We start from the raw sequence: 70,928 nt of genomic DNA on the forward strand, positions 1-70,928 counted from the left end.
TCTACTGGCAAATAATCCCACCATTGTAATACATAAGTGACCAGAATGGGAATAAGCTTTGGTTTTATTCTATTGCTTCCTGCTTCCCCCTGCCAGGAAGAGCTGCTTGGCAAAGCAGGGCAGAACCAGATGTGACCCCAGCTCAGGCAAGGCACGGTGCTGGAGCAGAGCTCTCAAACCCAGGGCTGCAGGTTCATGGGCAAAAACTCCAAATAGGAATTCTCGTGTTTCCACAGCAGCCTGATCCCACATTACAGCTGCTCTGCACCAGGGCTGACCCCGAGCACCTAAAGAAAGGCCTGGGAGGGGCAGGGAAGAGGCTGCAGAACCTGTTGGTGCACTCAGGGCTGTGACAGTCACCTCCTTTCCCATCACTGTTTGTCCCCACCCGTGATGAAAATCCTGCTTTGGAGAAGCAGGTATGAAATGCTTGGTGCACAGATATCGTCCCAAAGAGGCCAGATTCACCCCAAGGTGTCCAGGGGACACCAGTTTGGGGTGCTGAAATGCGGATGAAAAACTACACCCCACAATTTTAATAAAGATTTGTAGGGAATGGTTCTGTTTATTCACAGTGCTGTGGACACATGTCGGGACTCATTGCTCTTCAATGGACATGCGCCCCTCTGAGAACTCTTGATTTTTTTTTTTATTACCCTTACTAATTTCTATATGCGTAGAATTTCACAATAGGTTAATGCATATTTATTTTGCTGATTTTGCATTATACTTATAGCTAGTTGCACTTGCACTCAGTTTTTGTTAGAAAGTACAGAAAGAACTCTTGAGTTACTCTGCCCTATCTGTTTTAAGGTCTGAGGAGTCTTTTTTATCTCTTATCTTTTAGTGTAGAAAGCTTTGTCATTAGCTAGGGTAGTTTTGCTAGGGCTGCAGTTACTAAACTAAACAGTATATTTAGTAAACTCAAAGTGACACATTTCACTTAAATCTAAAATAGATTTCTACCCTGTTAAATTTTCACTCTCAGTGCAAAGCTCTGTAGATGCCCCCAACAGGCTCTGCCTGTGCTGGGATCACACCAACGGGGCAGCCAGCAGGGCAGTGATGTGGCAGGGCTTCTGTCCCCTTCAAGGAAGTGGCAGGGCTTCTGTCCCCTGCTGTCCCCTCTCAAAGGGCCACAAAGATGTTCTGAGGGCTGGAGCACTTCTGCTCTGGGGCCAGGATGAGAGACATAGAGAACAGGAGGCTCCAGAGAGACCTTAGAGCAGTTTCCAGTAGCTAAAAGGGCTCCAAGAGAGCTGGAGAGGGACTTGGGACAAGAGTCTGGAGTGACAGGACAAGGGGGCTTCCCACTGCCAGAGGGCAGGGTGAGATGGGATGTTGTGAAGGATTTTTTGTCTCTGTGGGTGCTGAGACCCTGGCACAGGGTGTCCAGAGCAGATGTGACTGCCCCTGGATCCCTGGAAGTGCTCAAGGCCAGGCTGGACAGGGCTTGGAGCAGACTGGGATAGTGGAAGGTGCCATGGCAGGGGGTGGCACTGGATGACCCCTTCCAGCCCAGACCACTCTCTAATTTTATGAAAGATGTTGGCAGTCACTTCATTCATCTGGGACTGTGGCTGAGAGTGAAGGGGACAATCCTGTGTGCAAGGCAGAGACCTAATCCTGAGAGTGCAGGACAGGGCAGGACAGAGCCAGAGCACCCAGGTGGGGCAGTGACCTGGAGGGGAATGGAAATGCAGGTGACAACCCCTGGGAGCCTCCCAGAGTGGCCTTGGTCCCACAGCACCTGGGCAAGGGGAGCACAGCAGGTCCAGTGAGAGTGGCCAAGAGTCCAGTAAATGCCAGACAAAAGCATGAAAGCAGGTCCAGGAAACCAGGAGCAGGTCAGGATCAGCAAGACACAAGGCAGGGCACAGAGACACCTCAGCATCTCTCAGACAAAGGAATGAGCTTCAGTGCAGCTCCTGAAATACAGCAAAGAGACCCCAAGCAGGTCCTTCCACACACTCACAGCTCAGCAGAAGGACCCGAGGCCATGGCTGAACCTTGTCAGAACTCCCCCCAGCACAGGCAGCCACAATTCCAGGGAGGAGAGGAGGCTGCAGAGCTCAGTGGTGCATGCAAGATCCTGATGAGGTCTCCTCTCTCCCTCTACATCCTCTTGTCATGCTGCATTAACATTTAAGACCAGACACAGGCCAGGAGCCTCTCCAGCTGACTGGAACTGTGAGGGAGCTGTTTACAGTTTTGTGGTCCCTAAAACAGAGCCTCCCTCTCTCTGGTCCCTTTCCCTCTGTAATGAACAGAACCTTCAGGCTTTAAAAATTGTCAACTCCTTCGTACTGGAGAGCTTTGGTGTTTCTTGGGAACTAACAGGTCATTCAGAATAAATGTATGACAGTTTTTTCCATCATAGCTGCTCCTCCTCCTCAGGAGGTGCTGTAGCAGCTGAAAGCACTGATAGGTCATGGTTTAAAAACTTAGACATTTTTCTGCCTCACAAATAAGCTAATTGACAGTATCTCTACCTGTAAATAAAGGTCAGGGTTCATCCTCTGACCTGAGAGCAGAGCTCCTGTTGATGCAGCTGAGCTGTGCTCCTGTTCTCTTCCCAGGACAGGCTGGCTCCTTCCTTCTGCTGGTTCACTGTCGGAACTCAAAATGTCCCTCAGACATTTTTAGATGTTCCAAGTCCAGGTCAGAAGCATTTGAGACCCTGGCAAGCAGATAAAAACAGCTGTGATTTTAGATTTGAACCATGGAATGATTTACCAACCTTGCAAGAAGAACAAGAAGTCACAAAAGTTTAGATATTATAGTAGAAGTAGTCACAAAGTAAAAAGAAGAATTTTTGAGTGCTGTACAGGGGGGTTTTAAGTCCTGTACAGGAGGGTTTTAATTTTGTACATAGGAGTCAAAAGTTTTAAGATAGAGAGATTTAAGCCTATCCTGTCCTCCCTCTTTCTCCTTCCTTACCTCCATGTTCTTAGTGATGTTGGCACTCACAAATTAGTTTAAAGTAAAAAAGCACCATTTAATATAAGTAATAGGCATTAGAGAAAAACTATAAACATTTAACACATAATGTACCATATAAAAGATAGCACCAACCCTAAGCAAGGAGAAAGGAAAAAAAGACAAAAAACAGAAAAGATGTCAAGGTATGTGTGTGCCTTTGCCTAAGCTACCGAGCAAACCACAGCAGCTCAAAAAAAGAATCTTTTAAATAACTTACAATAAACAACCTTAAAACCAAACAACAAAAGACTTCTGAGCTTTTTTTTTTTAAAGCACAATTTAGAAAAAAATTTTTTCCACCACACAGAGCCACCCACAACCCAAAGTAAATTCCAGCAGTCCATGGCTCTCTCAGAGCCTGAGTCAGTCAGGAAATGCCAACAGCATCCCAAAGCAATGCCAACATCTGCACAGTACAGCCACAGACAAGTGTCCATACCAGTGTCTGACCATCTCCACTGGTTTGTATGTGCCCATGTAGTCCTTGGGGTGGACATGTACTTCATTCTTTAAGAATTAAAAAATTAAAGTAAGATTTGATCCTAAAAATGATCTCATTTTCTCCTCTGATTCCCAACTCAAAAGGGGAGAGTTTCAATGTACCTGCCGTCCACAGGTTGCTGACTTTTACTCTCCTCTCTTGCATGACAAGTTACAGGCTATATGGAGAAATACTTGGGGAAAAATCCAACCCCAGCTGATGTCAGACAGGACAATTTCCTCATCCCCTTTAGCTCTCAGCATCTGAGGACTTGGGTGCTGATACTTCTGCCTTTTCCAACTTTGTTTTTTTTGTTTTGTTTTGTTTTGTTTTGTTTTGTTTTGTTTTGTTTTGTTTTGTTTTGTTGGGTTTTTTTTTTTGCCTGACCTGTGTCACTGACCAGTCTGGCTGGGCTGGAGGTCCAGCTTTTCCCTCAGTGCCAGCCTGTAGGAATGCATCACTTCAAAGAGGCAGCACTGACCTTGCTCTGCAGCATCTCCTGTCCCCTGTGGCACTGTCAGACACCAGATAAAGAACCTCTGTGCTTGATGAGTGCTCTTGCTTTCTCCCTGCCAGAAGGAATATTTCAATTTCACAGCCTGAGTTTCCTTCGTTAACCCTTCCCCACCTGCTCTCAGGGTATTTTTATTCTTCCCAGTCTCCAAGAAGATTCAGACTGCAGGTTATGTTTGACTGATTAGCAGTAGGCAAATATGCAGTTTTATAATGTTCAAAGAACCTTCTTTCCCCCTGGGGATTCTTAGAATTAGTGATTTAGAGTAACAAAAATCCACCACAAAAACACACCCTGCTGGAGCACCTTCATGTTGAATGCATAGCATTGGAGAGCTGAACATTTTTTAAAAGCTTATCAAAAGTGGCCAGGGATAATTAGAGGGGGAATTGAGGTCTGGAAGCAGCATCCAGAAGCATCACAGCTCCTCTAAAATTAAAATGCTGTTGTTTAGGAATCCTGGTGACAGGATTAGCACAGGAGGAGGAACTGTGGCACCTGCAGTGAGTGACACTGCTGGTACAGCACACGCTGCTCATCCCAAGAGAGAGAAACAATGGAATTACTGCTCCCTCCACCCCTGCTTCATGTCCCTGTCCACAGGGATGCAACCTTTGAGATGTCTCATGGATTCACTGAATCATTTTGATTGGAAAAGATCTCTAAGATTATCAAGTCCTACCATTAACCCAGAACTGCCACATTCACTAGCAAACCACGTCCCCAAGTGCCACATACACCAAATTTTGAGTACTTTCAGGGAAGTATTTTACGACAATATGTAAAATATGAGGTTTTAACATTCAAAGTTGTGGGATAATGAGAAACCAAGAAAAATCCTTTCCAGAGGAAAGGAACTTTGTAGGTATCCTAACAGCAAAAATATGAATCTCTGCAGGCATTTTTTTAAAAAAAGCACCCCAGCTGTCTTTGCTTTAAAAATCTTAGAGGCTTTAATTCGGGTTTATGATCCTTTGGGGTTGGATTTGGGAGATGAGCATCTGGAGGTGATGTACCAGATACCACAGAAGCTGTGCCAAAGCAGGGACACCTTCCACTGTCCCAGGCTGCTCCAAGCTCCATCCCACCCAGCCTTGGACACTTCCAGGGGTGGAGCAGCCACAGCTTCCATGAACAACCCATGCCAGGGCCAGAAACTTTCCCATCTTGCTGCCACATCCTTTCAGACCTCATTGCAGCCTGATCCAGAGCTGCTTCCTGAGCAATGCCCACACATCCCTTGCAGGCTGCGGCAGAAATATTTGGTGGGTATTAAGCAGGGAAGGATGTAGAAAATGACAACGTGCTCACATTTGCACAAATCCCAGCCTTACAGGTGGTTTCAATGTTGTTTCCTCAATTTTCTTCCCAAGAGCCCACATTTTACTGCTCTCAGCAAATGATGCCTTTGCTCACAAATATGGTTTCTCCCAGAAACCTCCCTTCTAGGACAAAGCTCATCCAACCGTGGCACTACAGCATTCCAGTTACATTTAATCCAAATTAACTTGTCTCAGTTTTCACACATCAGGTACCACCAGTGCTGGTAACAGCCCATAAAACTGCAAGGGAGATACCAAAGCACTGGGAAAATTATTCAGAAAGTCTGCCCCATTAGGGAGAGAACAAACCAAAAGAAAATCACCGGCCTCAGGAACAGAAAATGAGCTGTGTCCCTCAAACATGATGTTTGCTGGGAATAATGTGGCATATTTACGCTGACTTTTGCAAATGCTGCAATTACTGCCTGGCTGCCCTAAATAGTCCCATTTATCTCGGGAGACTTTCTCTGCTCTGTGTGATTTTTCACGGCTCTTCCTCAGAGCTGTTTGCTCCCCGGCAGAGTTGTTTACATGCTTGTTATTTTTATGGTTTTCCCCTTCATTTCCCTGTAAGTAGAACAGCAAATAAAAGGTGTAGAGAGGGTGTTAGTGAGTTCCTGCCAGGGGTCAGTGGCAGCTCAGTCAGGCCAAGCAGCAGAAGGTGGTTCTGACAGCGGGTTCATCCTACAATTGTTTGAGACAAGTCAATGGCCGAGGCTGACTTTAGAGAAGGAAAATGATTGATGTGGTGCTCTGGCAGGAAAACTGGAAGAAAATTACAGCAGAGACACAGTTTTATTTCAAGAAATGAATTGTTTCCACCTCGGAATTAAAGGACACATTATTCCCATTTATAGCACCAGGAGAGTTTGATTCAGCCTCACCTTACTTGTCAGTGCCAGCAGGGATACACGAAAAAACGTGTATATGGAGAGGTGATAAAATACCCTTTAAGGAAGTTTTCCAATTGTTTTCCTTGGCTTACATGTTCTAACTAGACCCAGGTGCATCCAGTGTTTGGGTCAGAAACGATACTCAAAACCTTTTTCTGTTCTGTGGGTTTCAGTTTGGTCAGCTCTGCAGATGTTGGTCAGTAGCACTGAAGTGGCCAGAACTTTACAGAACTTGGAAGAAACATTTTCTAGTGTAGCCAGGATCTAAAAGCCTAGGCAGAAAGGGTCATAGAATGGAGTCACAGATTAGGTTGTTTAGGTTGCTAAGGTCTTCTGAAATCAAAATTAACTATTAATACTGCCAAGGCCACCACTAAACCATGTCTCTAAGTGCTACATCTACACATCTTTTAAATCCTTCCAGGAAAGGTGACTGTCCTACTTCACTGGGCAACCTGTTCCAATGCCTGATCACCCTTTCCATGAAGAAATCTTCCCTAATATCCAATCTGAACTTCCCCTGGTGCAGCTTGAGGCCATTCCCTCTCCTTCTGTCACTGTTCCTTGGAAGAAGTGACCAACCTCCAGCTGGCTGCACCCTCCCATCAGGGAATTGTAAACCTCAAAAGCCCCTCTGAGCCTCCTTTTCTCTGAGAACCCCCAGTTCCATGGGGTTTATATACAAACCCCTATGTAGGTTTACAGCTGTTTCTTGCCTCAGAATCTGAAGCTGAATCTGTGCAGCCACTCTTGTATTGATCCTGATTTATGTTTATAGACATAGTGTGATTTTATCACTCCTTCATTTACCCACATCCTTTAACACTCCCACATCTGGCTGTCTAGTTAGATACCAACTGGCAGCAACAGCTTCATGGCTGGATCTTCCCTCATTCTGTTCCTTAATTCACCATTAAAACTTCATTATTATTGTGATGGTAAAAGGCTTGGTTATTCATTCTTACTGTCCCAAAGGCAAGCAGATCCCCTGGACAAACACTTGGCAGATTCGAGCACCAGGACTAAATCTAGCAGGGTGATACAGAATGCTACAGAAATTATTTCCCTGATCCATAATCCTCCATCAGAAAAGCAACATTTATCTGTCTTTGACTGACAACACATGATTTGATCAGGACATCCAAAATGCAGGTACAGGATACCTCACCTACATGACACCTGCAAAAGATGATCTTTAAAAGGACCATTCCAACTCAAACTATTCTATGATTTTTGAAATCTCTGTGTGGTTTCTCACATGGCCAATCCTAATTTCTCACGTTGGGAGGAAAGTTTTGGCATGTACTGGAAGTAAGCAGGTTGGAGTTCGGCTGCTTCCTGATTCACATTTTATTTACATGTTTAAATTCAGGTTTTACTTTAAGATCCTGTCTTATCATAAGGCAAACCCTTCCTATGCAGAGACATAAATAAGATCTTCACTACATCATGCCAGAGTTTTATATATCTCTGTCCACCAAGATATCTTTTAGTATCAAATTAAGTGAGGCACCGAACTCCCAGCACAGATATTTTGCCGCTGCTGCAGGAAAGAGAAATTGTCATTCCCAAACAGATCGATGCAGTTTCCTGTCTCTGACAGTGGCCAGTGCTGAATGTTTCAGAAGACAATATAAATCCTTCCCTTCTTCCAACCTTCTCTATCCATAAGTGCACACACTGCACTTAATAGTTCAATCCAGAAAAATAATATCTTCCTAACCTTAGCTGATTGTAATTGCATAGAGCTTTATTTATATCAACATCAATATTCATCTGGATGGGTTTTACCAGCAGTGCTACCAGGAGGCACTGAGTGTTTTATTACTGCTGTTCTCTACAGGCACTGTGCCAGGCCAGGACTTCTGGCAATCCTTCATTCCCCGCATAGAAACCGCCCACTTTGCCGGAATTCTCTGCAGGAATCCATCCTGCCTGTGCCCACAAGCCAGAATTTCACAGGGTCATAGAATCACAGAATTATTTGGGAAGGAAGAGACCTGAACGATCATCATCTTCCACCCCATGGGCAGGGACACCTTCCACTATCCCAGGTTGCTGCAACCTGGCCTTGGACACTTCCAGGGATCCAGGGGCAGCCACAGCTTCTCTGGGCACCCTGTGCCAGGGCCTCACCACCTCATGAGGAAGAATTTCTTCCCAATATCTCACCTAACCCTGCCCTCTCTCAGTTTGAAGCCATTCCCCCTATTGCTGTCACTCCAGGGGTGACAAATTCCCTCTCCAGCTCTCCTGGAGCCCCTTTAGGGACTGAAAGGGGCTCTGAGGTGTCCCCAGACTTTTCTCCAGGTGAACACCCCCAGCTCTCTCAGCATGGCCCCAGAGAAGAGGTGTTCCAACCCTTGGAGCATCTTCGTGGCCTCCTCTGGACCATTTTAGCAGATCCATGTCTGTCTTGCACTGAGGACTCCAGAGCTGGACAGGGCACCCCCAGGTGGGGTCTCGAAGACAGAGTAGAGGGGCAGAATCACTTCCCTTGACCTGCTGACCTGAATTTTTCTGTGCCCTCATCGGTTACCAGGATTCCCTGTTCATTCCTCAGGTCCAAGAGCAGGGAGCTGTTCCCTTTTTCTTACTCAGATCCTCTGTGAATTCCCCAGCTCGCTGCAGCCGTGGCAATGCCAGCTGCTCGGCTTTTCCTTCCTGGCACTTCTCTTGCTGTTATTATCACTCTGCTCTGGAGCCTCAGCTGCAGATTCACTGCTTTAACACCAGAACAAAGCACTGTATCAATTAGTTTGACCTCCCAGCTCAGAGGGGCCACTACATTTCACCCAGTTCCCTTCGCGCTGTGCCTTGAATTCTTTATTTTTACAGCCCTGGCAGCTGTATGGATTTATCCGTCCCCGACATGGCTTTGTGTGGAGTCAGCGTGGTTTCCATATGATTGAATGGTTCAGGACCAGCAGTGCATACAAATGGAGCTGCACTTGCTCCAGAGCCAATTTGGGTCTCGGAGCGATGCAGGGCTCAGCTGGTTCTGCTTGGAGCCAGCTCCAGCCTCTCTGTGCTACATGTCACACCCCTGGAGCAGGAAGTTTGGGACAGCAGTGACAAGGTGTCCCAGCAGCGCTCCGTGAAGTCATCTCTGGCTCAGCACAGCAAAGTGATGAATCTCTGCCGTTCTGCAGAGCTGCTTTGATGGTCCCAGCACAGGCAGGGCCCCGAATCTCTGCCTACATTTGCATCTCAGCTAATTAACAATCCCTCCTGTGAGCCACGGCGCTGGCACTGGGCTGCAGAAGCTGTCTGAGCTAAAGCTAACAAGCTCTGAAGCACCTGAGCTGACTCAGATTCAAGCGTTTCAAGCTGCATAACAGAGTGTTCTCAGATGGTGCTGGGTGAGAATATCGAGCTGGATTTACACGTCTTTAATAATGCAAAGGCAAAAAGGTAAATTAAGCTTAAGGGGAAAAAAGAAAGGGAAAAATCTAGGGGAGAGGAAGCATCATGCCATGTTCCCCTCAAAAAGGTATTAATTAAATATTAGTTCCAATCGGAGTGGTCCTGGGGATATTGCAGCCTCTTACAGGGTTGTTTGTTTGCCTCCAGCAAAACGCATGAATTTTCTTTTTCTACTAGCTCAGTACCATTTTTTATTTCTAATCTCTGCCTTGGTGTCACTTCTGAACAAGAGCAGGCTTTTAGGCAAAATTGCCTTATCCCTTTTCCCGACAGCAGACCGATAGAGGTTGTCAAAGTCCCTACCAAAAGCTCTCCGTTGTCACCCACTCCGAGAGCTCAGGATTTAATAGGAGAGACAAGAGGCGCGGGGAGACAGATGGGAGATGGCAAGAACACAGTAGCACAAACAGTCTAATTTTATTGGAAAGGGTAAAAACTCCCTTGTGCTGCTGTTCTGCAGCGTGTCCCATTTACTGGCTTTCCACACGCAGAACCAGACATGGCATCGTTAACCTCCACAATCTCCCAAATTCACTGGTTAATTATACGCTGTCGAAACAAACCTCTTGTTTTTGACCTAGTTTGAGTGTTACTGAGTGGGTAAATCGTGTCTGATATGAGGGAATACACTTCTGCCTTTGCATAAAGAATAGTTTTGAGTGCTAGCAAGACATCAGGGTGGGAGCTTTTTTCATAATTCTGAATTATAGCACCCTGAAGTAAATGAAAAAAAAAAAAATCACTTTGGGGTTGAGATCAGGCCACGTGTGATCTTGAGACATTCCCAAGACACCAACCCACACATCAGGCATTTATTAGGTAGGGAGATGTAAAATCATCAATCCCTTTATCTACACACAGTAGAATATTTAAAAAATGGAGATATTTTTGTAAAATTATTTGGGGAGAACTCATACTAATGCAGGCAGGGGAGCAAATAAGCATGTTGGCAGACAGGAAGGTTGTGCAGCTAGATATCACCCTGCAGCCGCTTGGATGAAATGTGAGTTTCAAGGCTTGAAGAAGCCACAAGCACAGGAATATTCCCTGCCCCATTAAGCAATTCACACATAATGGATTAATGAGTTGCTGATATTTCTATCACGCTGGGGCAGTCATTAACAAATTCTGTTTACTGCTTGGATGGCAGATGGGGCCACCTACTCATGCCAGGGATGGAAACACTCCTAAAGCTTCAGGGCAGGATGGGGGGATGCTCAGTAATCCTTCAAGAAGTGTGTTAGTGGCTCAGGTATTAAGTGGGTTCACAGGAAATCCCAGGGGAAAGGCAAGCCTGAGTGAAGAGAACCACAGGCAGCATTGGGATGTCTGAGGTTACAGATACCCCTGTACCCTGTCCAAGTGTGCCCCCGCATCAGTGCTCCTTCCCAGAAAAAGTCCTGGGATAAAAGTTTTGCTTAAGATGTGCTATTTCCTCCCCTTTAGCTCTCCAAGCTCAAATGCTGACCTGGGGATTTTTTAATGAAGCCCCTTTTCACTGTTCCCGTTTGTTCAACAGATAAACTGCCTACCAGCCTTCCACTTTTCATTTTGTGTGTGCTCAGCACTGAGGCCTGGCATAATTAAAGCCCATTTTAAATTATTCTGGACTGCAATATTTACTTTTTGTAACAAATACCAAAGAAAAGGTTTTGCATGACTGACTGACTGAAGGATACAGTCCAGGTGCTCATCTGTTCTTCAGTAAAAAGTTTTTTAAAATTTAAATGTAGAATTTTCCAGCTCTTTTTTTATCTTTCAATGCTTAAAACCTCAGTGACCCCCATGAACAGCTCTGAGTCAGTTCTTCTCCTGGTGTCAACTCTTTGCATCCCTCCTGGAGCAAAATCTGCATGGAAGAGTGAAGAGTGAGATTTTGAATAAGCAGCCATGGATTTGTCTCACCAAAATATTCTGAGCACCAGCCCCCGAACTCAAATGACCCAGATAATGAAAAACTTTGTTGGAAATTCCTTCTCTTCCTTGAGTACCAAACTAGGTAGGAAAATACTCAGCACCAAGGAGTAAAGCAGAAGTTTTTCAGGCACTAGGCCCTCTACCAACAACTCGTTGCTCAGGAAAAAAAACTCATTTCCCATTGCAGTCTCAGGTTCCATGCATGGGATTTGCAAAAAAGATAAGGAAAAGACTCAACAAATACCTAAACAAAAGCTGCTTAGTTCAAGCTTTCATGGCCACATGGAGACTAATAGCTATTAAGGTAATCAAAGACTGGAAATTAAAGTCTGTGCCCTATTCAAGAAGTTTTCCCCCAAAGTGACCGCAGGCTCTGTAGCTTTGCAGCCTCCTACTTTTCAACCTCACAGACCAAGAGGGCTCTGTCTCAGGAAGGAATGCAGCTTCCAGCCAAGATTTGTCAACATGCATTCTTAGGCATGAATTTTACCTCCAAGAAATCTCTAAAGTCGATTTGAGGTAGGATAAAGTTGGATCCGCCGATCCCGGCGTGGGCAGAAATTCTGTTTTGGACTGGAGAATAACCAGGAAAATTTTAGCCTATAAAAGGAGGGTGTTTCACAAATTTATGGCTTATCAAAAATAAGAATGACACAGAAGCAATTATTCATAACCGTGCTGAGTGTGATGCCCTGCATACAGCCACTGCCATCAAAGGGGACTTTGTCACTGCTTTCAATGGACACAGGATGTGACCAGAGCAGCATCTGCAGCAGCTCCCAGAAAGGAACATGAGGGGGAAAAAAAATCTTCATTTGTAACTCAGTACTTCATCTTTCAAAAGATCAGCTTCAGATTTAGTTCGGAAACTCTTCTTTTGGGTATCTCTTTCTTCCACCAAGCTGCATATTTATCAGCTCTAGTCCTAGACATCATTTTAGGAGCTTATCTCCCAAACAATCAGAACTTCTTTCCAATTTGTGCTTTATTAAAATAATCAGGGCTTGAAATCAACTTCTTTTTTTTTTTTTTTATTGCTCACAATTTTTGCTATTTTCATCATGAGCAAGCCCCACATTTCCATGTCTTTTTTGAGACTTTCTGCTTACTTATTTGCTCATCTGCCTCTAGCAAGTTCATTTATGAGGACAGAAAAGCAAGGAACTGCAGGTGAAAGGGAATCAATAATCTATTTTAAGGAAATCAAGGAGATGTGGTTTCAAATTTTAATTCTGGCAAGGAATTCCTGCAGACTTCCTGCAACTCAACCTCTCAGTAGCTTTGTTTCTCAGCTACTGTGGAAAAGTGAAGCAAATAAAACCCTTCTACTTTTAAAGAGCATTTCACAGTCAAATAATTGAGGACCAGACTTGTTCCTTTTTTTTTTTTTTTCCACATTTTTTTGACAGCTTACCCTACAAACCAGCGTGACAATTCCAGTGACAGGATTCCTGAGGGACCACTTGCACAATCATATATTATTAGATCTAATAAAGAATGACAGAATCCGGCTGTTAAAACTTCAAGAGATCCTCAAACACTATCGTGACAGCAACCATTAAACTATAGATAAATTACATCTAAAACAATCCCACTTTGCTGCATTCCCAACTGCTAAAACATCCTGTGATTTCAGCACTGCTACTTTATTCTCAGCAGGTTTTTTTTTTCTTTTCATCTAAAACCTCTGAATTTCTCCTCAGACAAGGACATAATTGCAGATACTGCTGCCAGGTAAAATTACTGCAGAGTTCTGGTTTGTACAACTTTTGGGAAACATTGGAAATAATTTGCTTTTTGAGTGTTGAGGACTAAGTGTCCTTCCTGCTTAGAGAGAAACAAAACATCTTTCTGGAATTACTACATGTACTGTTACAAGAGTATTTATATAAATTAAATTAATAAACTGAAGTGTTTTAATCTTCTGGATATCCTTGGTGTGAAGTAACTTTGCCTGAAGGATGTGTTAGGCTGAGGATTTACAGATTTAATTCTCCTTCCCAAACAATTTGATGGTTCAATTTCTCGTTACCACTTCCACACTCCAGCACTGTCCAACATCCGCCAGGCAGAATAAATAACCTCTGGCCTGCTGCAATCATTAAAATGTATTTGGTTTAAATGTTTTTGAGTTTTTAAGACTGAGGCTGAGCAGGAGGCAGGATGATCCCCGGGCTGGCAGCAGCCACGTTCTCATCCTGAGGAGGAATCAGGAATTCATTGCAGCGAACATTTGCCATCCATAATCTTCTGAGGGCTTATTTATACTGGCAAAAATATTTTTTATTTCCTGGAGAGTTGTCTTAGACACATCAAATTGAAGCAGTGAAAGAACTGGGGAGGTCCCTCAGCACAGGCATAAGGGTGAGGGGTCAGGACAGCGAGATACCCCCACCGTGGCGTTATTTATTCTGTAGAGGTTATTTATTCTGTTATTTATTCACTGTATTTAGTCTGCAAAGGTTATTTATCATGCAATTTATTCTAGTTATGTATTCTGTAAAGCCCTTTCCTCCTCCCCGAGCCGCGTTCAAAGAGGTGGGCAAGCAAATTCCCACTCCCATTTGTACAGAGAGGAAAACACCGGAGGGAATCGAGCCGCTATTTCCAGGATTCAAACTCACAGCCCACCACTTACAGGCAATTACACTTCCCACAGGGAGAAAGCATGAGTTAAAAGTTGTGGGTTTTAATTTTATTTTTTTTTTTAAGTCACCGTTTTAAACGCGGCAACGAGGAAGCTCGCTCACGCCATGTCTGGCAGGGAGCCCCCTTCCCCTCATGGCGCCACTCCCCTCATGCCCACCGCGGCAAAGCATGAGTTAAGAACCGGATTTATTTTTCACACTAATATTATTATTATTATTATTTAAACATCCATCCCTTCAAAGAGGCGCGGGGGAGGTCCCTCACGGCACCGCCCCCCCGGCCCCTCACGCAGAGGGCGGGAAAGCGCGGCGGGCAGGGCGGGCGGGGGGCGTGGCCTGGCGCGGCCATCGAGGCCGGGCGGGTAATGGCGGCGGGGGGCGGCGGCGGCGCCGCCTGGCGGCGGGGCCGGGCGGCAGCGGGGGCCGCGCCGTGAGGGGACGAAGCGCCGGAGCCGCCAGGTAAAAAACCCCGGGGGAAGGGAGCGATGGCGCGGGCTGGGAAAGCGGCTGGAAGGGCAGGGGATGGGCCGCGCTGACGGCGCCGAGCCTGGCTGTGTGTTGGCGGCGGGAACCGCTTCCCCTCAGAGCGAGTTCCCCCCGCCGGCGGGGTCGGGGCTGAGGCGGAGCCGCCCCGCTGTAATTGAAGCCCTGGGTGAGGAGGGAGGGACGCAGGGAGGGAGGGACCGCGGGGGCTCCTTCTGTGCTTTGTGTCCAGGTGGCGAGGCCGAGGGGCGGCCATGGGGGTGCAGGACCGGCCCCAGTGCTTCTTCGAGATCGAGATCAACAGGGAGCCAGGTAAGGCTGTGCTTGGGAATTTTAAATCACGTTTTTGCTTGCATGATGGGCCCAAGCCGCTGGCAGCGAGTTTGGCCATTGATGCGTTATTTCTGAGTTACTTTGGAATAACTTCGGGTGTTTTCTGGGCTTCTGGATGCTCCTCGTTCCCGCTTGAGAGCGATTTTTATCTGCACACGTAAATATAAAGGTTCGGCAAGGCTGCTAAACGCTGTTGTGAAGGTAAAAAGCCGTCTGGTGATGTATTATACCTTTTCTATGATATCTTTGTTATGCCACTTCTGTAAACTGTGGAAAATCGAGGCAGGCTGTAAGGACATTGGATATTTACTTCTATAAGTATTTTTAATGATACAGTAATTAAAACTGAGAAGGAACTTAGGAGGTCATCTGGGCTAAATCTTTCCTTGACCTGCTCAAAATGCGTCTTCTAAATGTAAAGGAAGACCTGGGCATTCAATCACAGAAGCACAGAGCCCCTCACCAGCTGGCCTGTAAAAAAAAACAAACAATAATTTAAATAAACCCATCTTTTAACGCATATTTTCCCTATACAAGTGTAATGCTCAGAAGGGGTAGGCTGTAAGTTGTAATGCTCAACAGCAGCTTGGTTCCCTCTTGTGTTTCCCCCGTCTCTGTAAAGATGGGAGTGGAGATTTTTCTCACCCGTCTCTTTGAACAAGCATTTATCAATGCATATTAGTTGTCTCACACATACTCCGTGCTTTATCTTGCTACCACTTGTCTCTAGAAAAATGAATGTATGTGATGGCTTCATTAGGCTTTCACTTTCATTTTCTTCTTCAATGTTTCCATGAAAACCTTTGAATTAGGAGCTTATATCTCAAGAGATTCTAAATTTCAGCCTCATTCAGATGCAACTGAAACCCTTCCTGGGGTTTTATTTTCACCACAGTTTCAGAAGAGAGGTTCTGTTCTAACTTCAGAGACCTGATAGAGCATATCTATAAATCTGTTGCTGTTGTAACTCCTCTCTGAGTTATTTTGATTGGCACTGTGGTTTCTGAATACTTCCAGTGAGGAGATAAGTGATTATGTTAATGGAGTTTTAACGCGTTCCGTTGCTTTAATTTCAGGTGAAATTTACTATGGAATGAGACAACTAAAACTGTTTCAGGTTGGGTGGGTTTCCACTCAGGAACGGTAGTTTGATGGGATTGATTTAGAACAAAGACAATTCATTCTCAGTCTCATTTGCTGTTAATCAGTCTTTTTAGGCTTAGTGTGTTTTTGTTGTTGTTTTTTGGGGTTTTTGTTTGTTTGTTTGTTCTGACTCCATCTGAAGGGTCTCTCCCTGCACTGTTTTCTCTGCTCTCCCTGCACAGGTTGCTGCTCCCATTTCATAATCTCTCCTCCTGCCTCGTCTCCTCCTCAGCCTTGAGCTGTACATCTCCAGTGAAAGTGGATTACCTTGTTTTCCCCCAAACCTCTTTGGGTTTGGTGACTGATAGAGCTGTCAGGGAGGAATTGCAGTGTTGGTGTTCTTGGTGGTGCAGAGCTTGGGTTACCTGGAGCAGACCCAGGGCTTTGGCTCTGTCTGTGGCTGTCTGCATTTATTTTTCTCTTGGAAGTAACAGGAATCTCCCAGCTGCACATCAAACTTGGAGCCCTGCTGGTTTCATTACACCTGACTCATGGCTTGGATTTTTGCAAGAAAAATGCCAGTTTGTAAAATTGGTGCTGGGACTTGCGTGCTCTGGTCATGCTACTTTATTCTGGTGCCTGTTTATTAATTCACCATGCAGCTCTGTCTTGGGATTTAAGGACATATTTAAAAAGCTTAAACATTGCTCTCCTAGCTCTTAAGATGACCTTCAAAAGCTGAATCAAGTGGTAAATCAGTGCTTCCAGATGACACCAAGCACTAACTCTGAGAGATGTGCTCTCCTGCTGGCATTAGTGAGGTATTCATTTTAACTTTTAAGCTGCCAGCAGATTTCCAAATTAATATTTTGCTTATTTTGACTTCAATAAATAGGCTGATATTGCATTTTAGGAGAAGTGGGGAGCAGAACAGCCCTGCATTTTGTTGCTAGCCAAGAAAAAGCCTTGCCCCCACTTTGTGTGCACTGAAAAGCTGAACCAACATCTCCACAAAATGCAGAGAGAAGGGGATGTGCCTCTTGCAGCACTGGAAGCATCTTTTTGCCTGCAGAACACAAAACTGTCTCCTTTTTCACACTGTAGGTTGCTGCGAGTCCAAAAACATTCTCCCCACACAGCTGCCAAATCTTGGCTCTGCCCTTCAGGCTTTGCTTGCCCAGGGTGTGCCAGGATACCTGTAGCAATTAAAAGTCAGGTCAGTTTTACTCTAATAAGATCCTTTGGAAAATCCCTTGGATCTCTGTTTTGGCTGTGCTTCCAGAAGCTTTATTACAGCTTTTGTGTCCATATTTTATTACAGCTACGGAATCTTGGAATAAAACTCGGTGCCAGCTTGTACTTGCCTCCTGCAGTGGGGCAAACTTTGTTGGCTTTCTGTTTTTTAGAGCTAAATTTAGTCTGCTTCTAAATAAGTTGCCTGTTAAGCATTTTTTTAAATGAATACGGGTTGTGGCTCATAATTTTTAAAGGGCAAATGGAAAACAAAGTAGGAAGAATAATTTATTTTGATACTGCCACAAACAGCGCTTCTCCCTTCTTTTGGGCCCCCCACCAGTGGATTTGGGCACAATGAATGTGCACACAGGATTGAACTGCTTACAGTATTCCAAGAATTTTGGGATAGCAGCAGATGCCTATTTCAATAATTCTGTCTTTACTCTGTGAGGCAGAATCTGTGTGAAGCTGCAGCTTTTCAGGTACTGTGGGTAATAGGAACAGATGTCCCACTAGGATGTCACAGATGCAGTCTGCTGCTCTAGCAGCTCCTGTGGCCATCCAAGGTCTTTTTCCCACATCTCACCCCTCCCCTTGACTGGTTGCATCCATCATGAAGTTTGGTGAATTTACTCAGTTTTGCTTTGTTTCATTGTTATTCATAGAATAATTAATATTTTCGTTTTGTTTTGTTTTTCTCCTGTCTTCTGTTACTATTTGACCCCTGGCTCATTGATTTGTTCCACTTCAGTTTCTGTCATTCCTGGGATGTGTCCCTTCCCATAAGTCAGTCTGGTGTTTCCTTCCTTCTCTCTCTCTAGTCACTTTAGCCTGAAGTTCGGTGCATTTGGGGATTTCAGCTGCTCTGAATTTATGTGAAAGGAGCACCCTTGCAATAGTCATTCTCATGTGCCTCCAGTAATAGACCCAGTGATGCCTTGTGGGGTTTTTGTTACCTTTCCTAGAGATAGAAACTGTTCTCAACTGGTTCTACATTAACTTTTAGTCTTTAGAAGGGAGAAAGTTTTGTATTTGCAGAAAATAGAACCCAGAACTTTGTCTGTCCATGAACACATGGGCAACCATTGTGTGTGGGACAGCAGGAGCCAAGGGGGATCCCACATGGAGAAATCCCTTTTCAGGGGTGGTAAAATGGAGATTTGAAAGGAATTGATTGACTAAAAAATTTATTCAGAATAATCATGTGGAATTGTTGTCAGTGCAGGATGAAATACCCTGAAGTCTCACCTTGAGGTCTGCAACAAGTTGGATCAGTAAATAAAAGAAAAACTGATCAGCCATTTCTGCCAGAAGGCCAAGTGCTGCCTCTCACTTCCATATCCCTTGGAAACTGAACCCAGGGAATATTTGGTGTGTGCAGGACTGAAAGAAGTTTGGTTTTGTGGAGAGTGGAGGGAATTTCAGGTAGTGTTTGTGGAAGATTGGGATTAGAGAGATGGGGAGAGAAGTTTATGGAGATTTTCCTTGCCAAGAGTGCAGGTGGGGCACAGAGGTGAGAACAAAGGGTTAATGTGCCAGAGCTACAGATCCCTGCTCAGGGCAACTGGGACATCTTGAAACTCATTTTTTAAATAAAAATCTATTCCTGTTCTACACTGAGGTTTTATTTTCTTGAAAGCTGTAACCACATTCCTGCTTTGAAGCATGATTTTCTTTTAAATTCATGTGCCTTAGCATTGACAGATTTAGGGATAAACAAATTAATAAAATTCAAATAGGGTCCTTTTAGTAAGCTGTTATTTAAACTTGTATGCAAATCTGTCTGAGCCTTTGGGCCCTTGGCAGCCGTCCTGGGCTGTGCATCATTGTCTCGCTGGTTGTAATCCCTGCTTTCTCCTTCAGCAGGATATTCCTGCTGATAGGCTGGGAAAAATACTTCTTGTTTGTTTACTCTTAAGAAATTGAGAAAACATAAAATCCTGTAGATACAGTTTTGAAAAACCAGATTTGTTTTGGGAGTGTGTAGCTGAACTTGATACCTGTGTGGTTCAAACACAAAATCTAGCAAAACAGTTCACATTACTTGGAAAATAACTTGAAACAATGTGTGTTTGGCTCCCAAGGTTTCTTCCAAAAAGTTAAGCAGCTAGATTGGAGGATTTACCTTTAAAACAATAAATACTTGAAATCAATGATTATTTTAATAAACTTTTCTAGCAGGAGCCCTAATTTCAGTATAGCATAGATGTTAATTTGAATCAAGTACTAGCTCTTCCTCAGCTGGAAAATTGTTAAGGAGTTCAAAACCAAGAAAAAAAAATTCCATCTTTTAGTTTGAAGACAGAGTTCTGAAATTTGATTATTTTTGGTCATTCTGCCTTCTGGTTTCTCTGTTTGGTACAGCTCATTAGCTGCAGAGAGCCTTTCATCAAATTTCCAAACAGCTTAGATTTTATATAGGCATCACTTGCTGTAGGTAATGTACATATTTCTTTGACCACTTACTCCGATTCTTAAAAAAGCAAGTTCAAATCCTGCTTACAAATAATACTGTATCAAATTATTGTTTCATAAATAATAGGCAAATGCAATCCCAGCAGATTTTACTTTAGCCTGGAGTTGAGGTGTCTGTGCAGGCTCATTTCTTGGTTAAAGCCAGCTGAGGACTCTGGGTAGGTTTGTGAGCAGCTTTTGCTTACTTGACTGACTCTTTTTAGTGATTTTTGTTCGTTCATTTTAATTTACTGCTCAAATATTATGGTTAGTCACAGAGAGCTTGTTCCCTGATCAGATCACTTAACCTTTGCATCCATTTGTGAGCAGCTTTTGCTTACTCGACTGACTGTTTTTTAGCTATTTTTGTTTGTTTGTTTTAATTTACTGTTTAAATATTATGGTAAGTCACAGAGAGCTTGTTCCCTCATCAGATCACTTAACCTTTGCATGGGGAAATGAAGCTGAAGAAAGCATTGGAAATTGTCTGCAGTGAAGGTGATCATTTCAGAGAAGTGCCTAAATCTGGGGAAATAAGCAGCATCTCAAATGCTTTTTTTATCTGTGCTATATCAGCATATACCTCACCTCCAAGTTTAAAACAAGATTTTTCTTTTTCTGTAAGGGTTGAGGAAACAGAAGGATTTATAGATGCTATTCATACATACTTCTATTAATTTTTTTATTATCAGCTGTTCTTTCTTGCATCTTTGACCAAGGTGTGAAAATGGGTTTGATCTTTCTCTGGCACATTTCATAGCCTGTTTGTCAGTGGAAAATACAACCTTTCAGTGATAATGGTATTCATGCAGTTGCAGTAAAATGCAGCCAGTAACCTAGCAGATGGATTCACAGTGTGTGGTTTGTGTCTCAGGAGCAGACAGCAGCATTTTCTGTGGCTGGATGGAGCTGGGTAAGCAGTGCTCCAGGTTTTATGGAAGAGCCAGCCCTCATCCTATAAACTGGATCTGTCATCTTTGGATCTTGGATATATGTGCATTGCAATTTGTAGGATTAAAGGGCATAAAAAGATCAGGCTGGATGGGCGTGGAGTAACCTGATCTAGTGGAAGGTGTCCCTGCACATGGAGCTGGATGATTTAAGGTCCTTTCCAGCAGGAACCACTCTGTGATTTTATGAGCACCTGGCAGACTTTGTTATTGACAAAACACTGGTGAAAAATACTGCTTAAAGTGATACCTTGCTTATGAATGTCTCCTTCCATCCTCTGCCTTGTCATCTGCAGGAACATAAGAGAGTTCTTCCACTGGAACACCACAGTGGTGGTGTCTGCTGCTTCAGGTGCTAAATGTAGTGGGTTTGCAGCAAGATCCTTCTACAATTTGTGCCTCGGAGTAAAAAGTCCCTTCTGGAGCCTGCAGAGACTAACAGCCCTCAGTTGCTTGGCAGCTGGCACCTCGGTGAAGCAGCAGCTGGGCTGGAGAGCAGAATGGGGGTAGTGACAGCTTTTTCCCTGGAAAGTGCCATGTGTTATTTCACACAGCGAATGCAGGGAATCCTCTCCTGCAGAGACAGAGAGAGCTGGGGCTGTTCAGCCTGGAGAAGAGAAGGCTCCAGGGAGACCTTAGAGTCTCTTCCAGGATCTAGAGGAGCACCAGGAGAGCGACTCACATGGGCATGGAGCAACGGGACAAGGTGTTAAACTGAAAGAGGATGGGTTTATATGAGGTATTGGTAGAAATTCCACCCCGTGAGTGGTGGGGCCCTGGCACAGGGCGCCCAGAGAAGCTGTGGCTGCCCTTGGATCCCTGGAAGTGTTCAAGGCCAGGTTGCATCAGTCTGGGATAGTGGAAGGTGTCCCTGCCTGTGGCAGTAGAGCTGGGACTGGATGAACTTTCAAGTCCCTTCAAACCCATCCCATTGTGGATTGTCTTCCATGGTTCTGCAGAGCCTGGACGTGGCTCTCTGAAGCACTGGGTCCTGCTCAGGTCAGTGCTTGTGCAGCAGAGGAATGGAAATGGGATTTGTGTTCTTGTGAATTCCTGGGCTGTAATGAAAATGGAGAACTCTTCAGCTAAACTGTCGTGTCTGTTGTGTTCCTTGTAGGGATCTTCAATCCTCACAGTTTAGAATGATTTGTTCACTTGCAAATAGCCATCCTGTCATAGTGGTAGTCACAGAACTGCTGTTTGATGGGGGATCTTTGAATATTCTCTGTTTCTTCATTCTTTGGACACTCTCCCTAACCATTTCCTTGGCTATTCCTGCTGTAGTGATAAATGCTTAGAGAACATTCTTGCTGCAGTTAATGAGATACAGACCTTTCAACAGCTCAAGGCATAATCTTTTATCTAAGATTATCCAGTACTGGTGCTGTTATTTTATTTCTTCCTTTCTGAACCAACAATTCACCATCTTATAATTGCATATATTTGGACAGAGCCTTAAAATTTAATGCAGTTTCTTAGAAACCTCTCAAAATTTTTTTGGTGACTAAGTATTGAATGAAATACATTTGAACTTAACTTCTCTTTTATTTCCTTTAAAGGAAAAAAAACAATTATTCCTGAAGTAGTTACTTTTTAAAATTATGAAGTCTTACCAGTGTGCACCACTAGAGTGTAGTGCTCATTGACAAATTATTGCTGGTCTCCTTGTAATTCTACCCACCAGTGAGGCTTCTATGGATTATTTTACAACCTGCAGAGATACCAATTTTTTTCTTTATTAATTATGTATTTTTTAAAGATTTCATACATTTGGGAGCAATTTGTCATGGGTCTTTTTAGTACTATACATCCCAATATCTTGAAAAATAAAATAGAAAATGTAAATCAATTTTAAAACACTTATTTATATTCAACCACTTTTCACAGTATTTTAATAGATTTGGAGGATGCATAGCACAGCTACCACCAGTAACAAAGAGAAAATATTTGGTTTATAATACCTGGCAAGTGGAGCATTAGTCCTGCCTGCCTTTCATCTTCTCTGTTTGATTCATCTGGGTTTTTTTCAAACTGAAGGATTTTAGGCCAAGAGTGCCAATGCAGCTGTAATCCTCAGCAAAATATGGAGCTAAGCCAGTTGGACTTTGTAGGTAATGATCACAGGGAAAACTGTGGAAATGTGATTATTAATGTATTTGTATAAACACAGTAATTGGGGAGGGAATTGCTCCAGCTCTCTGAGGACCTGTATTTATGAGAAATCATTTTCAAGATGGGAAAGATCTGACATGATTAAACGATTTTAGTAAATCAGCTTGGCTTTCCAGGTTCAAATCACAATGGAATCTCTAGGACTTCTGATTAAGTCATATTATTCCATCCAATTTATGTCTTTTTTTTTTACAATTATGTTACTCCTCGTTCTTGCTGTATGTTTTAATGTATGCATGCTTAAGATATTTTCTTATCCTGCTTGATAAAATAACCTTTTCTCAGAAAATTACATTTTTTAGAACATACAGATTGATTTATATGCAAATTTTCTTATTCCAGACAGTTCTAAAACTCTTAATTATTTTTTTTAAATTATTTTCTAGTTGGTCGAATTATGTTTCAGCTCTTCTCAGACATTTGTCCAAAGACTTGTAAGAACTTCCTTTGCTTGTGCTCGGGTATGTAGCTGATTTTTCAAATATTTATTGTTAATAAATAGTTTTTAGTGTTAATAATTTTAGTGTTCATTTTAGTGTTAATTATAATTTTAATGTTAATAATTTTATTTTAATAGTAATTTTTGTGTTAATAATTTTTGTGTATGGAAAGAGCTGCTTAGGCAGGATGGGGCTCAACGACAATGATTTTTCTTTTCCTCACAAAATTCATGCACATCTAGAGCAAGAAGAACAAGGCTGGTATTTGGCCTGAAACAAAAGAGAAGCTGAACTCCAGAGCAGTGTATTGGTTATTGTGTGAAGGTGTCTGAGCTTGGGGAGGTGCTGCAGCTCCTGCCAGTGGAGCAGCTGCTGTGTCTTTCACCTGACTGGGAAAGCACTGGGGTACTCTACAGGGGAGTGAGAAAAGGGACTGGGACTTCTGACAAAGCTCCCATCTCTGTACCAGCTCTTGAAGATCTTTAATTTTAAGGTTCAAATAGAACAGAATAGTTATCATTGATGTGTTCATGATACATAACTTCAGAAAATACCATGAAAGTATTACAATGCCATAAAAATATTTCATTTGTGTAGTATAGCATAGATCATCCATTTCATTGTTCATTTTTAAAGTTCGAAAATATTTCAACTGATGTAATGTTTGGAAAAGTGTGTTAAAAACTCCTCACTGGAGGGTTTTATGATATTCCATCTTATTAAAGCAATTCAAATGCAGATTGTAGTCTGAACTGCTTTTCACTTCTGTGTCTGCAGCAGAGGCAGCACTCGTGGTGTCTGTTGGTACAGGAATGTAACTGTACCAGCTCCAGGGCCATGCAGGATCCCATTCTCTAAGGGATTTCCATAGCCCTGAGGGATGTCCATATCCATGAGGGATACATGACCAAACATGCAAGCAGATATTCCATGGTGTTGTTTGATGAGAGGTTTCCAGCTTTTCAGTGCTGTAGCACAGAGGGGTATGTTTTGGGAGGAGTGTGTCCATCCCTGTAATAAACAGCTTTGCTTGCATAACTGATGTGGAAAACAAAAATAGAGTAGGAGGAGGCGTGGATTGGGATTATGGGTGTGGAGAGGCAGGTAAATAACTTGTGTTCCATGAGTGAAGGATGATAAACAGCAATGCCCTGAGTGGCTTTTGTGCCACAAACTGTTTTTTGCCCTCATCCTGGCAGTGATGGGCTTGGAATGGCAAATTTGGGATGATTGAGCTGGCAGGTAATTTGGGGTGGCAGAGTAATAGATTGCAGCAGGGGAGTGTTGGCTCTGGGTAATGAGTGTACCTACATTTCTGAGAGTGCAGAATGTTTGGTGACATGTCCTCTAACCCAGTGTCAAATACTTGTTCCATAACCAGTGATGGGGTGGAACTGAACACTGGGTTGTTTATCCTGTTATTTATCCTGTTGATTTGTGTTCCAGTACCCAGCATCTCCTGTACATGTGGATAATGTGGGGTTTTAACTGTTGCACAGTGTATAATATTATTATTACAACCTTTTACTGTTAATTGCCACATTCTGCCAGCTCCCCCTCCTCTAGGAACTCAAGTCAGTGTCTTTTGACCAGTATAAATCCCTCATGGATCTACTGCCTAGAACCTCAGCCCTGCCAGTCATTGTGGCCTCATCCACAAGCCCAGGGCTGCTTCTCTTCTGAATTTTGGAAGAAATGCTAATGAAACTTGAAGTTGTGGGACCACTAACTCAAAAATCACCAGCCCACCTGATCTGCAGCTGGTGTTAAGGGGTGGCCAGACACTCTGGGGAAGGTGTGGAAGCTTGGAGTAGCTCAATCCCACTTTTCCAAGTGTGGATCACATTGAAACTGAGTTGAAACCTGTTTTCCTGGCTTTTCTCCTGGGAATCATCTGGCACATCCAGATGTCTGAGTGGTTTGAAAAGGATACTATGACCTGCATAGGAGTGTAGCCGACCCACAGAACATAGTTAACCCACCATTATCCTGAACTCTTGTTTTTTTATAAATTATCTTGAGTAGATTTATACACTCCTTCTTGAGGGGGTTTTAACAAAGAACTTAATTTTCTCCTCAGAGTCCCCCTTCTGGATGGTGAAAAGCCATCAGGTAGGACTGTGTTATCTTTTAGATATGACTTCCATGTCCATTAGAACTAGGGAGGGAAAACCCGTGGAATTTCTTCAGTGACAATCTGTAGATTCTTTTTGTTTCACCTTCTTGCAGGTGAAAAAGGAATTGGCAAAACAACTGGGAAGAAGCTGTGCTACAAAGGCACCACATTCCATCGTGTGGTTAAAAACTTCATGATTCAGGGTGGGGACTTCAGTGAAGGTAAAATGGGCTTTTAAAACTGCCAAGTTTGCAATGGAACAGAAATGTTATCGTTTATGTGTTCATAACTTCAGAAAGTACCATGAAAGTATTACAATTCCATAAAAATACTTCATTTGTGTGAAGTATAGCATAGATGACCGATTTCATTGTTCATTTTTGAAGTTCTAAAATGTTTCAACTGATGTAATATGTTTAGAGAAGTGTGTTAAAAACTCCTCACTGGAGGGTTTTATGATATTCCATCTTATTAAAAGCAATTTAAATCCAAATTCTAGTCTGAACTGCTTTTCACTTCTGGGTCTGCAGCAAAGGCAACACTGGTGGTGTTTTCTTGGTACAGGAATGTAACTTTGAATAAGTTTAAAATAAAATATTGAGTGAGCAAGAAATGTTTTAAGAGTCTCCAGAAGGAGTGTTCCTGGATTTTTTTGTTCCTTTCCTGAAATAGCTGTCTTTACCAAAATGTCTGTTTTCACTGTGTCCTGAAATCCTGGTCCTGACCAAAAGAGCCTGAGGAGAGAATATCCTATTTTGAGAGTCAAGTGCTGGTGGAATGTTTTGCACAGCTTTTGTATAAATGAAACAAAAAGTTTTAATTGATGCTTTTTAATGTGTAGGTAATGGAAAAGGAGGTGAATCTATTTATGGTGGCTATTTTAAAGGTAAGAGCAAATATGTCTTTGCAGATTCTCTATTCAGCTCTGAGATAATTAAGTCTTGATTCCCAAACTCCTTAATGAAAACAGGTTCACTTATAGATCACCTTTTGCATGAAACTAATGTTGCATGAGAATTCCTTTTATATGCATGACTTTCAGATAATTTTTTGTTAATATTTAACTTAAATTGACAATTAATTAAGGCTAACATAATTGGTTAAACATGACTTTCAGCATGGAGGCTAGGCAACTTTATTCATGAATAAACTCCTATCTTCCTGCCTAAAACTGTCAACATATTCTTTTGTTTATAGAGAATGTGGTCTTTTGCAAAATGAAAAGGTAAGAGACAAAAGCTCAGTAACACAAATTCAAACTCTGTTCCCTTGTCCCCTCCCTAGTAAATATTTAGACAACTGCTAAGTCCCTTTGTAGATGGATATCTGTGTTGCTTGGAGAAATGAAGAGTTTGTATCTAACCTTTCTGAGGGTTAATGACTTATTCTGAGAGAGAATCCATATAATTCCAGCTCTAAACAGTGATTTCTTCTTTTGTTAATGACCCTTTTCCTCCCCTTCCCTACTCAAGGTTTGTATGCTTAGGGTTCATTTCTGACTTTATTTATATGCTGCACAAGTCATTTTCCTTGCAAAGAATTGGTAAATAAATGTACAGTTACCTCTTGTAAAAATCTATTGGAAGGAAATGGTGAGTTTTTAAATTATTTGTTTAAAGACATACAATTATTTATTTTAAAAAACAGGTTCCTTCTGTGATATTCAAGTGTTAAGACCGTGAATATATTTATTTACAGCCTCTGGTTCTGTGTGTGTTGCAAATAGCTCTGGTTAGCTGCATGAAACTTAAGTTTGGTTTTTTAAAAAGAGACATAGTTTGATGTGGGACTATTGAAGTTTTTAATCCAGTAAAGGCTGGAACAGATCCATTTATTAAGAAGTTACTCAGGGTTTATTTCTCATGGTTAGTGCTAAATATGCAGGATTGTGTTTTGATATGTGATCTAAAAATTAATAGCTTTGTACATTCAAATTAGTATTTTTATCTTTGGAAATGACCTGGAGAAGATCTGGTTTTATATTTTGCTGTACAACCAGAACTCCTTTTTAATTCACTGCAATATAAAAGACGTGTTTAGTTTACTCTTCATGGCTTTTATACTTAGATTCAGATGCAGAGAGGTTTTTTTTCCTTCTGTGCTTTGAGACTTCCAGTTTTGAGTGTAGAGGTGGCATACCAGGGAAATAAACAGCTTTTTCTCCTGATCTGTCCACCTGGAGTTTAAATAACAGCATCATGTATGTTAATTATTGTTTTAGAATGTCAGTAATTCTACCAACCTTGTTCTTACCCAAATAACTCAGTATTTAAATCCATTATCTAATGTTTATTGAAGACACTCGTAATGACTTGAATTATTTTTAATTAGAAATGTTTGCATTGTATCTGCATCATTTTAAGAAACATAGCTTTGTCTCAACTGTAATTTGAAGACACTTGTTTAAACCTGATTGTTGTTTTTCCTCCAACCTATTCCCATTTCTCCAGCAGCAGCAGAATTTCTCCTTAGACCATCCATAAGTTACTAAGAAAACAACCTGCTTCCCTTGCCGGGGGAAAATCTGACAAACATATTTTTTCTTCAAACAGATGAAAACTTTATTCTCAAACATGACAGAGCGTTCCTTTTGTCAATGGCAAACCGAGGGAAACATACCAATGGTTCCCAATTTTTCATGTGAGTAGATGTGATCCCACAGTGGAGCTTTTCTTACACAGAGAAGCGCTGTTCATGAGAAAGATGGTATTGCTAAATTATCCATATCCATGTTCTCCAGGGAGTGGCACCTGCAGGAGGAAATGTTACAGATCCCTATTCCCTTGTGGCATTCATTTAGATTAAAGCTGGTGCTCCTTGGATGTTCTTCCTTTGTGTCTTTTTTCCCTAAAAATCTAATTTATGTTCAGTTCTTAGCGGCCAGGAAATAGATTCTTTGCCTTTGTGGGTGCACAAATCTCATCAGTTTATCTGGAAATGACAATGATGAGCATTTTATGTAAGGGGGAGTGAGATATAGAGGTGGTTTGAATGGTTTTGCTCTTTAAAAAATAGTGATTTATGATTTACTTTTGGGGGGGTGTTTTGTTTGTTGTTTTTCAGAATGAGTGGGAATTTTTATTTGATTTATTGTGATTATTATTAATTTTTTTTGAGTGTTTGTTCCTGACATGCTTTTTTTAATACATATTCTGCATAATTCCGTTAACTTGTGCTTATACCAACACTATGTAGAGTTATCTGCTGATAATCAGATTTTTCCTTCCTTACCTTTAAAAAAATGCCATTCTAGCAACCACATTCTGTTAAATTATAGAATTTACAGAAAACACAATAACCTTTACTCATAAGTAAAATACTCAGGTCTCATAATTGAGGGTTTCCTGGTCAAAGCAGGTGTATTTTAGGTTGAGTATCAGTTCTTTCAAGCTTGCAAACTTTGATGTGATTATTCCTTTTGTTAACTCCCTTCTCAAAATTGCCTCCTGTTAATGTTTACCAGTTTGTATTTGGAAAGAACAGGTTGATTACTTTAGTCTAGAAAGACTTAGTGAAACAACACTGGGGTTTGAAAAGTAAATTTTAGCATAGTTACTGAACTAGAAAAAGTCTTTTTTTCTTTGCCATCTTTCTTGGGGGATAAGAATGAATGGCGCTTCCCTGTCTTCAGTAAAGGAGTAAATTGTCCTCAAAAATCTTGGGTTTTTTTCTTTGCCTGAAAAAGATCTTCAGTATGATATGATGTAGTTCAGATAAGAAACATTTTTAGGTCTTTTCCTAAAAAATGTCCTGAAAATGGAAGATGCATAGGAACCTAAAAGAAAGTCTCACACTTACCACTGTTTAGACATTCTATAGAGATAAAATTGTTTCAAAAGCTTGTTTTCTGTTCCCTTCAAAGGAAATTTCAGATGTTGTGCTTCATTACAATAAATCTGAAAGGATATGTGTGCACATTAATATGGAAAACAGTTTACATAAACATAACTCCATAGCTTAATAAGCTCTCTGAAGGCATTGCTTCATTATTTCTTACTTGATGACTTGCCTTTGGGTTCTCTTGCCTTAATTTTCCATTTTTAAGCTTATCTGAACATTAAACGTGAAAACCTAATGATGTCACATCAGTCAAGCAGCTGTCATTTGAGGGCTCTAAAGTTTCTTTTCTCTCCTGCATTTGATTCCAAAGTCATCTTCTTTCCCTGATGCTTGGTAGGCTCAGCTTGCTCAATCAGATTTAAACACCTTGTCTCTCCCCACACACCAAAACAACCCAAGGTTGCGTTGGATACTAAATTATAATTAATACAGGATAATAAATGAATATTATTTTAAAGCACTTTCATCAAATACTGAAGTATTTTGGAAGATGCAGATTCCTTGAATAATTCAGGGTTTTTTTCATATGATCACTCTAAGGAGAAGTGTGAGTTCAGTGGGAATTGACGCAGATAAGAGACCTAAACACTTCCACGTGAGCTGGGTTCACCTGGGCTGCCTGCAGGAATCCAGAGCTGGGTTTAGCTCTGGTTAGGCTTAGCTTTAGCCTCCTGGGGTGTCCCCTGTGGCTTTCAGGATGAGGATGCTCTGGAGCTCTTGCCTTCCCATGCAGATTTCTGGGCTATCTCTAATGTCTGAGAAGGCACCAGCCTGCCCTGGAGCCAGGGAAGAGAATCAGGATTGCAAGTGGGAAACAGCTCCTAAAGGTTTTATCTAGGCAGTTTGTGCCTTCACTTTAAAATGCAGTTTATTAAAACAGTTAGTCTTGCTTGTCTGATTATTTCAGGGCATGTGCAGTGCATCTATAGAGCTTTTCTTTAGTAAAATACTTCCTTCCTTTACACTTTAAGCTGAAATTAAAATGTGGGGTTTTTTATACTCCCAGTAATGCTCAGTTTCTCTGTAGTTTATCATTAGGAAAAATATTATTCAAATGTTTAACCTGAAATGTGTGTGAAAGGCAATATTCAGTGGTAGCCTTCAGAATTTTTCTTTTTAATATTTGTATATATTTCATTTATTAAATTTATAGAAAGGGAGATAGTTAATGTGAGCGTCTTTAGAGCTCTGCATTCGTTTTCAGGGATGAGAACTCTGTATCTTGTACACATCTAATGTAGCAGATAAGGAGTGCAAATAAGTGATTTGCTTTTCTATAACAATTTGTCCAAGTAGGGCAAAAATAATAGCAAGGATCCTGACTGTAAGAGTTCTGTTAATTCATCAGAATTCATTGCTCTCCAGAGAAGAATTATATTTGGAATAATCAGTCTTTACATCAAGGAATGTCTCTTTGGCATATTGCACCAGCAAACCAGGCACAAGAAGACTGCAACGCCTAAAAGTTAAAGTGGACAGTTCTAGTTGAAACAGAATCTCCAGACTCTTCTTAATGTAAACAGGCATCTGAGCCATCCTAAAAAATCATCAGCTTTCCTGGAGTAGTCAGGGATTTCTCTGGCATGAAAGAGCTTGTTGGGTTTATGGGGAGCAATGAGAGCTGGGCAAGTGATGGTAGGAAGCTTCAGGGAAAAGCTTAGACTGAAATCAAAGCCCTTCTGGAGAGTGGCACAGTGCAGAGGTGGAAGGAGTCAGAAACGTGTCTGTGTAGTATCAGAAGTGCTGGGTTTAATGCATATAGTCTAATTCCCCCCTTTTTTTATTCCCCTTAATTCAGTAGGAGCAAACAGTTGGGTGGGTGGGAAGGAGAAAGTGTAGCTGAGGGAGGATTGTGAGTTCCATGCACATGTGCTGTAACTAGGCCAAGTCTGTTCTCATGTGCCTGAGAAACATTTCCTGCTCTGGAGGAACACAGCATTTGGCAGTCCAGCAGAAAGGATCCAGAGAGAATCCCTCTAGATTTGTAAAATACTGCAATTTCAGTTTTCTTTACCCAAAGGTTTGTAGCAGTTCATTGCAGGCTTGTGTTGAAGAGAGTTGGAAAGTTTAGAAATTACCTCTTTGTATTTTCAGGGAGCCCCAGTCTGATATATTATTTTTTTTGTGAATAACTTCCTGTAGAACCTTCAGTGATTTTACACGTGTTCTAAACCCATCTGCGGATGTAAATCTGTAACTGTCCTGTTTCCATGTGGGTCCTCCTGAGCTAGGAATCCCTAGGATGGGGCAGAGATTGGCAGAATCATCTTTTCTTTTTCTGTATCTCCAGTAGCTGCTTTAAATTGCTGCCAACATCAGCAGCAGTTACTGGGGGAGCACAGGCAGAGCTCACTGATACCCAGGGCTCTTCTGGATATTCCAGCTCAGTGGCTGGATTCCTCTGGATGATGTTCTGGAGCCATGTGCTCCCTTCTCTTTCTCTGTAAATGTCTTGTCTCTTCAGAGCCATTCCATCATTCCTGTGGCCATTCCCCACGTGCCAGTGAGGAACTCACAGTACAGAATAGTGCAGCTCTGGTGAAAATGAGGGAATCAAGGAACATTACTGAGACTCCTGATCCTCACTGCTCAGCTCTGTTTCCCCTCTCCCACCAAATCTGCCAAGCAAACCACAAGCGCCCCTGCTGAAGGAAGAGTAAAGCAATAATAGGAAGCAAAACAAACTAACCTCTTAGAGAAAAGAGGGAAGTTTTGTGTCATAATTATTTTATTATAGTTCAGGAATAAGCCCTTAGTGCAACCTAAAGAGGACTCCTGGATTCTTTTCCTTATCAGTTCAAATGCTTGCAGTTCTTGCCTCTCTGTTCCACAGCTATTTAAAACTTGAGTCTGATTTCCTATTACTGACAGATTTTTTTTTCCCTTATTGAGGCTGTTGTTGGTTTAATGTGTCTCTCAAGCTCTTCTTTCTTGCTCGGAACTAAATAGGATTTTTTGGTTTAAAAATGTTTTAATGTGTGGTGCCATTCCCGGTTCATAAATTGAAACAAAGAAACCACTTTGATCTGTTAAATGAAAGATAAAATAATTTGGGAGTACTCTTGTTTTGATTTTACAAATTGTTTGTGAATGTTACCAGCTCATTAAAAGTAGTTCATATCTTTTTGGTGTCCCAAACCAGCTATTTTTCTAATCAACAGTTAATAATTTCCTTTATTTTTTGTTGTTGTTGTGAATGAAATACCTTTGAGCTAATTATTGAACAGTTGACTAATACAAAAATGAAAAAATGTCAAATGGAAGAGGCTGATGTTGCATTATCTTTGAGCATTATTGGTACACATGCACTTCCCACACAAGCAGGTCTCATTGGCTTGATCAAAAGTTTATGGAAAAATGAAAACATTCCCAGGATACTTTAATGCATAATCAATAACAAAAAGATCATTTTAGTATTTGGCTGTGCAGAGATAATTAATCACTGATAGTTTGTTGGGGGTGAGGGGAGGGCTGTGGGTGAGCTCAGCTGATAATGCAGTTTTCAAACATTGCTGCTGCTCAGAATTACACCAGGGTAAAATCCAGTACCAGCTGCTGCAGCTGTTTGGGCTTTTTTGCACCTGCAATGTGGTTTTTGTTCTAAAATTCTGAGCAGAAGCAATCAATGCACATGTTTTAGAGAAAGCACTGGTTTTTCACTTGTAGGAAAGCTTCATAGTAGGAGGATGTTAGCTAACTATGAAATAAATATCTGAAGCTGTGAACTTCCTGGCTGTACAGGTATCCTTTGTGAATCCAAACATTTGTGTGCCAGCCTGGGGAGTTTCTGCTTAGGAATGGATTCAGCAGAACCTTTGAACCCCTGTGGAGCTGCAAGCATGTGAATAAACCCACAGAAGTTGGTTATTCACCTGCTTCAAGCTGGGCTTTTTTGTTGGAATGAGACTTAGAGGGGAGTGGGGGCATTCTCTAACTGTTTGTTTTTGCAGTAGTTTTGCAAGCAGGTTTTGTCTTGAGTTTTCTTTTTGTTTTTATAGAGAACTTTAGTTTTCAAAGTGTATTCTAAAGAAAATTTAGAGCCCTCTTTTAGGCATCCTTTTTCTGCATACAACTTGATTAATAATAATTTTAAACTTGTATTTAATAAAACATAGACTCAGTTTTGTCTGAAAATGTATTACAATTTATTTCTGCCATTTTTGTGTAAAATTTACAGAAACAGTGTTACATCGTGCGCTCCAAAGGTAATGTCTCATTCCTCTAAGGCTGTGTCCTTTCCTTTTCTTTCTGTTTTTCTCTTTCTTGTTTTTCTGATCATATTGTTATGTGCATTGAACCCTTTCTTAGGCCTGAGATTCTTTGGGGGGGGTGGGTGAGAACATGCTTTTATCCAAAAGATGATTTTCTCTTCAGCAGTATCTTAAACCATTTTAAACTTGAGTGAAGAAAGGTCCTTCTGTAAATAACTTGCATAACAGTGTATATTGAATGGTTTAAATGATGACAGCTCTATATAGAAATGTTCTAATAAAATATTATTTTGGGGGGATAAACTCATCATGACTTTAGGTTTCCATACTGCCAAGACATGAGGTAGGTTTGCTCCTGGTTAAGTTCTGAAGCCAAAGCAAATATTCAAGGATTGATGCAGAAAACCTTGAAATGCTTTTTAAAAGTGCACCTTTGCAGAATAAATGTCAGATTACATCCCTGACTCTGAAGTGTGAAAACTTTCAAAGGCACTACAAGGATTTGGGGCTTGGGAAATTGTTCAGTCACCCAAGTCCTTGCGGTGCATCTGAAAGGTTTCCCTGTGGGACAAAGCTTCTCCTTGTTCTCTCTGGTGAACAAGGGCAGAAACCCTGTTCTTTTTATCTCTCAAACTGCCAGGGCAGTGGGGCAGCCTCTGCACAGGTTTTAATGCACCACCCACCCCTTCCTCTGCTCAGTAAGCGCCAGCCCAAAGGCAGCTCCTGCTTAGGTAATTTGCTTAATTAGTCTCCAATACTGCTGCAGCATGGCAGGAGCACCTGCAGCCTCCCCAGCCCTGGTTTTGAGCCTGTTGCTGTTTCCAGCTAATTCTAAACACTGTCTTCACTACTACTGGTTTCATTGAAGTGACCCACTTAAATTTTTTCACCCCTTAAAACAGCTTTATAATTAAAGCCACTTAAACTGTTTACTTAACAGCAGGTTGTTAATGCAGTTAACTCTTGCTTCAAGAGCTTCAAAAACCATAAGGATTTTTCTTTTTGTAGCATTATGCTGTGTTAGCAAGGAAAAATCAAAGAACACCCACTGCTATTGAGAAATTTAATGTTGTGTTAATAGTATTTATTCCCCTGTGTTAACCAAAAGAAGCTTTCTGTATTATTCAGTATTACAGAAGTGGGTGGGCTGGTTGATATTTGGAACTTAAAAAATAAAATCAAGAGTGTAAACACTCCTGATTGATTCACAGTTCCACCTTTTGGGATGTGTTCAGCACTGTGGGGTTTTGTGACCTAATACTTCAAAATTCGGGGCAAGACAAGTGTTTAAGAAGTAATATTTTATTCTAGCAGTGAAAAACTGACTTCTTCATACCAAATCTGTGTTCTTGTAAATCTAGAAAAATCACCTGTGATTATTTATTTTGAGAGCGGGGAGTTCCTTGGAAGAAGGCTTTAAAAGCACAGTAGTGCTTGGGAGGAGAGAGAGAAAGACTGTTTTCAGAAGTGATTTTTCTCCCAATATTTGAGCAGGTTCTGATGTTCTTTACTCAATATTCCTGCATAGCAGGATGCCCTGTGCAGCAGAAATTCAGCCTCACTTGGAGAAGTAACTTTAGTTTTGTTTTGGAAAGAGATTCACAGCATTAGAATCCAAAAGATTTGTACAAAAGTCAGTTGCATTTTCCAGGCTCAATGTGAGAAGCTGAAAAACAGGGAGGAAATCTGCATTTATCAGTGAAGTATAGGTGGCACAGAATGTCTGCTGTTGATTTTGGGAAGCCTGTGAGTTTTTGAGCTGAAGTGTTTGATGATTTAAGACAGAAATACTGTTTTGTGTTCTGAGTCAGGAGGCCAAGCAGTTAAATGTGCAGTGAGAAAGAAGTGGTGGGAGGTGAGGGGAAGCAGGGAATCCCTCATATATCATAACTCTTCTTTTTTAAAATAAACTGTCGTTAAAGTGACCTTGCAATCTAAGAAGCTAACAAGCTCAGAAACATTTAAATCCCACTGGTCACCTAATATTTATCACCAAATTGTATCTTCTCTGTGATTAAAAATCGTAAAGTTACATTAAATGTAAATTTTAAGACACTTACTTGGAAATTGTTTACTGCATGCATGAAATGATACTTGGTACAGCTTTTAGTATGCACACTTAGCTAAACTTCAAACAAATATGTAAAAGTTTAAGAAAGCCTGTGTGTATAATCTGTAATTTTAATTTGTTAATTCCATGTATTTAACTGTATTTTTTCACTATTTTTGTCTTACCTTCACCTCTTTTTTTCTTTTTTTTTCTGTGTCATTCTCCTCTTTTACTTCATCTGAATCCCTGATTTTATTTTATTTTACCATCTTCCCATCTTGCTGTTTGTCCAACAGAACAACAAAACCTGCTCCTCATCTCGATGGGTAAGAATCCTTTCCAAGTTCTCAAGTGATTGCTGAAGTTTGAGGGTTATATTGAAAGTAGACAACAATGGGGAAACAAATCCTTAATTCTGTGGAAGATTATACAATGGGATGAGATGGAAAAAAAAGATTCAGTTCTAGAAAAGTTTCAAGTGGCGACTTATTTCCTAAAGCTGGACAAAAACTTGAATTGTCTTAAATCCTAGAATTATTTCTTTAAAACTGCTTGCTGCCCTCAGCTCATAAATCTGGGAGTTGAATTGCCAAATTTAATATATTTGAGCAGTCGTGTCTTCAGGGACATGTTTTTATCCCTAAAATTTATGTGGCACATGGAAGACAGAAAGAGAAATGTGGTACCATAGAACAAAACCAAGGATTCCTTTATTTTAACTGTCCCTGCAATACCAGGAGGGAATTGTATCCTGGGTTTGTAGAGATCTATAAATTCTTCTCTGGGGAGGAGTTCTGTCATGTTTTATAGATGGGCTCTTGATCTTTATTGCACAAAACTGCAAAAATAGAAGGGTGGGTAGGAATTTTAATCTGTTTACCCTGCCCTTGTAGAGGAGATGAGACTGCTTCAGTTTGAGGGAAATACTTGATGTTAGAGTGGATCTTTGTTTCACATTGTATAAAATCTTAGCACTGATAATGTTAAAAGCATTTTAAAAACTTACTTAATGCATTAATAGCTCAATGTTTCTATCTCAAGACTGACTTTTAAAATGTGAAATTAATTGGAAAATCATCACACTGATTCACAGATGTTTTGTACTTTGTAAATACTTTCTTTCTGCAGTGTGCACGTTGTCTTTGGGCTGGTTATTTCTGGGTTTGAAGTCATAGAACAGATAGAAAATCTCAAAACCGATACCGCGAGCAGGCCCTACGCAGACGTCCGAGTCATTGACTGCGGGGTGCTGGTCACCAGATCAGCTAAAGATGGTGAGTCCCCAGAATTATTCATTGGCTTTCATTCAGTATTCCCAGAATTAATGAGGTTCATTTGTGGGGAAATCTGTAGAGAATTCTCCAGGCCTGACAGAAGGCTCACCCAGTGTGTGCATCCCTGTGCAAACCTTGAGATAAGAAATGCTGGCTTAGGAATTCCATGGAATAGGACAGACATTGCTGAGAGAGAAATGGAGCCAGACACAAGCTTCAAAGGATGGCCTTGCAAATAAGACCAGAAACTCTGGAGAAATAGAATTAGGAAAATGCATTGTAGTAGGACCCGCAAGGAGTAATTTTAGATTATTTGCTTTAGGGCATTTTCAGCATGGTGTGGCCAAAACTGATAGGCCAAGAAACATTTATAATGTATTGTAATTAGGAAATAGTTGGCTTCTGGTTGTGATGGCCTGAATTATAACATCTGTATTGTCTCACCCTACACGAGATTGAAATGGAATGAAAGTTTTTAAAACACCTCTCAGTTGCCCCAGCTCTGGGTCAGAAAAGGGCTCAGTCCAACATCCCCCCCTCCCAGGAGCTGTTCCTGATCTCTCTTCTTGCTGTGCTGCAGGACCTGTTGAATGACAGAGTTCCTTTTGTTCTTCATGGGTTTCAGGGTGGCTTGTCCATTCTTGAAGCAAAAAGGGAAGAACTCAATGTCTGCTGGAGTTTAATCAATATAATTGTACCAGTGTGGCCCTGGAAGCTCGAGGATTTCCCCCAGAGCAGGAGGGACTGTAATCACTTAGATTTGAAAAATAAGACCAGTGATGATGTATCAGAAGTTTAAACAGAAATAAGTGGGTCAGAAAAGGGCTTAATCTAGATTGACACTCATGTTCTCAGAGAGTACCAACAATTCTACCAACAAAAATTCTTATGGTAGACATGTAGAATCTTAATTAATTCTTGTGAGCCTGTAAAATGTAAATACTGGTGTAGGAGAGGAGGGCACAGCAAAAAAAACCTATTTTATGCCCTCAACATTTGTCCCCTGCTCATGTTAGAGGTTGACATGACAAATTGAAAAAGGAATCAAAAGTTATTTTTCTGTGTTTGAAAGAGGGAGACATAAATGTGCTGTCCTTAAAGTTGGATTTTGTGCACTTTCCAAAAGATTATTTTAAGATTCTGTAAAGTTAATATATGCAATATATGTGGTCAAGCTTATTTTCCTTTTCATGGAGATTCATAGAGAATAAGCAATCTTAGATATATGTTTGGACAGTCTCTGAATTAGTAGAGTGTTATAAGTTTGCATTTTCAGCCTAATTTCTGATTTTCCTTAAGGATAAGATGGTTATTTATGTCCTTTAGAGAAAGTCAAAAGGAGCTTTAGTATAAAAATGTGAGGATGCAAAAAAAGAGAAAATAACAAAGTTTTAAGAATAAAAAATACACAGCTGGGTCAGCAACTAATTTGTTCTTAATCTTTGATTTGCAACCTGTGTGTTGTTTCCAAAAGCACCTATTTTTTTTTTACTATAAGTGGCCTTTGCTTATGTGTGTATTCTGTCTTTGCTGGAAAATATTTGTATAGTACCAACATGGAGTTAGATGAATTTTTATTTTGATTCTTTGATATTGAGAAAAAGGTCACAGAGCTTCTCTAAAATAGCCCATTTGTATATTCATGCATCTATAAAATTTTGTGCTTTGTGCTTTTACATGCACTCACATGTGCACAGTGTCAATTGAAAATATCTGTTCAAGCTTTGGAGAAGAAGAAGAAAGTTTGCTCTGACTCAGAAGCCTCAGAATCCTCTTCCAGTGTGTCCAGCTCTTCAGAATCCTCATCTGAGAGTGAGGCTGAAAATGAAAGGAGCAGGAGGAAAAAGAGGAAAAGAAGAGCTAAAGCCAAACAGTCCAGGAAACGAAGGAAGGAGGAGAGGAAGAAGGAGGATCCAAGGTGCAAGCGAACCTCAAGCCAAAGACGGTGACTGTTCTCTAAAATTTAACAATTGCAGTAAAATCTGGGGAATTGTGCTTTGTTTCCATGAAGTGCTCAAGCACTAAATATGAAAATGCTTTTAAGTTTGGGGTTTGGTGTGTGATTTTATAAACAAACAAAAAACCCTAAATCTGAGCTTAAGTGTTCCATTAAATGGAAGATCTGTGTAGATAGAAGCAAGAGTGATGCTGAAATTACTAAATTCCAGCATGTGAAACTCTTCAGGGCTCAGCACACCTGTGTAAAATTGAGACTTCAGGCAAATTGCAGAACTTTGTACGTATATTTGATTATATTTTAAAAATATCTCACAAGCTGTAAATGAAAAGCAGAATTACTTGCTGTAAAGCAAGGACTGAACTTTCCCTCCAGTAATAGTGGCCCATCCACCCTTTAGCCTAAAATGGGTTATGGAACACATTTTGGTTGGTAAGCCAACTTTAAGTTTGATGCATCTTGTCTTGGAATCCAGTTGGACAAGGGATTTTCCCAGCTGTCTGTGATTTCTCACCCTGCTCTTTCCCTTAGCAGCCTTTCTGACAAGAGCGATGTCGCAGACAAAGTCGACCTTAGCACAAAGCGGGACAAGCCCGTGGTACGTCCTGAAGAAATCCCCCCAGTGCCTGAAAATAGATTTTTGCTCAGAAGAGATGTGCCTGTTGTCAATATAGAGCCTGAACCGTAAGGAACTCCAAGCTTCTTATTCTGACTTGCTGAAAACTGTGCATGAAATATTCTTGTTAACGTTGTATTCCTGGGGCTGCTGCCTGACTGCAGTGTCAGAAATGCTGCATGAGGTCATTTCTTTGTCCTTTTTAGTTTCTTTTCCTTGTGACCTGTGCCAGGGGTTTTCAGTGAGATCTCAAGATTATTTCATTGGCCTTTCAGGTGTTAAACTCAATTAAAAACAAATAATGATTAATTTCAGAAGTAACCATGCTGTGCAAACCACAGGAAATACTTGATTGCAAGGGAAATTTGGGATTGGGAGAGGTGATTTTTTTGTCTTTCTTAAACTGATGAAAAAACTTTGGTTCAGAATCAATCACCTGGAATTTTGTGACTTAGCAGTGTTTGAGAATAAGAGAAAATATTCTTTTGCTACAAAGGAAGTCACAAATTCACAAAATACTTTTCAATGTTTTTTGTACCTCCACTGTCACATTTCATTCCTTTTGCGACTGAGCTCATCCATTAGAGTGGATTAGCTCTAAAATCAGTGTTGGGTTTGTTTGGTGTTGGTTTTTTATTTTCCCATAATGGTAGTCTCCTGTAAGCCTTTTCTTGGAACATGACTCGCATTCCCAAAAATTTACTCACTGCTTTTGGGGATATTACACAGACTGAAAGGAGCAAAGCTTTAGAACCTGTGAGCTATCCTGAACTGAGATCTTGAAACTCTTCTGTCTATGTTGTCTTCAGGACTTGTGCCCCAAACACAAGCTAACCTCTTGTGACAGTGTTTTGCAAGTTCATTGTTAGCATTAATTTCTGTGTCAAGAGATCAGGCTGCACATTTGGTCGAAACAAATACATGTTGATTTGTCTTTTGTTGCAGAACTCTCTTGCTTTGTTTCTTGAAAAAAACCACTGAATTCTGTCTGAAAATGAATAAGATGATGAATATTTCTCATTTTTAACTTAAACTGATTGTAAGTTGTTTTTTTTTCGCTGTGTAACTTAATTCTTTATTAATTTATGCAGGAAGCTTCTTGATGCTGTGCCAGTTCTGGCTGACCAGAAACCATCAGTCTCTAAATCCGGACGAAAAATTAAAGGAAGAGGCACAATAGTATGTGACAATTTTATTTATTTCTTTATTTCCTCTCTCCCAGAGAAACATCCCTGACTTTGAGCTTTGAATTTCCCGGAGGGCTTTGTATGACACTTTATTTACATGCTGTAGGATCCAGTGTAGAAAGCATTGAAACCTTTTCAGTTAGTTGATTTTATAACACTTCTTTTCCATCCTTCCTGTTACTGTCTTTTAACTTAGATTGTTTGGAGAAAAAAATGCCTAAATGGAATGTTTGGAAATATTTATATCAATGAAGACTTGGGGAAAAATAACTTAAAGTGGAGTGGAATTGGTTTCTGCCAAATATTGGCGTTTCTGTCTTTTTTTCTCATCATTTTGGCACCCTCTCAGCAAAATTAAAATTAAAAAAAATGGCATTTAGGGTTGGCAGTTGGAGAAATGCTTTTTTCTTCCATCTCTTATAGTCTTGATTAGCACAGCTTCTGTCCAGGTGAAGTTTGTTGATGTCTTTCAAAATACTTGTTTATAGGTTCCATGAGACTCCAGAGTATAAAATGTGAGAATTAGGGAGGTCCAGGACACCCTGCAATCTTTTAGGCCATTCTTCTGTAAAAGCTGGTTTTTAAGTAGTCATTGCTTCAGCTGAAACAATAGGGAAGCTCAGGTTATCTTGATTTTGTTTTCTAATACAAGAAGGATGTCTTAAAGCCTTCTGTAATTACCTGGATAAACAAATACCTGCATCTTTGTGATTTTACTCTGAGGGACAACGCTTCTCCCCACATTTAATTGCATTCATAAGTGGCTTAAAATAACTGAGCCAAATCCAGATGTGCTTTTATTGAGTCAAGGAGCATCTGATTTCCTTACAGAATTTACCTAAGTGTGTATCCCACTGGGTAATGGAAAAGAATGAGTTAGCAATAGCAGAGTTCTTCTTTCTCTGCTGCACAAGTAGCTCTTGTTGCCTACTTAAATGCTCTGCCTAAGCACAAATTTTTAAATGTGAATCTTCACTGCTCTTTTTTGTGAAAGAGTTTGGGGTTTTTCTGTGTTCAGATTTTTATTTTTTAATTGCTTTAAAGTGACTTAATCTGGATTCCCATTTCTGAAGAGTTGAACAGCAGTAACTTTTGAAACAGGGTTTGTGTTTGCTCCCTCAAACTGTGAAGTGTCTGTCTGATGTGAAACATCTGTGCTTTAAAAGCGAGAGTGGTTTTATCTGCAGTAGTTCTGTTATTCCAAAGGGGAATCTGTGGCCTCTTCCTTGATTCTTCCTTTCATGTTTCCAAAAGCTGGGTAAGCTGCTGGCCTCTCTCAGGCTTTGCAGGATGCTCTATAAGAAGTATAAAAGATGCAGTGGTTGTGTGAGAAAGCCTTTCTTCCTGCAGCTGTGTGTGTTTGCTGTCGCAGCGCTATCACACCCCGCCGCGGTCGCGCTCCTGCTCCGAGTCGGACGATGAGGAGAGCAGCGAGACCCCTCCCCACTGGAAGGAGGAGATGCAGAGGCTGCGGACGTACCGAGCACCCAGCGGGGAGAAGTGGAGCAAAGGAGACAAGTAAGAGCCTCACCACAGCTTTGAGATGTTCCTGGCCTTTGGCAAGGCTTCATTGTAGATGTACCACAGCAGTACCAGGGTGAGAGGAGACGGCCTCAAGTTGTGCCAGGGGAGGTTTAGATTGGGTATTAGGATTTTTTTTTTCACAGAAAACACTGGAGCAGGCTGCTCAGGGAAACATGAAGCATCCCTAGAAGTGTTCAGAAAATATGTGGATGTGGCACCTGAGGACATGGTTTAATGCTGAACAAGGTGGTGGTGCTTGTGGTTAGACTTGGTGATCTTAAAGGTCTTTTCCAACCTTAAGCATTCAGTGACTTCCTTTTCCTCAAAGTGGATCACATGGTTTCTTTGGAGTAAAACAATCAAATCCACTAAGCCTTTATTGTTGTATATTCTTTCAGCAGTTGCAAACCATGTGATGGATGGAAGTCAGCTCTCCAGAATTCTTGATGGCTTGATACTAAATATGAATATTTAGTATTATATAATTATGAGAATATATTCTATAAAATTACAGGAGATGAATCTTAAAAGGAAAACTTTAAAATATTGTATGTAACTAGTAGTGCATAATTGTAAATGTTTCTGAATATTCTTTTTTATGTACCGAGATGTTGTAAAACTTGTATTTAAGTGTGGTTTAATGATCCTGTTTTATAGAGGTCAAAGTCCTGTAGACTGAGGTAATTAAGAGCTTAAATCTCTTTACATGGGTCCAAAAATATGCAAAATTTGCTGGTGTTGGTTGATTTATTTCTTAGGGAGAAGTAGCTCTTGATAGTGATGCAATTCTGTGTCTTAAAATGAGTGTAAGGAATTCAAAGCAATTCTCTGATAATAAAGTATGTATGCTAGGGTTTATGTAAACTTACTTAAACTTACAGGGTTTATGTAAACTTACTGAAAATTAAATTCAAAAATACTTGAATTATCGAAAGGTTTTTAAAGATTTTGCACTTAGTCTGGGGTTTCTTTGTTGGTTTTCCAGGTTGAGTGACCCCTGTACAAGCAGATGGGATGAGAGAAGTGCATCCCGGAGATCCAGGTCTTGGTCCCATAACGGTTATGCTGATCTAAGCACTGTGAGATACTCCAGCCATCACAAGAAGCACAGGAAAGAGAAGAAGAAGGTGAAACATAAAAAGAAATCTAAAAAGCAGAAGCATTTCAAGAAGCACAAGCAAACAAAGAAAAAGAAAACATCAGCCTCATCAGATGTAGAATCCTCTCATTCCTTCCACAGGAGGACAAAATCATCTTGTGATCGTGAGAGGAAATCTCGTTCTTCCTCATTGTCTTCCAGACGTTCATCCAGGAGAGACTGGTCTAAATCTGATAAGGAAGACCAGAGCTTGTCATCTTTATCAAGCAGAGGGTCTCGATCATACTACAGGTCCAGATCCAGGTCTAGATCTAAATCAAGATCTTACTCCAGAAGAAGTTCTAGATCAAGATCAGCCTCTAAATCATCGCGATCTCGAAGTAGGTCACGGTCAAGTTCTAACCCCAGGCAGCAAAAGACTGTTTCCAATTCTTCACGAAATATTTCAGCACAGTTAAATGACACTAAGCTGACCAAGACTGCTGAGCCTGTCCGAGCAGTGATACTGCCCAGTGACAAGGTTATCGTACCACCAGTTGTCCCAGAAAATCTTCCTGTCATACCCTTAAGTGACAGTCCCCCACCTTCAAGGTGGAAACCTGGGCAGAAACCTTGGAAGCCATCGTATGAGCGAATTCAGGAGATGAAAGCTAAAACAACCCACTTAATCCCCACCCAAACTAATTATAATTTAGTGGTTGTTAAGGAAGCCAACACTTCTTCCTCCTATCGCAAGCAGGAGAGGAGCTCTGAGAGCGATCGGAGCGGTTATTCCAAAGGCCGCAGCGACAGGAGCTCGGAGAGCTGGCCGAGGTCCAGGAGCCGGTCCTCTCGAAGCCGCTCATACTCAAGATCCTACTCAAGGTCTAGAAGCCCATCAAGCTCGAGGACAAAATCTCCTTCCTCTGGCAGGTCACCATCCCCGAGTAAATACCGCAGTGACAGGTCAGGCTACAGCGAGTCCACATCCGACTATTCGCTCAGCGATGAGGACAGGCACAGGAACAAAAGGAAATCCACATCCAGCGATCCCAAAGCTCGGGGCCTCAAAGTGAGGCAGGAAACGAGCTCTGAAAGCACTTTGCCTTACACACATCCAAAGGATTACGATGAGTCTTCCCAAGGGTTGAAGGAGAGTGACAGTTTGTCATCCTCAGACTTCTCCTCTGACAGCGAGCGCTCTGCCAAAGCCAAAGCGGTCCAAGAAAAAGAAGGCCGCTTTCCATTAGAAGGGGATGCTGAGAAACAAGATAAAAATAGCTTAAGTTGTGAGAGAGGGGAGGAGAAAGCCAAGGGTGAGCGGGATTCTGATCACTCCAAAAAGAAAGCAGCTAAGGAGAAATGCTCGGAGCAGCCCAGAGGTGGTGCAAAAACCAAACGCAAATCCTACTCAGGTAGCAAATGGGACTCAGAGTCAAACTCTGAAAGAGGAGAGGCAAAGCATAATAGGGGGGATTCCAGACCCTCCTCTGGGAAGGAAGAAGGAGAGGCCACCTCAGGGTCTGACACGGAGCTTAGTGTTACCAAAAGGATAAAAAAATCCAATTCCTCAGAGGGCTTTTTGGGTTCTGACTGTGCGTGGAAGACAAGCAAACAGTTATCATCTTCTGAATCTGAGAGTTCTTGTTCCAGCTCAGCAGACACTCGAGGCAAGTTGAAAAAACACAAACATGGGTGGAAAAAGACTCCTAAAAAATCACATTCCAAAAAAGCAAAAGAAAAATCGAAAGGGAAAAAGGAGAAAAAACACAAAGTCCAGAAAAGAAAAGAAATGTTTCACTGGCAGCCCCCCCTTGAGTTTGGGGAAGAAGAGGATGATGAGATAAATGAAAAGCCGGTTACCAAGGATGATAAAAAAGAAAAGCAGCTTAGCGGGGACATAAAGGATAAAAAACAAGTTTATGAAAAGGATGAAACAGTCACAGATAAAATGGGAAATGGTGAAAAATCGTGTGTGAATGAAAACCTTTTAGATAAAAACACCACATGTGGGGCCTCGCCAGATCGCAGCAACCTTAATAAAGAGCCCATTGAAGCAAGCACTTCAACTGGTATTTTAAACTCAGGAATAAACGTGGTTGCCTGCAAGAGTGAGATTAAGCAAGCTGAAGAAAATAACCAGAATGGGCTGGAAGATGTTATTCAGACAGATGACAACATGGAGATTTGTACTCCGGATCGTAACTCGCCGGGGAAGGTGGATGTGGATGTTTTGTCTCCTGTCATTCTCACTGCTAAACCTTTAAGTGCTGGTGTAAAAAAAGACTTACAGGTTGAGACCCCTGAGCAAGATGCTGTCAAACTGGGAAACAACATAAGAGACTTTATTAATACTAAAGAAGAAAAAGAAACGGGAAGGCAAGAAAATAACTCTGCTCCTGTGTCTGGTGCTAAAGACTGTAGTTTAAAAGGTGAAAATTCTGAAAATACAGCAAGCAATATGATAGACAATAAATGGAAGCCTTTGCAAGGTGTTGGTAACTTGAAACCACCAACAATCAGTATGACCATGGAGGTTAAAAATGTAGCATCAGCACCAGAACCTAAACCAGCAGGTCTAAGAATTGAAATAAAAGCAAAAAATAAAGTAAGGCCTGGGTCTCTCTTTGATGAAGTGAGGAAAACAGCCCGGCTAAATCGTCGGCCAAGGAATCAAGAAAGCTCCAGTGAGGAGGAGTCTCCAAGCAGAGATGACAACAGCCCTTCCAGGAGTCTCAGCAGGTCACGAAGTAAATCTGAGTCTAAATCCAGACACAGAACAAGGTCCATATCCTACAGTCACTCGAGAAGTCGATCCCGAAGTTCTACATATTCATATAGGTGAGAAGCCTGTGCTGCTCCACAACCAGCCCTGGTAAATTTAATGTTCTGATAATTTCAAGGAATGCTTTTCAGGTTGTGGTTTTTTTTGTTTTTTAACAGCGCTTTGTTACAGAACCACAGAGGGGTTTGGGTTGGAAGGGACCCTAAAGACCATCCAGTGCCACCCCCTGCCATGGCAGGGACACCTCCCACTGTCCAGGCTGCTCCAAGCCCTGTCCATCCTGGCCTTGGGCACTGCCAGGGATCCTGGGGCAGCCACAGCTGCTCTGGGCAACTTGTGTCAGTGTGAAGTGTCCTCTTTGTCCTGTCCCTTCATGCCTTGTCCCCAGTCCCTCTCCAGCTCTCCTGGATCCCCTTTAGGTCCTGGAAGGGGCTCTGAGCTCTTCCTGGAGCATTTTCCTCTCTGAGGGAACATTCCCAGCTCTCCCACCCTGGCTCCAGAGCAGTGGGGCTCCAGCCCTTGGATTAACTCAGTGGCTGTATCACCCAGCAAGTATGGAATAAATATTTAGCTAGAAAGCTAAAGATTCATAACTTCTTCTGGTTCCCATTTTCTGATGCTCTTCTCCTCAGCTGTGTTCTCTTGGTGTCCTTGGTTGTAGGTCCAGGAGCTACTCGAGGAGCCGGAGCCGGGGCTGGTACAGCAGAGATCGCTCCAGGAGCCGGAGTAGTTCCTACCACAGTTACAAGAGCCGTAGGTGAGTTCAGCCAGCTGGAGACGGTGCCAAAGGTGTTCTCCTCCTCTTGTTCCCCCTCTCCCCCTGCCCTCTTCAGCACTTTTGGTTTCTGTTGACTAAAAACCCCTCTGTGGTTTCGATTTTGTCAGTCGGAGCTACAGCAGGAGCCGATCCAGGAGCAGTTCCTACGGTCACCACAGTCGATCCAGGTATGGATTTGATGCCTTGTGAAAGCTGACCTAGAACAGAGCTAAAGAATAAAGCAGGGATTTATTAGAAGGATCTCCCCCATGGATCCACCTTGGGCAGCACCAGAGCCCAGCCAGGGCTGCACCCAAGATGACCCAAAATGGTCCCAAAATGCACGAGCGCTCCCGGGGCTCTCCCTGGGATCAGTTCTGCTCCATTGGCACCTTGGAGTTCATTGTCCCATTCCAGCTCCAGCCCAGGCAGTCCCACCCTGCTTGTTTTTCTCTCTCCAGCCCACGCTGTTTGTGCTCCTGGGCTGAGGTTTGGATCATTTGTCCTTGGTGCCCAGCTGGAGCAGGAATTGTTTTGTCTCCCTGCTCTGTGCACAGAGCTCAGCATCCCCTGGTATGGAGCTCAGACCCACACACTAAAGCAGCTCAGAAACTGAAAATAGAAGAGCTGAAACCTGAGGCATCAGATTGTCCTTTTATACAGTCTCTGCAAGAACTGTGCTGCCCATCAAATCATCTTGGTATAAGTCTACTTTTATTTACATTTCTTTAAAATAGACTTTATTATATAATTATTGTATATTATGCTATTATATCTCATACATACTACCTATTTTATTATGCATACTGTAATACAAATGCATATCTAAATACATACTTATTTGTAAAAATACTTTTTAGGATTACTTTTATCTCATAGAATCCCAGAATGGTTTGGGTTAGACAGGACCTTAAAGATGATCCAGTCCCCTGCCATGGGCAGGGACACCCTCCCCTAGACCAGGGTGCTCCGAGCCCCATCCAGCCTGGCCTTGGACAATTCCAAGCATCTGTAGCACTTAAAACTATTATTATAGTATCATACTGGCAACTTGAATCAAAGCAAAATGAACACAAGACACTTACAAAAGCTGAAAATAACCAAACCATCCTGGCATTACAGTTGCAGGTAATGCCATAAGTAGTAGTAAACACATTTGCTTTTGGTTTTTTTTAAATAAAATTAAGTGATAAATGGAATCACTTGGCTTGCTTTCAGAAGTATCAGCAAACAAGAATTTTACCAGGGAAGAAAAGAGACAACATGAAACTTTATAAATGCTTAGTATGTCCTTCCTAATAAAATTGAGATTTTTAGTGTTACTTTGAAGAATGTTGTGTTGAAACCTCTATAAAGTGTAGAATTGTTTACCACATCCTCGACAATAATTTCTATACAGCCCCTCATATATCTATATAAATATCCTTTAAACCAGCATATAAAACAGCACTTTAGAGCAGAAATTGTGAATTCAGTATTAATTTCCCCACCCTTTAAAGCAGGTCCTACAGCTATGACAGTTACTACAGCAGGAGTCGGAGCAGGAGCAAGAGGAGCGACAGCTACCGGAGATCTCGGAGCTACGACCGGAGATCCAGGTGGGTCTGACCCTGCTCTGGTGCACAAGGATTTGCTGAACACAAACAGAGGATGTTTAACAAGGCCAGACTGCTGCTTCTTCCCCATAAGAATAAGAAATACACTCAGGAAAAGTAATAATTCAAAGCAAATTCTAATGAAAATCAGAACGTGCGTGTGAAAGAGGAAGGTGGAAGTTCTGACTTTCCAAATACGAGGATGGGGAGGCAACAAGGATAAGGAAAAGTTGATTTCCATATCATTGTATCTATGCATTCAAAATTAGCACCTTTTCCCAGGGAAATGACGAAGTCCCCATCCCTGGAAGTGTTAAAAACTTGTGGAAAAGGCATTGAGGACATGGTTTAATAGTGAAGACAGTGAGGCTGGGTAAACTGTGATCTCAAAGGTCTTTGCCAACCTTAATGATTCTGTGATATGATTTATTCTTTTTTTGTAATGATATCAAATGTTTCTTAAAACCCACATAGCTGACAAGATTTAACTAAAATGCTCTGTTATGGATTAATGCTGCCTGGTATGCAGGGAATTCCAGTGGATGGTAAATTCTTTTTGGTTATGCTGCAGAAGTGGATCTGAAACAATCTGGAAGGGAAATTAAAAGTTTTGCTGGAACCTAGATTTGATTTTTAACTTCATGGAGTGTATTTTGAAATAATATTTTTACTTGCAAATCTCATGTGTGTAGAATAACTTTTATTTTCCTCAGTCCAGGGGATTTATATGAATGTAAGTGAGCACATTTCACAGAGATCAGAGATATGGAGAGTTGTAGATACATCTAATCTCGCTGATGATTTGTTTCATACCTTTTAATATGCCCCCTATTAGTAATAAATCAGGTTTCTAAGACTACTGTACATTTTCATCCTCTTTACATATGAATTTTTTCACAGCTTTATACTAACTATAAATGTACTTTGCTCTCACCCATTTGCACAAGACAACTGTCATCTTGTTTTGGAGGGAAAATTAATGAGATTTAATGAAGAATGTGAAAATAAACTTAAAAATCATTGCTTTATTATGTTGAGGAGCTTCATTGTGGGATTAGGAAATGCTCACCTTTCACTTAGAAAGTTTCCCTTACAGGCAGGAGGCTGGAAAATCTCTGAAAGCTTGTTCTGTGTAATTTGAACGTGTCCTGTGGCTTCTCTGAAACCATCTGGGCTCTGTGTTGATATTTGGCCAGGTGCTGAGCTTGGAATTTGTCTGGAGGAGCCAAAACATTTTAAATACAATTTCCACACTGCAGACACACAAACACACTTCTGTTGTGGTTATGGGGCCTAAGTTTTAAGACCCTCCTTCAAACAAGAAAATAAAATATATGAGTCAAGGATTTGTGAAATTATCCTAGTTGAGAAATGCTTTCATTGTAAGATTCCACTTGTTAGAATACACTTCTCACTCAGCTTAATTAGCTTTTATCAAAACATTCATTTTGGATGGTTTTTAGCTGTAACAGAGAAAGCAAGATGTTACAAACAGTTTAAGTTAGAGTTTTCATCATACAAATTTAATTATTATTTCCATTTTGAGTATCTTTTAATGAATCCTTCACTTCCAAGAAATACAATCCTGTAAAAGACTGGTGTGTTTTCTTATCTATGACAATTTTTTGACATGATGCAATTTTGAATTTGAGCAGCTTTGGGGTATTTAAATCTTTTTTCTCCTTGCAGGTCCTACGGCTCCGACAGTGACAGCGATCGCAGCTACTCCAACAACAGGAGCCCCAGTGAGAGCAGCAGATACAGTTGAGAAAGTTCCTTTGAGGATGGAAACTCTATTCCAGAATTATTTCAGTGTTATATTCAAAAAAACTCTTCTGACAGTGTCACAAGTGAAGGTTGTTTGCTGAATTAGCTGAAACTTTCCCGTTTAACAGTGAACTCAACTCTGCTTACAGAGAGAAGGACTGAGCTCGACAGCTGATGTTATTTTTTATTTTTTTTTTATGTCAAATGCAACTTTTACAAAATAATAATAAAAAACCCCACTTTGGTTTCCTTGAATCAGCTTTTCCAAGCCATGAATTACACTTAGGTGAATTGCTGCTGCCACTTTTTGGGTGCAGCAGTCAGGACTGTCTTCAAGTCTGTTTATAAACACCTTAGGAAAGATGTGCTAGCAACTATTAAACTGTGAAGTCAATTTCTTAAAAAGGCTGCCATTTCTAGTTGAAAATGCTTTTTTATTGCTGGAAGCTGTTTCCAGTCTGTCTTGATTGTTGATTATTGCATTCTGTACAGGATATAGATGAGGAAAACAAAGCCTGCCACTCTGTCTTAATCCCTCTGAACTGTGAGGATGTTCTGGAATTCTGCTGGAAAAGGTGAGCTGATGCCCAGTGGGAATTGTCAAACTGACAAACAGTGAGCAAAAGTGTGATGAGTGAGTTTGGAGCTTTTTATCCAACTTGTCTAAACTTTTTATGTTTAAAAGAGGAATTTTGTGATAAACAGCAATGTCCTTCAGAGACTAAAAAAGTGTTTCTAAACACTTCCTGACTTTGATTTCAGTTCCTATTACAGTGCTTGGCATCCTTCAACACATTTTGAATGTTGTAAACCTGAGTGTTTAATGAGTTTGTCCAAAGCACTCTCTCAAACACTGACATGATAATTTTTTTGAGAAAACCAGCCATAAAGGTTCCTTTATAAAACCTTCTTTATGAAAGCTCTGTATCCCATTCACCATAGGGAATATCAGATACTGCTATTGCAGATACTGAACTATATCTTGTTAAAGCAGGACTAGAAAAATCCTGGGATGCCTCATAAAAAGCATGGACAATACTTTCAAAGTAAAGTTTAGTATCAAAAATTACTCTTAGGTTACAGGTAAATGGCTTGCAAAAAAATAGATTCAAGCTGAAGACTATTGAGTAGTTCTTGCAATATTCTGACTGGGTTGATTTTAAATAATCTGTAAAGTTGTTTTCGTTTTTGTTTTTTTCTGGGGAGTTTAGAAAGTTGTGTACTGAAAAAAAAATCAGATTTTTTTTAATGGCATAATGTAACCTGAAAATTGAGGTCTGTGGTGACAAAAATGTGGTTTGATTAGAGCTAAGGAGCACTGTTGTACCATAACAGTTTCCATTCCTGATTTTCTGTAATATATGGAGATGCTATCTTTTGCTCATTTTCAAATATTGGAAATTATTTTTCTTAATCTCATCAGGATCCAATAGCTTTAAAAATTAAAAGTGGTAATTTCTTGCTGAGGCATCAATTTCTTCTTTCTTTGATTGAATTAAGCTCCCCCAAATTTGATGATTTTTTGGTACATTTATGAAAAGCAAGTTCAAAGGGAGATGGTGATTATTTCCTCCATTTCTGTCCACCCACAGCACATTCCTGAAATCAAATTGGCCATGGAGGTTTTTCACTTTTCTAGAAGTACCCAAAACTCTGCTCTTCCCCCTTTCCTGTACTTGAGAGTTTAGTGACAAAGTGTGTGCATGCAACCTTTCCACCCTTTGGTAAACTTCAGCTTTTTAGCATTAAATACATTTCATACCCAAGTCAGAATACATTTACAAACCTGTTTCTAACAGCAGCAGCCATCTCAGAGTCCTAAGCAGATATTTCAGTGATATTTGTTGTAGTTTCATCATTTTCAGAACAATTGTAACTTGCTTTTTTTTTTTCCCTTATTAAGAAAATAGAACTTGAGGGTTCATGGTGTTACAAAACATACAAATATAACCAGTACTGTTCAATACTTGTTAATGAAAATACTGCTCCAGGATCAGATTTTTATCATATTTCAAATCTGATTCGACTTTTTAAGGCCAGGAAAAGGTGATAGAAATGTGGTCAAACGGTTAACTGTAATTATCAAAAATTACTGCACTGTCACTAAAGTCTTTCATATCTTTAGTCACAGATTTATAAAGAAATTCCATCAGGTAGAGGAAGGTTGGGGAGGGGTTAAGGGAAAGGTTGGGGGTATTTTTGCTTAGTGAAATCTGTTAAATTGTGCTTCAGATGGAAAATGTCCCCCTGAGCTGGTTTTCTAATGCTGCTCTATGTTTTTGCAATTTTGTTATTCCAAAGTAGTTGCTGTTTGTAAAATAAACTTTTGTACATATCTGCAAATGCCTTTTTCTCTATATCTGGAAAAATCTGTGGTGCTGCTTGAAGAAAACAGGCAGGAAAATTAAAAATACACTTTCAGAATCCACTTTTGTCCCTTGTAAGACTCAAGCACAAATTTGCTTTTCCTTTTCTTGACCTACATAGGGGAACGATCCCTCAGCAGGACTCTGGGTTTACATAATAGTCATTGGAGGAACAAATATTTTGAAATTTCCGAGTGATTTGAGGCCTCACCATTTCCTCGAGATCGCTAAAAGGTTCCTCTTCTTGGTGAAAAGAAATAACAGATCTCCACAGAAATCTGGGAATGGCTGAGCTAATCCACTCTGTTAAATCTTCTTTCCCAGATCATTTCCTCAGCATATTGGAAATGTGCTGTTAGCCCGTGGCAGCAGAGGTGGGGGCTTGCAGACTGATCCACCAGTCCTTCAGACCTTCTGTTCCACAGGAACTGGATTCCAGTGGGAATACTGCCTTTGGCATGAGGGAGAGGATGTGAGGAGGTGGTTCCTTGGTGTTTGAGGTCTGGAAAACCTGGCACTGCCTGACCTTGGAGGGGGAGTGGCACCACCACAGAGCAGATAAAACGTGTCACAGGGCAGCATAAACCAGCTTGTCAGGGAATTACTTGGTTGGAGGGACCTAAAAGGGATCTTAAAGCCCATCCAGTGCCACCCCTGCCATGGGCAGGGACACCTTCCACTGTCCCAGGCTGCTCCAAGCCCCATCAAGCCTGGCCTTGGACATTCCAGGGGTCCAAGGACAGCCCCACCTTCTCTAGGAGACCCGTGCCATTGCAGAGAAAATTGGGAATTTCTTCCTGTTGTCTCATCTAACCCAGTTCTCTCTGTTTGAAGCCATTCCCTGTCTCCTGTCCCTCCATCCCTTGTCCTCTCCTTGTCCCTTTAAGCCCTGCAAGGAGCTCTGAGCTCTCCCTGGAGTCTTCTCTTTTCCAGGTGAACATTCCCAGCTCTCCCAGCCTTTGGAACATTCCCATGGCCTCTCCTGGCCCTGCTGCAGCTCCAGGTCCTTCCAGTCCGGTGACCCCAGAGCTGGACACAGCCCAGCAGGGTGGGGTGAAGGGGCACAGTTCCCTCCCCAGCAGGGTATTAGAAGTAGTCACCTGTCAGAATCTGAGGTATTGATGATTCTGAGACTGTAGAAAGTCTCTGTCTGTCAGCCCCGCTGCCAAAGCAGAAGCCATCATTGGTCTGTGCTGGTTTCCAGGTTGTTTATTCTGTTGATCTCTCACATGTTCTGCTGCCCTGCCCAGCTCTGTCCTGCAGGGCAGCGTGTGGGGCTCTGCCCTCAGTGGGATGTGACAAACATTAAATACCAGAAACTCCCTGGGCTGGATTCACAATAACGTGCCAATATCTGTCACCTACGTTGGACAGTGTGTCCCCAGCCTGAACCAACAGAACAATGCCAACACCACAGTGAGACATGGAGGGCATGAAGAAGGAGAAAAAGGACAAGGCACACCCAATTTCCTCCATCTTGTCTCCTTTGGACCCCTCATCTAGAATCCTAAAATTTGACTTTATCACCTGTGCCACACTTAATTATTACTCATATCAAACACTCAGAGTTGGTAATTCATCCTGTAAGACTGAAAACTCTTTTCCATGGACAGAGATCACAGCCAGTGTCTCGGGGGCTCTGTCCAGGGGGGTTCCTGACCCCTGCCAGGGCAGCCAGAGGGAAGCTCTGGATTGCTGCAGTCACAAACCTTTCTTTCAAGAACACAATGATTTTGATGCTTCCAGAGCTGTGTTCCCTGCAGGAATCCACGCTGGGGATCCCAGGGTTTCTCTCAAGTGCTGCTGCTGCTGTGGAGGTCACGCTGTCACCTTGAGCTGGCTCTGACAGCAGGGCAGGAGCAGTGCTGGGTAAAAATAGAGTGGTGACACCTGGGCATGGACTGCTCAGGAGTGAAACAGGTCTGAAATCTTCAATGAAGTGAAATTAATGCTCAATTAGGAGTGATTGCATCAAAAACAAAAGTTCTAAGCAAGGTTTGATGTGCAGGTCTGGTTGTTTTGGGAATAGGTTCTGTGCAGGGTATTGTGGAGTGGCTCTGTCTCCAGTTGCAGGTGAGTGCCTTGTCTCAAATAAGACAACATTAAATGAACCATCTGCCCCTCCAAGAACTGCTTATAAATCCCAGATTTACAAAGGCACAGCATAAACACACTTTTCCCTGCACTCTCTATGCCAAGAGATTCCCTTCCCACTCTATCACTTCCAAACAAGGGCTATTTGTCCTCGACCTCGAGGGGAAGGAGCATTCCCAGTGCTCCTCCCGAGGATCCCTGGGTCTGTGGCAGTGGATTAAATTCCTCTTCTGGCTTTGTGTGGTTCCTGATGATCCCACTCAGTTCAGAGCAGAGGTTGGATGACCTTGGGCTGCACCCTGGAATCCCATCTGCTGTCATTCCCACATGGAATGCTGCCTGGGGTTTAAATCAGGAGATCAAGCTCTGCGTGCCCCACCCCTGCTTCACATCCATGTAAATAATTCTTTTTTAGGTGGTGGTGAAACAGGAATTATTTTCCACCTGATACATTAAAACTGCTTACAAATCATCTGAACAACTAGATAGACCCAGGCCTGAATTTAATCATATCCATGTAATCCCTGGGAAGTGGATGGGATTGCATGAGTGAAATCAGAGGGCCTGATTTAGGGCAGGTTTGGGGAGGTTTTTTTAACTAAGATAATAAATTTGTGCATGGTGGATGCACAAAGAAGGGATTTGCATTAATTTAGGATTAATTGATATTTCTGCTGTGTATCTGTCCTTGCAAGAATGGGGTGCAGCCCAGGGAAAGTGATGTCCTTATCCCAGGGATTCTCTGACTTTGCACCTGGAATTCTGGGTGCAATGCTGGGCCCCTCACCACGAGAAACATCGAGAGGCTGGAGCGTGTCCAGGGAAGGGAAAGGAACTGGGGAAGGGGCTGGAGCACCAGGAGAGGCTGAGGGAGCTGGGAAGGGGCTGAGCCTGGAGAAAAGGGGGATCAGGGGGGACCCTGTGGCTCTGCACAGCTCCTGACAGGAGGGGACAGCCACTCTGCTCCAGGGAACAGGGACTGGAGAGGAACAGCCTCAAGCTGAGCCAGGGGAGTTTGGATTTGATATCAGGAAAAATTTCTTCACAGAAAGGGTGGTCAGGCATGGGAAGAAGCTGCCCAGGGCGGTGGTGGAGCCACCATCCCTGGAAGCTCTCAAAACACGTGTGGATGTGGCACTTGGGGACAGGGTTTGTGGTGAACACGGCAGTGTTGGGGTAATGGTTGGACTCGTTCTTGGAGCTCTTTTCCAACCTTAAAGGACTTTGTGATTCTGGCACGGAGAGTTCTGAGCTCCACACAGCTTGTGAACACTTGTAGCTTCCCCTCTGCCATTATGTCCCTATCCTGGCCTCAGGCTGCAAAATTCCTTAATTAATTCCTGCAGACAGGAAGGGGCTGCCCTCCCTCTTGGGGTTGCTTTTTCTCCCAGCTCATGGTGCACCCTGTGAGGGAGGATGATGAAGATCCTTCCCCTCTCCTTGGTGCTGTGTCCACCCACTTGGGCAGCATCCACATTACTTTATCCCAATGAATTTTGGCAAATGAAAATGATGCCTCAGGTTTTAATTTTTATATTTTCAGATTCGGTGCTGCTTCAGTGTGTGGGTCTGAGCTTCATATGAGGGGATGTGAGCTCTCTGCACAGAGCAGGGAGACAAAACAATTCCTGCTCCAGCTGGGCACCAAGGACAAATGATCCAAACCTCAGCCCAGGAGCACAAACACCGTGGGCTGGAGAGAGAAAAACAAGCAGGATGGGACTGCCTGGGCTGGAGCTGGAATGGGACAATGAACTCCAAGGTGCCAATGGAGCAGAACTGATCCCAGGGAGAGCCCCGGGAGCGCTCGTGCATTTTGGGACCATTTTGGGTCATTTGGGTGCAGCCCTGGCTGGGCTCTGGTGCTGCCCGAGGTGGATCCATTGAAGCTTTTTAACAAATCCCTGTTTTATTCTTTAGCTCTGTCTATTTTCTGTTCTAGGTCAGCCTGCACAAGGCACCAAAAAAGCATGGGGAGGTTTGGGAAGGTCCTTGTGAAGGGGAGAGGGCAAGGATTGCTGCACTTCCAGAAGAAACACCTGCTCTTGGGAATGTGAGGTGAAGCAGCCAGCAGAGCTTCGTGGGCCTTCAGAAGCAGGAGTTTTGATAAAAAATGAGAATGAACCTGCTTTATTGAGAGGGATGCATGTTTCATCATAAAGAAAGATTTTTCAAAGCAAACTTCGTAAAGCAATGCCAATTTTATATATTATACCCCCTATCACTTAATTTCCCTTATTCCCCATGTCTCACCTGAAGGGACAGATCAGCCCCTCTGGTGTCCCATGATTGACTTTTCATGGGCTTGGAGTGACACTGATGCCTTGAAAAGGCTGATCTAGGACAGAAACTGGACAGAGCTAAAGAATAGGATATGGATTTCTTAAGAGGCCTCCATGGATCCACCTTGGGCAGCTCCAGAGCCCAGCCAGGGCTGCACCCAAATGACCCAAAATGGTCCCAAAATGCACGAGCGCTCCCGGGGCTCTCCCTGGGATCAGTTCTGCTCCATTGGCACCTTGGAGTTCATTGTCCCATTCCAGCTCCAGCCCAGGCAGTCCCATCCTGCTTGTTTTTCTCTCTCCAGCCCACGGTGTTTGTGCTCCTGGGCTGAGGTTTGGATCATTTGTCCTTGGTGCCCAGCTGGAGCAGGAATTGTTTTGTCTCCCTGCTCTGTGCACAGAGCTCACCATGCCCCAATATGAAGCTCAGACCCACACTCTAAAGCAGCACAGAACCTGAAAATATAAAATCTAAAACCTGAGGCATCAACAGGACAAGAGGCAATAACTTCAAACTGAGAGAGAATAGGTTTAGATTGGATATTAGCAATAAAATCTTGGCTGTGAGGGTAGTAAGGCCCTGGAAAAAGTTTCTTAGAGAAGCTGTGGCTGCCCCTGGATCCCTGGAAGTGTCCAAGGCCAGGCTGGACAGGGCTTGGAGCCACCTGGGACACTGGCAAATGTCCAGACCCATGGCATGGGGTGGAACTGAATGATCTTTTAGGTCCCTTCCAACCCAAACCATTCTGTGATTCTGTGGTGATTTTATGGAACATTTTGGAAATCTCATATTCCACACAGACCTACAGGTCCTTCACCTCTGGCTAAATAGGAATCACCCTCAGCCCATGGGCTTTAGACCCTGGGCCTTTCTTCTTCCTTCTTCAAAGATCAGATCTTCCTCTTGTGACAAACAATTGTTCATTTTAAAAATGAAAAATTGTTTTAGAAAGCCCAAGAGAGAGGAAGGATATCAAGGACTCGATGTTCTTATCTGTGGGAAGCAGGGCTGGTGAGTGGGAGCCCTTGCAGAGACTTTGAGGTGCATTTTGGTTTCTCTGTGCCACCAAAGCCACGGGATATAATCTGGGACAATTCTGTGCTCCTGAGAGCTCACAAGTTGCTGTGAAGATGTGATTCCCTTCTGGGCTTGGCAGGGTTGGTTATTACAGGAGTGAGAGCTGTCTAAGGGAAGTTTGGTCAGCAGGATCTGGGAATATGAGCTCACAGCATCTCGAACCCAGGCTGCCTGCTTGTGTCTCTGGTGTGCTTTTTGATTTCAGGATCGAAGCAGTACACTTCTATTAACCAGGAGGGAAAACAAAGCAAAAATAATAATAAAAAACCCACTCTGTTTTATCAAAACCGCTCTTTGTAACAAACCCCACGTGTTGATGGATAAATCCAACTTCAGCCATGGATTTCCTGCTGACTTTCTGCAGGAAGCTGCATAGATTCCACGCTCATCTTTCATTTCCATGAATAGCTCTGAGCTGACACCTTTCACAAGGAGCTTGTGCCAGAGAACATGGCAAAAAGGGCCTTTTCAGCTCTGCACAGTTTCCTCCTTTGCAGAGTCAGGATCAACTCCAGCTGTATAAATCACAGCAGTTCTTATCCAACCAATCTACAAAAAAAATTTTCAGGGCTGATATTGAGCAGTTGGACTGCCAAAATCAAAATTGCCTGAACTATGTACTCTATTAAAAAAAACCTAAAAAATAAATAAAAAAAAAAAACAAAAAAAACCAAAAAAAAACCAAAGAAAAAGAAAACACCCAAAACCAAAACCAACAACAACAAAAAACACCCAAGACAAAACCTCCCCACTCTTTTTTGATTGTTTTTTTTTTTTTAATCTAAATTGAAGCTCCTTTTCTGTTGCATAAGCCCATCACTGCTGGTCACAGAGAGGAAGGGAACAACCTATTTCCTTCTAATAAAATCAGAGAATCTCAAAATGGTTTAGGTTGGAAGGGACATAAAAGCTCATTCAGTGCCACCCTGCCACGGCAGGGACACCTTCCATTGTCCCAGGCTGCTCCAAGCCCTGTCCAGCCTGGCCTGGGACACATCCAGGGATCAGGGCAGCCACAGCTGCTCTGGGAATTCTCTTCTAACCCCTCAGCACCCTCACAGGGAGGAATTCCTTCCCAAAATCCCATCTAACCTTGCCCTCTGGCAATGGGAATCCATTCCCCCTTGTCCTCTTACTCCAAGTCCCTGCAAATATTTACATAGAAGGGAACAGCCTGCCTTAAATATTTCTAAAAGCTCTGAGGTAGCAAGGTGGCTCTTGCCCAAACCTGATCTTCTCTGCAATAACTAACTCCAAGTCCTGTGATTATTTTGGGGGAGCTTGAGGGTTTTTTTGGAGTTTGGGTGAGTTTGTTTTGATTTCTTTTTCCAGCTGTGATTGATCAACCCCTCCCCAAATCCCCATATCTGTGCAGACAACCCACTCCTGGTGAGGATCCATGGATCCATGTGGATCTAAATCACCACTCCACATATCCTGCAGGCAACATCCACCTGCCCTTGCCTCTGCTTTGCTGCTTTTCCCTCAGAACAAGGAGGGCTGCCCATCCCAGCAGGGATGTGACGCCTCTGCCACATCCCTGCTCCCCCATTCCTTTCCCAGGCCGTGCTCTGCAGCCCAGCTCCTCTTATACAAGCAGCATTTTCCATTTTCCCTTTGTTTCTCCCAAATTTCAGACTATTTTGTTTTTCCAGGCTCATTCTCTACTGCATCAAGATTGTTTTGAAGTCCCAGCCCATCCTCCAAAAGCACTGCGAGTCCCTCCCGGCTCGGTATCATTTGCAGCTGTAAGAAGCAAATTTTCTATTCATGCAAGTAATTATTAAAAAAATATTTTGAGCAGTACCAGGCCTGGGACAGATCCCCAGGGAGTCCCAGGCTGTGTATCTCCTCGCTTTCATAAATAACTCCTGTGAGCAGTGTTCCTCCTTCCAGCCCCGCTTTCCTCCGGCTCCGTGGCATCTGTCCCTGCCATCCTCCCTCTTCCAGCTGTGCTGGAGCTGCAGGGATGTGAGCAGGGGCTGCCTGCTGTCTTAATTTAATTTGCACTTCAGCTTCTGGATTTGGGTTTTACAAAACCGTGGCTGAAGGTGCCCATGGTTTGTTTTCCATACCCACCCTTGGGGCCTTGGTGATTCCACCACACCCTGTAAATTTATCCTTGGAAAGCTGAGGTTTCCACCCTGAGACACCTCTGTGAGGCCTTCACTTCACCCCTGTGTCCTTAGGGTCATAGAATTATGGAAAACCTTGTGTTGGAAAGGACCTTAAAAGGTCAATCTACTCCTACCCCCCTGCCATGGGCAGGGAACCTTCTCTGCTGAGTACTTCAGCACAAATACCAGCACTTAATGGGTTGTTTTTGGCACTAATATAAATCAGACTATTTCCGTGTGATCTTCATGCTGGATTTTTTCTTAGTTTGATTTTTTGTTGGGTTTTTTTGTTGGTGGTTTTTTGGGTGTTTTATGTGCGTGGTTTTTTGTTTGTTTGTTTTTCTGGTTTTTTTTCCTGTGTGGGTTTTGGGGTTTTTTGGGGTTTTGTTTTTTTTTTTTTTTTGGTCGGTGGTTGGTTGTTTTTTTGTTCGTTTGTTTGTTTGTGGTATTATATAACATGGCTTAGGCAGCACTGGATATTTCCTGTATATAAATATTTCCAGAGTAAGATGGTTTCTTGTCTTTCACGTTACCAATTTCACAGAATCCTAGAATGGTTTGGGTTGGAAGGAAACTTAAAGATCATCCCATTCCAACTCCCTGCCATGGGCAGGGACATCTTCCACTATCCCACATTGCTCCAAGCCCTGTCCAGCCTGGCCTTGGGCACTTCCAGGGATCCAGGGGCAGCCACAGCTCCTCTGGATATTCCTGTTATGATGGTTAATTATCTGTGGATTCCAGAGACCTAAAAGCCAGAGGGGAGAAAAGGGGCAGTGAAATTATTGCAGTTCCTATGAATCTGCTTTGCAACTCCAGCACTTCCACAGCAGCCTTAAAAATCAGGATTATCTAAAGAAGAAAAAGTAAAAATCTGTTCTAAGGAAACAAGTGAAAGGCAGGACTGATAATGGGGGTTTGAAAGGTGGGGCTCCATTTTGCAGAGCTGCATCCCTGAACAGAAACTCCTGTCTGGGGCAAAGTTTCCCCCAACTCCCTGAAGACTCTCTTGAATTTAAATGCATCTCCGGGTATTTCCTGTAATTCTTGATAATTATTTCAATCAAGGTATCAATTTGTGACTTCCTGACTAATGAAAAGCTGCTTCTTACAACATTCTCCTTTGATATGCAAAGCTGCCTTTGAGCTGCCAGCCCCGTGCTGGGCAGACCACGCAGATCCACACCTGGCAAACCCAGGGTGACACCAACGCCCTTCGGAGCTGTCTCAGGAATTCCATCCTTAACTTTGCACACAGGAGCCATTGAATCCACCTTTGGACTGTGTGTTGGATGAGGGATGAAGCTGATTGCTCATTGAAGTTTGTTGTTCATTTGTTGGTGAAGCCTGCAGGTGCTGAGCAGTGATCCAAGTGCATCTCAGTCTGCTCCAGTGACTGTCCTGTTTTTCTGTGAGTTTATCAAAACTATTGGTGTTTTCCAGAAGCAAAAACACTCCAAGACCAGGTTTGGAGCAGCCTGGGACAGTGGGAGGTGTCCCTGCCCATGGCAGGGGGTGGAATGGGATGAGCTTTAAGGTCCCTTCCAGCCCAAACCATGGGGTTCTGCAATCGCTGTAATTTATAATAATCTCACATTCACCGACCTCACCACCTTCAGGATTTGCTGCCCCTGGTTCATAAGCTCCCAGGAGCTTTCCCTTCTCCAGGCTGAACGACCCTGAGCTGCCATCTCACCTTGGAAAGCAGCTGCCCCATCCCAGTGACCATTTAATGGTTCTTTCTTCTTCTCCAAGGCCACCAGGCTCTCCTTGGGGATCAGGGCTGCAGAGCTTTGAAACGGGGACGCACTGGGGTTCCCTGCAGCAGCAAAGTGATGCCTTGAGCACTGGATGTGCACAGGGAAAGCTGAGAAATAATAATTTCTCATCTCTTTTCAGCTGCCACCTTGAACACTCCTTGGCCACAGGCTGAGCCAGTGATTTCTGGGGGCAGGCCAAGATCTCAGCTCGTGGTGCCAGTCCCAGCCTTGGCACAGCACGAGGGTTGTTCAAATCTTTTTTCACCAGATGCTTTACTTTATCTCTTCCTACATCAAAGCTTATTTGAATTTTTTCCTCAGCTTTTCCATTTTTCCAGAGCCTTTTGGAGTCTCTTGCCCTCAGTGTGGGCACTTGGTGCCCTCAGATCTCTCCTGCAGAAATGGAGATGGGGGGCTGCTCTTGCTCCTGCAGGTTGTGGATCAGGATGTTGAAAAACCCTGAACTCAATCTCTGCTGTATCACACCCTGGACTCATTTCCACCCCAAGAAATGATCACTGAAACCTCTTGCTTTCTGTCTTTTTCACCAGTTTTCAAGCAACAAAAGGACCTTTTCTCCAGTCATGTGGCAATATAGTTTCTTTAATTGTATTGTGAAGGGCTTAAAAAAAAAAAAAAAAAAAAAAAAAAAAAAAAAAAAAAGTAAAATCCTGTGATTTTCCCACCTAGATCATAGCACCCATGTGCTTTATGAGGAAAAGGTTAAATTTTATTATATTTACTTCTGTCCAGTGCCCTGAACATCACAGGGGTTAAATTGTTCTTGCAGGAAAGCAGTAGCCAATAATGGCTGGAGAAAGGCCTGGTGGGAGAATAAAAATATTTCTTTCCCCATAATGTTGAAACTGCCAAGTCAAGTTGTTAATAGAGATTGTTCCTCCAACACCACAGCAGTGAGGACAACTTGGCTTGGGCTGCTTGGCTCGGCTCAGCTCGGCTTGCTCGGTGCATGCAGAGCACAGACCTTGGTTGTAAAACCTGCTCTTAAATAATCCTCAAATAAGCTCTTTTCCACCCAAAACGAAGACCTGGCAATGCTCTGCTGAAACTCATCCAAAGGGATGAGCAGAGCCAGCTTCAAAAGCAGGGTCATGGCAGCTGGTCTGTGATCTCCTTGGTTGTAGCACATTTAGGTGACCCACCTGCCCCCAGATCCCTGGAAGTGCCCAAGGCAAGCCTGGACAGGGCTTGGAGCAGCCTGGGATAGTGGAAGGTGTCCCAGCCATGGCAGGGAGTTGGAAATGAATGATCTTTAAGGTTCCTTCCAGCCCAAATCATTCTAGAATTCCATGAAAACATCCCCCAAGGCCCCAGCTCTAATGAGCCTCGCTGCTAACGAGTCGATGTCTGCCAACATCAACACAGCCAGGGATGCACAGACGCTGAAGCCACGCTGAGTCAGGCAGCGTGAGGAGACAGCACAGCCTCACCTGCCTCCAGCTCTGGAAGCCAGGAAGTTCTTCTTGAAATCCAACAGCTGGGCAGATGTTTGGCTTACGATGGATGCAGCTCCAGCGTGGGTCCTGCTCCGGTGTGGGCACGTTCCCCCACGGATCCATGGGTCCTGCCAGGAGCCAGTGGGCTCTCCCCTGTCAGAATCTGAGGTGTTGATGATTCCGAGATTGTAGAAAGTCTCTGTCAGCCCCCTGCCAAAGCAGAAGCCATAATTGGTCTGTGCTGGTTTCCAGGTTGTTTATTCTGTTGATCTCTCACATGTTCTGCTGCCCTGCCCAGCTCTGTCCTGCAGGGCAGCGTGTGGGGCTCTGCCCTCAGTGGGATGTGACAAACATTAAATACCAGAAACTCCCTGGGCTGCATTTACAATAACGTGCCAATATCTGTCACCTACGTTGGACAGTGTGTCCCCAGCCTGAACCAACAGAAAAATGCCAACACCACAGTGAGACATGGAGGGCATGAAGAAGGAGAAAAAGGACAAGGTACACCCAATTTCCTTCATCTTGTCCCCTTTGGACCCCTCATCTAGAATCCTAAAATTTTACTTTTGCACTCGTGCCACACTTAATTATTACTTATATCAAACCCTCAGAGCTTGTAATTCATCCTGTAAGATTGAAAACTCTTTTCCATGGCCAGAGATCACAGCCAGTGTCTCTGGGGGCTCTGTCCAGGGGAGTTCCTGACCCCTGCCAGGGTCCCAGACCTGCCAGGGCAGCCAGAGGGAAGCCCTGGATTCCCACACTCCACAGGGTCCAATGGTGCTTTGAGCATCCCCCAGCTCCAGTGTGGCCTCCTCCCATGTCCTGCAGGTGGATCCATGGGCTGCAGGGACACCACTGCCTCTCCGTGGGCTGCACTGTGGAATCTCAGGGGGATCGCAGCTCCTGCACTGACCTGGGGGTCTGCAGGGCTGCTCCTCTCCTCCTCACTCCTCTTGATGCCTTGTGCATGCTGACCTAGAACAGAGACCGGACAGAGCTAAAGAATAAAGCAGGGATTTATTCAAGGATCTCCCCCATGGATCCACCTTGGGCAGCACCAGAGCCCAGCCAGGGCTGCACCCAAATGACCCAAAATGGTCCCAAAATGCACGAGCGCTCCCGGGGCTCTCCCTGGGATCAGTTCTGCTCCATTGGCACCTTGGAGTTCATTGTCCCATTCCAGCTCCAGCCCAGGCAGTCCCATCCTGCTTGTTTTTCTCTCTCCAGCCCACGCTGTTTGTGCTCCTGGGCTGAGGTTTGGATCATTTGTCCTTGGTGCCCAGCTGGAGCAGGAATTGTTTTGTCTCCCTGCTCTGTGCACAGAGCTCACCATCCCCTGGTATGGAGCTCAGACCCACACACTGAAGCAGCACAGAATCTGAAAATATAAAATCTAAACCTGAGGCATCACTCTGCCTGCAGCTGCCCCACTTTTTTTCCCCCCACTTCCTAAATCTGTTTTCCCCAGAGCTGCTGCCCCATCTCTGATGGGTTTGGCATTGGCCAGCACTTGTTCAGTCCTGGGGCTGGCTGGAATTGGCTCTGCTGGACATGGGGGAAGCTTCCAGCAACTTCTCACAGAAGCCTCTCCTGTAGCCCCCCACCACCAAAACCCGGCCACCAAATCAAATTCACTCATCCAAGCATTTTTTCATTAATTCTTGGATCTTCTAATTGCTGTGCGCTAACTCAGAGGTTAAAACGTCCTAATATTGGTGTTGCCAAACATAAAATTATACCTGGTGATTACAAAATTGGTAGGAAAAAAGGCCTAGAATCTAATATGAGCTCCTCTGAGAATTAAAACCTGGCTGCTGCTGGATCCAGAAGATACCTGTGGGTGGATAAATTCTTGGGTGCATGAAAAATACAGAAAAATACAAATTCAGTGGGGTTTCTATGAGTCAGGGTATTACTTGCAGTGTGGATTCCCCTCCCTGCCTCAGCCAAGCAGAGGCAAAAAGTTATTCCTGGTGGCAATACCACCTGCCATGGGATAGAGTGACTTTTGCAGCTTTGGGAGGTGGTGGTTCCCTCCCAGGCAGCAAAATTCTGGGTCACCCAGGGCAGGGATTTGCAGCAGTGGATGGATGGGCTTGGCACAGATGTCGTGCTTGAGAGTGGAGCAACGTCTTCCCTGCTTGGATCACAGCCCTCCCATGGCCCAGGGCAGGATAAACACCAGCCCAGGGCAGGATAAACACCAGCACAGCCACTGCTGGAAGGGGAACAGCTCAGGGGGCTTCACCCCCTCCCCACCCAGCCCTCCTCAACCTGTTCCCCACCCCACGACGGGAGGGTTTCACCTGGACCCAGCCAGCCCTGCCTGGATCATCACTTTTCTTTTTAGATATATTTTTTCTTTTTTTTTTTTTTTTTTTCTGACCCCCCCTCCCTGGTTTGGAGGCAGTAGTGAGAACTGAAAGAGGAAAAAAAAAAAAAGAAAAAAAGAAAAAAGAAGAGAAGAATCGGGGTCAACACGAGCAGCAGTATTTCAGTCGTCCTTTGAGAGCTTGTCTATACTCACTGTGGGTGTTCTCCTTGCAAACACTGAGCAGGAGATGTTTTCCCTTAGTAGGGCAGGAGGATCCTGTGCTCGGCCCTCCTTGCCTGGCCATAAAAGGGCAGCGTTTTCTGCAGGACCCCCGGGTCCTCCGAAAGCTGATGGGATTTTGGGAAGGGGCCTGCCCCGGCACTGCTTGCTTTGGACCTCACAACCCTCGTGTTTGTGTTACTTTGGCTCCTTCTTCTCTTGTGCCTTTTGTTTTGTCTCTCTCCTCCTCCTGCTCCTCTCAGGAGGTTGGAGGGAGAGAGGCCAGAGAGCCTCCAGGAATGTTCTTGCTTCCCCTATTTTTTATTCTTTCCTTCTCCCTCCCTTGGCCTGATTTGATCCCTTCTTTTCCATGATCCTGCTCAGAAAACCACAGCTGCTGAGTGAAAACCTCTGGCCAAGCCCAGGATGCGTCCCACAAGGGCTGAGCACGTCCCCAGCCTCCATCCTGTGTCCCAAGGGAACCTGGAGGGCTCTTCCCTCCTGCTCTGCCCAAGCCCTGACCCACTCAGGAAGGGGGGACACCACAGAACGTCTTCTCACCATCTCCTGGAACACCTCTCCATGGCAATTCCAGTCTAGAGGAGATGCTCAGCAGAGCACAGCTGTAAAAGCAGGGAATCCCAGGCAGACAGAGCCATGGTTCCACCTTGGAATTCATCATTCCAGGTCCACTTGGCTCTTCACAGAATCATTCAGGTTGGAAAGGACCCTCAAGATCATCAAGTCCGACCATGAACTGCCCAAGCACTGCCACATCCACACCAAACTCTGTCCCCCAGGTGCCCCATCTACACAAACACCTCCAGGTTCTTCCATGGCTCCTCACAAACCCAAAGCTCCCTGAGATCCTACAGCTTTCTTCTCGTCCCTTGTCCTTGACGACACTTCCTCTGGGGAAGTCTGAAACCGTGGAAATGCAAATGGAAACACCAGTTGTCAGTCAAATTAAGGAAATAGGAACCTCTCCTGGTTTCCCCAAACTATTTCCTCTGTGTTGTTGTGGCTCATCTTTCATTTAAGAATGTTGTCGGAATCTGTGGTATTGATGATTCTGGGATTGTAGAAAGTCTCTGTCTGTCAGCCCCCTGCCAAAGCAGAAGCCACAATTGGTCTGTGCTGGTTTCCAGGTTGTTTATTCTGTTTATCTCTCACATGTTCTGCTGCCCTGCCCAGCTCTGTCCTGCAGGGCAGCGTGTGGGGCTCTGCCCTCAGTGGGATGTGACAAACATTAAATACCAGAAATTCCCTGGGCTGGATTTACAAGAGCGTGCCAATATCTGTCACCTACGTTGGACAGTGTGTCCCCAGCCTGAACCAACAGAAAAATGCCAACACCACAGTGAGACATGGAGGGCATGAAGAAGGAGAAAAAGGACAAGGCACACCCAATTTCCTCCATCTCATCCCCTTTGAACGCCTCATCTAGAACCCTAAAATTTTACTTTTGCACTCGTGCCACACTTAATTATTACTTATGTCAAACCCTCAGAGCTGGTAATTCATCCTGTAAGATTGAAAACTCTTTTCCATGGACAGAGATCACAGCCAGTGTCTCTGGGGCTCTGTCCAGGGGGTTCCTGACCCCTGCCAGGGTCCCAGACCTGCCAGGGCAGCCAGAGGGAAGCTCTGGATTCCCGCACTCTGTGACCTTGCAGTTGCCATCTCAAGGCCTGGGGGGAGAAAGGAAGAGGCAAAGCTACAGGAGATGTCTCTTTTGTGGCCACCACACTGCTGTAAAACCCCAGGGAGGAGACCCAACACTTCTGTGTCAACAGGCTCGCTCCATGTGCCCCTTGTTGCCAGTTTCTCCAGAACTTTACCTTCCTGGAGAACCTGTTCCCTAACAGAACTGAACTCTGGACCTTCAGATCCCTCTGTGGACCCTGCTGACCTTTCCTTCATAATTTTTCACAGGCAGTGATGCTGTACAAGGTTTGCCAGAGCCATTTCCCAGCCCACAGTCCTCCAGGAACACACCAGAACTTCCAGAACTTGGTATGAAGGCACCAAGAGCTTGGAGTTGCCCTCAGGCAGAAATCCCAGCAGCTGAAGAAACTCACACAGAATCACAGAATAATGAGGTTGGAAGAGACCTCTGAGATCATCAAGTCCAACTTATCCCCTGACACCACAACCAGACCATAGCACCAAGTGCCAAGTCCAGTCTTTTTTTAAACATATCCAGAGATGGTGATTCCACCACCTCCCTAGGAAGACAATTCCAGTATTTTATTATTCTTCCAGTGAAAAATTTGTTCCTAATATCCAACCTAAACCTTTCCTGACGTAGCTTGAGGCTGTGTCCTCCTGTTCTGCCAGTACTGCCCCATGGAAGAGACCGACCCCAGCTGTGTGAACCTCCCTTCAGGAGCTGTAGAGAGCAATGAGGATCCCCACGAGGGATCAGCCACCCACATGGCCCACTAACCAACACAACAAAGCCCCCAGCCCAGGCTGGGTGGGATCTCACCAAACTGCGTGGGGTGGGATCTGCAGAAAGCTTCAGGAAGTTCTTGCAGCAAACCCCACGCAGCCCCTGGGTGGCTGTGGCCAAGAAAGCGCCTGTGGGTGTCTCAGGAGCAGTGCTGTGGGTCACTGTGCTCCAGTGAAGGGTTTCACACAAGTAAAAAAAACCCTTCCAGGTTGTTCCCCTTGTCCTGGAGGCCCCTGCAGGAACAGCTTCTCCCCCAGCAGGAAGGACAAACTGCACCTGGCAAAGGGCAGATCTCCATGGGAGAGGTGAGCTCAGCTTCTTGCAAAAAGCCAGGCAGGACCTCTTGGTGAGCCCCTCAGAGAGGCATCAGGGCTTTGGCCACCCCTGCACATCTTCATACTCCAGAGCTATGAGGGCTCCAAGCCCTGGAGCTCCCTGGTCCCCTGAGCCACCTCCATGCAAAGGCCACAGGGGTTTGGGCCCTGGAGCAGAGCTTCAATCCCTGTCTCCCACCTCCAGCCTCATCTCACCCTCTTCCCCAGCACTGGCTGCATTTCCAGGAGCTTATGTAGCTTCTTGGAAAAGTTTCCAGGGTAGGAGAGATGTCAGACAGACCAAACACTCATCTCACAAAAAGCTTTCTGACGGGGACAATGTTCTGCTGCCACTGGCCAGGAATTTTTTTCCTGTAGGGTTGAGAGCATTAAAAAAAAAAAATATATATATATACATAATAACAATTAAAAAAAAATTTAGAAAAGCTCTGAAACGAAGGCGGCGCGGGCAGGACGTGGCCACGGGGACGTTATGCAAAGAGCTGCTCACATCTGGAAGGAGTTACTGAGCAGGGCTGAGTCTAAACAAGTGCAGGACGCTGTTACCGCGTGGATGCCGGCAGCTGGGAGGGGCTGGGGGAGCAGAGGAGCTGGGAAGGTGGGATGAAAACCTCTGGAGATGCCCCCAGTGCCCTTCAGAGCTACTGTGCTGCTCTGCTTTTAGGGTGGTGTGCTGTTTTGGGTGGTGTCTGCAGGAGGGCTGGGGGCACAGATGGGTTTTTGGGGTGGTCACCATCCCTTTGAGCTTCCCTGAGCATCTCCTGGGGCTTTTCCTGCCGAGGGGCAGAGCCTGTCCTGGTGCTGGAGGTGTGGGAGCACCGTGGGACTCTCCATGGGGCCACCACACACACCCTGGAGCTGCTCCAGCTTTGCCCCCTCTGTGCCCAGAATGAGGATTTTGGGGTACCCAGAATGAGGATTTTGGGGCACCCAGCTCCTGGGTGAGGCTGGGGGTGTTGGGATGATAAAATCCACCCCTGGCTCAGCATCAGGGGTGAAAAAATGAAGCTTTGTTTCGTTTTGGAGGGTGCTGGGGGTTGGCTGTGTCCTATCCCAGGCCCTGAGCGGGTTTGGGGGATCCCTCTGCTCTCAGGAAATGCTCCTTAAAAACCATCCCAGAGGGGGATCCCCATTTCCTCTGAGCAGTGGGAGAACAAAAATCCCCTTTTCCAATAATTAATGTTGCCTCATGATTCCTCCAATTGGGGTTTTAAGCCCCAAAAAACATCAAGGTCTTATTGCTGGGTTTTGGGAGGGGGTGAGGGGGTTGCGTGCCTCAGTTTCCCCTCCACAGCAAGATCCAGAGTGTGCTCCCAAGAACCAAATGTATCTTAAACACCCTCCCAATGGAAGATCCTCATTTCCTCCAAACAGCAGGAGAAGACCCCAAGATCCCATTTTTTAATAAACCAGCCTTATTTCACCACAACCCAAACTGAGGTTTTATGCCCCAAAAAGCCTTGGGGTCTTTTTATTGGGTTTGGGGAGAGGGTTGTGTGCCTCAGTTTCCCCAGCCATAGCAGGATCCAGGGGATGACCCCAAGAAGCAAACCTGCCTTAAACACATCCAGATGGGAACATCCCCATTTCATCCAAACAGTGGGAAAACACCCCAAAAATCCCACTTTAAATAAATTGCTGTTACTCCACAGCAGCTCAAATTGAGGTTTTAGGTCCCCAAAATGCCTTTGGGAGGGGTAATGAGCTGCGTGCCTCAGTTTCCCCCACCACAGCAGAATCCAGGGATCCAGGGGATGCTCCCAATTAATGCTCCAAAAACATGTCCAGGTGGGTGCATCCCCATTTCATCCAACCAGTGAGAAAACACCCCAAAAATCCCACTTTAAATAAATTGCTGTTACTCCACAACACCTCAAATTGAGGTTTTATGCCCCCAAAATGCCTTGGGGTCTTTCTGTTTGGTTTGGGGATGGGTAAAGAGCTGCGTGCCTCAGTTTCCCCAATCACAACAGGATCCAGGACATGCTCCCAATTAATGCTCCAAAAACACATCCAGCTGGGAGCACCCCCATTTCATCCAAACAGCGGGAAAACACCCCAAAAATCCCACTTTAAATAAATTGCTGTTACTCCAAAACACCTCAAATTGAGGTTTTATGCCCCCAAAATGCCTTGGGGAGGGGCAATGAGCTGCGTGCCTCAGTTTCCCCAGTCACAGCAGGATCCAGGGATCCAGAGGATGCTCCCAATTAATGCTCCAAATGTGCCTTAAACACATCCAGATGGGGGATCCCCATTTCATCCAAACAGCGAGAAAACACCCCAAAAATCCCACTTTAATCAGATGGACGTTGCTCCACGACACCCCAAAAAACCCTCGGGGGTGTTTCGAT

General features: G+C 43.3%; 1 protein-coding gene across 6 annotated transcripts; it reads left to right on the plus strand.

Annotated features, from left to right (window-relative positions):
• The first annotated feature begins 14,589 nt into the window (after positions 1–14,589).
• On the plus strand, positions 14,590–52,519 carry NKTR (natural killer cell triggering receptor). 6 transcript variants are annotated; one of them, XM_021537966.3, is made up of 17 exons: positions 14,590–14,642; positions 14,899–14,978; positions 23,281–23,355; positions 25,564–25,671; positions 26,292–26,336; positions 28,003–28,090; positions 35,848–35,877; positions 36,680–36,825; positions 38,548–38,770; positions 39,314–39,466; positions 40,490–40,577; positions 41,958–42,103; positions 43,095–46,028; positions 46,634–46,729; positions 46,858–46,917; positions 48,229–48,327; positions 50,014–52,519. In XM_021537966.3, exons 2-17 carry the CDS (start codon positions 14,921–14,923, stop codon positions 50,090–50,092), a joined length of 4,428 nt encoding a protein of 1,475 aa, XP_021393641.2. In that variant the 5' UTR covers positions 14,590–14,642; positions 14,899–14,920; the 3' UTR covers positions 50,093–52,519. The 6 variants fall into 6 exon arrangements, with proteins under 6 accessions (XP_021393641.2, XP_021393643.2, XP_021393642.2 ...); XM_021537968.3 differs by lacking the exon at positions 14,590–14,642 and having other exon boundaries at positions 14,766–14,978; positions 48,232–48,327; XM_021537967.3 differs by lacking the exon at positions 14,590–14,642 and having other exon boundaries at positions 14,770–14,978; positions 39,317–39,466.
• Positions 52,520–70,928: the final 18,409 nt, after the last annotated feature.

This window comes from Lonchura striata, chromosome 1 (assembly GCF_046129695.1).
Source record: "Lonchura striata isolate bLonStr1 chromosome 1, bLonStr1.mat, whole genome shotgun sequence".
Taxonomy (NCBI): domain Eukaryota; kingdom Metazoa; phylum Chordata; class Aves; order Passeriformes; family Estrildidae; genus Lonchura; species Lonchura striata.

What these genes read in the sequence shown, in the direction of transcription:
- NKTR (XM_021537966.3), top strand. Translation starts at nt 14,921, where the DNA reads ATGGGGGTGCAGGACCGGCCCCAGTGCTTCTTCGAGATCGAGATCAAC. An exon ending in CGAGATCAACAGGGAGCCAG is followed by an intron (nt 14,979 to 23,280) that starts GTAAGGCTGTGC and finishes ATTATTTTCTAG; the next exon opens with TTGGTCGAATTATGTTTCAG. An exon ending in CCTGCTCCTCATCTCGATGG is followed by an intron (nt 35,878 to 36,679) that starts GTAAGAATCCTT and finishes TTCTTTCTGCAG; the next exon opens with TGTGCACGTTGTCTTTGGGC.